The sequence below is a fragment of the Herpailurus yagouaroundi genome, unplaced genomic scaffold (genome assembly GCF_014898765.1).
Source record: "Herpailurus yagouaroundi ecotype Mexico unplaced genomic scaffold, PumYag 77, whole genome shotgun sequence".
NCBI lineage: Eukaryota > Metazoa > Chordata > Mammalia > Carnivora > Felidae > Herpailurus > Herpailurus yagouaroundi.
In genome coordinates, this window is record NW_024412388.1 from 97,350,366 (window position 1) to 97,410,568 (window position 60,203).

General features: G+C 45.7%; 1 long non-coding RNA gene across 2 annotated transcripts; it reads left to right on the plus strand.

The window, feature by feature from the left end:
• The first annotated feature begins 3,621 nt into the window (after nt 1-3,621).
• On the plus strand, nt 3,622-58,571 carry LOC121027710 (uncharacterized). Of its 2 annotated transcripts, XR_005788880.1 has the most exons (5): nt 3,622-3,740; nt 3,903-4,074; nt 5,293-5,385; nt 9,939-10,079; nt 58,444-58,571. It is a non-coding gene; the product is annotated as an uncharacterized LOC121027710 (long non-coding RNA). The 2 variants fall into 2 exon arrangements; XR_005788879.1 differs by lacking the exon at nt 58,444-58,571 and having other exon boundaries at nt 9,939-10,478.
• Nucleotides 58,572-60,203: the final 1,632 nt, after the last annotated feature.

Here is a 60,203-nt window from a genome sequence, read left to right on the forward strand (position 1 = left end):
CACTTTACAGATAGGAAAACTGAGGCACAGATTAGTTAAATAACTTGCTGTCTCACATAGCTAACAAATGGTAGAGCCAGGATGCAAACTGAAAGACAGTACACCACAGTGTTCCTTTTTTTTTTAAGTTTATTTATATATTTTGAGAGAGAGAGTGAGAGTGGGAGGGGCAAAGAGAGAGGGAGAGAGAGAACCCCAAGCAGGCTCCACACTGCAAAGAGCCTGATGTAGAACTTGGACTCAAAACTGTGAGATCATGACCTGAACCGAAATCAAGAGTTGGACACTTAACCGACTGAGCCAGCCAGGTGCCCCACTACTCCAGTGGTTCTTAACTAGGGGTAACTTTTACCTCCAGGGAATATAGGAAATGTCTGGAGACATTTAAAAACAATTTTTTTTAATGTTTATTTTTGAGAGAGAGAGAGAGCATGAGAGGAGGAAGGGCAGAGAGAGAGGAAGACACCGAAGCTGAAGCAGGCTCCAGGCTCTGAGCTGTCAGCACAGAGCCCGACGTGGGGCTCGAACTCACAGATGGCAAGATCATGACCTGAGCCAAAGTGGGACGCTTAACCAACTGAGCCACTCAGGTGCCCCTGGAGACATTTTTGATTGTCACAACTGGAGAGTGGCTTCTATTATGTAGTGAGTAGAGCCCAGGGACCCTGCGAAACATCCTCCAGTGCACAGGCCAGCCCCCACAACAAAGAATGGTCTGGCACAGAAGTTAATAGTGCTGAGGCTGAGGAACCCTGTGTAGAGCAGCCATTAGTGTATATCATCTCCTTGGGCTTCCGCAAAGCGCTTTAGCCTGGTTCTCTGTCCTTGATCTGCCTGTTTAACTGAAAATGCCTCAGGATAGGGTGGGCGATTGTAGCCAGAGCGACACATGCTGACAGGTCAGGGAGTGCAGGCATTCCAGGGGACGCATGCAGGTGTTCACGTAGCCCAAAGAGCGCAGACCTCACAGGAAACGATTTCTGAAGGCAGGAAGCGAAACCCGGAAAGCCTTCATGTCCATTGTTATTGCAGGTCCAAAGAGGGGCAGGGGCTGCAGAAGGAGCTGCTGGGCTTGTTACATGGGGAGCAGCGCCCCATCCCATGACAAGGGCCGGCCGGAGAACCCCAGGTAACTGATGACCCACACAGATGCTCTGTGTGTCCCTGCACACCTGGTCCTCGCCCCCGCACTCTGCCTGTGGCTTCCTTTCTCCCAGCATCCCAGGCACTGAACCCCACATCTGCCTGGCAGGTCTCCGGGAGCAGATCCCTCTTACCCCCGCATCTCATCTAGATACTGAAGCTCCCTGAAGCAGGAGGAGTCCTGTTTCTTTTGTGCGAATACAGAAATCTCCCTTGCAGCCTCCTGGAGCACACTGCTAGAAGAAAGCTCCTGATTCTAGCAGCTAGGGCATCTCTTTTGGAAGGCGGTGCTCTTGTGGAAAGAACACTGCACAAGGAATTGGCAGGCCGAGGCTGCTGGTTTGTGTACTCAGAAGCCCTGCGTGGGGCTCACTGCAGGCCTGAGTTACATTTGTCTCCTCTGTGGTGCCTGGCACGGGGCTTTGCACGGGGCTGGTTGTCAATAGTTACTTGTTGGATGGAATAAATGCATCACTGCTCTCCGCTCTGCTCCCCTGTCTGGACAGATCGAAGCCATCTCCACAGATGGACTCAGGTGGTGGCAGCAGTCTGCTCCAGGCCAGAGGATGCGGGATACATGTCGATTGTATGGGACACATGGTAAGACGGCTTACCAGTGTCTTCCTGCCTGCTGTGCGGGCACCTGGACACAGTGCTGAGTCCTGCCCCTTGTCTGCGGGCTTGAGTCCGCCTACCCCATTCCACCTCCCTGGGCTAGAGGATCTTGGAGGCCAGGGGCTATTAGTGAATTACACTCAGAGTTATTAGGGAGCTGCTCTGTGCCAAATACTGGGCTGAGTGTTGCAGACACAGCAATTAATGAGAAAGCCATGGTCCCTGACTAGCGGGAGTAGAGATTTTGCACTAGCAACTACAAGGGGGATGCGTGTAATGAAAGAAGAAGTACAGGGGAGATTGTCACTGTTTGCTGCTGATACATAGAAATACTAGAAATTCAATGGATACAATTTTTTTTAATGCTTATTTATTTTATTTTTGAGAAAGAGAGAGAGAGAGGCAGAGAGGGAAAGAGAAAGAGAATCCCAAGCAGGCTCCACACCATGATGTGGGGCTTGAACTCACACGCTGTGAGATCATGACCTGAGGTGAAATCAAGAGTCAGACGCTTAATCTGCTGAGACCCAGTTGCTCCCAATGGATACAATTTTTATCTTAGAAGCCACACTTGTGTCCCATTCCTCAATGCTGAGGTCGCCCATAGGCAAAGGTGGGAGTTATGTGCGTGGCCTGATTTCATGGAGACTACAAATGCATCCACCCCAAAAACGTCCAGGTCCAGGGCCTAGTAGGATACAGTTACAAAACTATGGGAATTTAGAAAAGATCTGGTTTTGAATTCTGCCTCTTCCTCTTCCTCTTCTGGCATGTTAATGTCTCTGAGAGAAACTTCCCCCGTCTGTAAAATTTGAATAACAATAACCATCCCCAGCAAGGTTGACTCTGTTTAGTGACTCAGCGGGTACCTCTTGGGACTGGAAGTTGAGTTACTAAACAGAGTCAGCCTTGGGACAGCCCTCCTCTTCTATGAGACCAGAAAGCCCCACAGCCAGAGCAAGGTTAGGCCACAGACAAGGCTGTGTCCTAAGAAGCAATGATTAAATGTCCATGTTGGTTGAGGGACAAGCAAAGGCAGAAGCTTGTCCTCTCCCTGATGGGCTAGTTTGTAGACAAGCCTTAGCGACCCTAGGTCAGGGTTTCCATATGGTAGGGGTAACACTGGTGACATGGGGAGTGGATGAACATTTCTGATTTTGCAATCTATCAGTGATTTTGATGTGTTTTGGGAAAATACAAGTAGCATAGCAAACTCAAGATTGTATGAATATTTTTGTTTAGAATGATGTTAGGTTTTTAAAAAGAATTTTGTTTTTTTTTAATTTTTATTTTAAAAATTTTGCTACCGTTTATTTTTGAGAGAGAGAGGGAGAGCATGAGTGGGGGAGAGGCGGGGAGAGAGGGAGACACAGAATCCGAAGCAGGCTCCAGGCTCTGAGCCATCAGCACAGAGCCCGATGCGGGGCTCGAACCCACAAACTGTGACATCATGACCTGAACCCAAATCGGATGCTCAACCGACTGAGCCACCCAGGTGCCCCAAAAGGTGAGTTAATTTTTTTTTTCAACGTTTATTTATTTTTGGGACAGAGAGAGACAGAGCATGAACGGGGGAGGGGCAGAGAGAGAGGGAGACACACAATCGGAAACAGGCTCCAGGCTCTGAGCCATCAGCCCAGAGCCTGACGCGGGGCTCGAACTCACAGACCGCGAGATCGTGACCTGGCTGAAGTCGGACGCTTAACTGACTGCGCCACCCAGGCGCCCCAAAGGTGAGTTAATTTTAAAAAATAGGTAAATGCTTGTTCATCTGGCACAGTGATAGAAGAAAAATCATAAAGGAGGTTCACAAATGACTAAAATTTGAGGAACATTGATCTAATAAGCCTCTTTATATTAGTAGCGAAGAAACTGAGGTCAAGAAACAGACCTGGGACTTGAACCAGATCCTTGGAGCTCCAGGTGGTGCTCCTCTGAGCAGCCAGGGCTCTCTCACTTCGTTGGGCAACCTACACTAGAAGGTACTTTGCTTAGGGTTCTTTTTTTGTTGTTGTTGTTATTATTAAAAGTTTTATTGAGATGGAACTCACATACCATAAAATGCAACCTTTTAAAAGTGTCTAATTTAGTGGGTTTTAGGAAGTTCATAGAGTTGTGTAACCAACAGCGCAATCCAATTTTAGAACTTTCCATTGTCACCTTGAGAATCTGGGTAGCCGCTGAGTAGCCACCAGTCCAAGAAAAACGAGGAGGTTCATGGAGTCAACCCAAACCCAACCTGTACCTGGAGCCCAACCCGAAAGAGCCACAGATGATCCACAGAACTGTGAGGTAGAAACATCAGTGTATAAACGTGTAAGTGACTTTGGAGTCAAACATGCCTCGTTTGAATTCCAGCTTTTTAATTCTATCATCTTGTTACTTAATGTCTCGGGTCTGTTTCCACGTCTTTAAGGTGGGATAGAGTTGCTTGAGGGTGAACGTGGTTAGGCGCAGAGCCTCTCACACAGCAGGGCTTGGTAACGTTTTTGGCTGCCCACAAAGCATCGATTCCCCCGTTTCTTACACCAGTTTTTATTTAGGTTTCCCATATGTCCTCCTGTGCTCCCTGGGAAGCTGACCACACCCTGAACTTCAGAGCCAGTTGTGACTGGCATAAGGGAAATCCCAAGTCTCTTGCCACCCATTGGCTCAGGAACTCAGGTGTAAGCCGGTCAGCAGAGGGCACAGGGCTGGCCCCAGCCATGTGCTGAGGAACGGGTATATGCATCAATCAGGTTCTTAGCTGCAATAGCAGAAGCCCATCTGGGTGATTCAGCACTTGGAAAGTTTATAGAAAGGACAGTGGGTGGCTCACAAGATCATAGGGAGAGCTGGAAAGCCAGGCTGCTGGGAAAACTGGCCCAAACCATTCCACAGGTCACAGCTGACAGGTGCCACCAACACCAAGCTCTGGATGAAGGCACTACAGACTATTCTAGATGCATCTGTGCCAGGAGCTTGACTTTACTCTGCAGCCACAAATGCCTCTGCTGTGTGTGTGTGTGTGTGTGTGTGTGTGTGTGTGTGTGTGTGGCAGGCTGTAGCGGGAGAGCAGAATCATCTAGTTTCTACTTTGGGGAGGTGGGACTTATAATTTCAAACTTGTCCTAACAAAGGGAGAACAAAATCTGGCTTCTACCTTGGAGAGGTGGAACTTATAATTTTGAACTTGTCGTAACAAAGGATGAGTATTCAAAAGAGCCAGGGTGACCGCAAGCATGACAGATGCCTACCACAAGATTTGTTCCAGTTTGAGAAAATGAGGCACAAGGGGGTTGTTTGTTGGGACTTCTTATAAAGGATCCTCTTTATTCATAAAAGGGACACAAGAGGAGACTCTTTTCTCCGGACATTGTGATGTGTTGATGTGGAGTCTGGAGAGCAATAAATCACTTTGGCATGAGGGAAGCCAGCCTGAAAATGAAGCCAATACACAGAGGACGGGGGGGAAAAGCAAGAGGGGAGCAGAGAAAGAGTGCCAAGCCACTGTCCTAAGCTGATTCTGAAGCTATCCATGTGCCTGATTTCCAGGTACATGAGCGAGAGTTACTTGGATGGTCTGTTGCTGGCAGCCAAAGGCACCCTAACTGAGGCAGAAACAATTACATATGGAGACAGTGAAAGGTGAGGAAATCAGAGGGAAGACCTGGGTTCTAGCCCCGTTTCTGCCTTGTGCCTCCTACCAAAGCATTAACCTCTGAACCACAGTTTGGCTTTTTCTCACAAGAACTGTTGTGGAGTGAAACGAAGGGTGTACGAGTACCGCGTAGACGAAAGTGCAAAGGATTCTTCTTCCCCACAGGCCCTTGTAATCAAACAAGACAGGGCCAAAAACAGGGCAATAAATGAACAAACAAACAGCTGTTTTCTCAAAGGCTTTAACATTCCAGGTTCCCATTTGGCCTAAGTTTTCATGTGTTCTCTATACTTGGCAGCTGGGTGGGAGGTAGTGGGAGGTAGGAAGGAGACGGAAACGCTTTGAAGTAGAATTAGGTCAAAGCTGATCATTAAACAGTGTGTAGATTTGGGGAGTTTGCTTTTTCCTTGTCTCTGTGTTCTTAAAGAAGCCCAGGGAAATGGTAGGCTCTCCTTCAGGGGGAGAAGGAAGGAGGGCGCCAGATGCGTTTTACTTTCTTCTCTTCGATTGTCCTCACAGCAGGTAGGTAGGGAGGTTTGCCTCCATTTCTCAGATGCAGAAATGGTTCCAAGAGGTGAAGTCACCTCTGGGTATGAACTTGAACTTAGTGCCATGAGATTCCAGACCCCATGCTCTTTTCAGTACACCCCCAACCCCCGCCAGCTCCCAGAAAAACATAAAAAGATATTTACTCAAGGGGCGCTGGGTGGCTCAGTCGGTTAAGCGTCCGACTTCAGCTCAGGTCATGATCTCACAGTCTGTGAGTTCGAGCCCCGCCTCGGGCTCTGTGCTGACAGCTCAGAGCCTGGAGCCTGCTTCGGACTGTGACTCCTTCTCTCTCTGCCCCTCCGCCTCTCACACTCTGTCTCTCTCTGTCTCTCTCAAAAATAAATAAACATTAAAAAAAGAGGATATTTACTCCTTCGGTACTTCAGCTGTAAAAGTTTAAACAGAAGCTTACCAGGAAGGCTGAGGGAAGGCACTGTCTCCTCAGGTTAACTTCAAATGTTCTTTTTCCCCGAGGGAGGCAACTGTGGTATCAGAAGAACATGGTCATATTTGTAAATACCAAGTATATCTTTGAAGGACACTGGTCATAGACGGTGATCTGAGGGTGCCAGGGAAGGGAGGCTGGCCACTGAGGGGGAGGAAGAAACAGACACTTTTCACTGCTGGCCCTTTCCTTGCTAAACATCGTAGTATGTGTGTGTCTTACCTACTCAGAAAGTAAATAAACTAAATGATTGTTGGCATTTAGGTCACGCGTCTGCTGCTTCCCAACAGTGACCTGGGCTAGCCACTCTTTAATGTTTCCTCATTTGTAAAATGAGGATAAAAGTGTCTGCCTCTCAGTCCTACTCAGAAGATTAGATCACATCATGCACATGAAAAGAGCTTGGCATTTATTAAATGCTCAGTAAACAGAAGGCAGTTTTCCAGACTGCAAAGCTCTAGCCATATGAAAACTACAATCAGTAAGTTATTATTGCTTTTTGGCCACGGCATTTATACAAATAATTTTGGAATATTTTTCTTTTCAATCTGGACTACCTCCTAGGCCTGAAATAGTTTGGTAAGTCCACCATGAGAATAACCCATATGTTAGAGGGAGGAACATAGGTGTGGAGTCAGACAGATCTGACTTCAGAACCTAAGGCTGTGTAACCCTGAGCAGGGCACTCGATGTTTCTGAGCTTCAGCTCCTAATCAGCCTTGGGATGATTGGATCCTTGCGAGTGGTCTTTGTTTCTTATCTGATGCCCATCTCCCAAACTGGATCCAATTCCATAATGTATTAACCAGAAATCTTTTTGGGCAGATACGGGGGAGAAGATACAGATCATACCACACAATAAAAATTAAGTCAAATTCTCCATCAGATTTCCCAAATTCCTCTTTCTTACCAGTGGTTTTCTCTTTCCTTCCCTTCACCTCTATGACTTCTTTAAACCCCTTCTGTCATCCAGAGCAGTTCATCTCTACCCTCAGCTGGTGTGGCCCACTCAGCAAAACAAAGACCGAGCAGAAGTTCCTGTCCTTGACTGTGTCTCTCCACAGGTGGGATGAGGTGACCTCTGTCCAACCTGCCACACGTAAATGGGGGATGATAATACTTACTGTGCAAATGCATTGTGAGGATGGGTAGAGCTGGAATTCAGGTCCAAGCTTTCTGACCTCAAGTGCAACATGCCTGCCCACAGGTATTTCAAGACAACAGAATATTGTAGAATCTTGATTCCTAGTTCTGTTGTTGTTACATTCAATTTTCAGAAGAGACAAAGACAGTCTTCAGAGTATATGCTACAAATTCACGCCAAAGTCTTGCTCTCTGTGTATCTGTGATGCCAGCCAGGGAGACCTGAACTTAGAGTGATGACCCCTGAGGCAGAGTGACATCCTCCATCATCAAAGAGCCATCTTATTATGTACGTTGACTTCTGCTCAGGCAAGAACGTAGACTGAGATGTTTCAAAACTCATCTGCAAGATGTGGGACGTGATAAGGTTTTCTTCTTGGCCTGATGTCCCACTTCCTAAGCCTCCCAGCAAGTTGGGACTTCATTGTAGATAAAGGGAAGGGAAGGGAATCAGAACGAGCAAGCCTATCCATGGCGTTGGCAGAGAGGCAAGCCAGGGAAGACGGTCAGCAGTAGGACCCGGAGGAGAGTGTATATTAGTTTCCTAGATCTGCTGCAGCAAAGTACCACGGACGTGGTGCCTTAAAGCAACACACGTTCCTCTTCGCATTTCTAGAGGCTGGAAGTAAAAAAAACCAAGGCACTGCCAGGGCCATGCTCTCTCTGAAGGTGCTGGGGGAGGATCCTTCCTTGCCTCTTCCTACTTTCTGGTGGTGACAGGAATCCTTGGTGTCCCTCGTCTGGTAGACACATCACTTCAACCTCGCCTCTAATGTCACATTGTGGTCTCCCTGTGTGTCTCTGTATCTCTGTTATCTCTTCTTATAAGGACACCGATCATTGGATCAGGCCCACCCAAGCTAGGATGACCTCACCTTAAGTAATCACACCTGCAAAGATTCTATTTTCTTTCTTCTTCTTCTTCTTCTTCTTCTTCCTCTTCTTCTTCTTCTTCTTCTTCTTCTTCCTTTTAATGTTTATTTATTTTTAAGAGAGAAAGAAAGCGCGTGTGCGCACGTGCATGTGAGCAGGAGAGGAGCAGAGAGAGAGGGAGGCAGAGGATCTGAAGCAGGCTCTACGCTGTCAGCTTAGAGTCTGACTCAGGGCTCGAACTCATGAAACTTGAGATCATGACCCGAGCCAAAGTCAGACTCTTGACTGACTGAGCCCCCCAAAGGTCACCTTCACAGGTCTTGGGGATTAGGACTTCAACTTACTGTTTCGAGAGACACAATTGAACCCACAACAGAGTGCTCTTCCTTATTTAATTTTTTTTAATGCTTATTTATTTTTGAGAGAGAGAAAGACAGAGAGTGAGTGGGGGAAAGGTAGAGAGAGGGAGACACAGAATCTGAAGCAGGCTCCAGGCTCCGAGCTGTCGGCACAGAGCCCAATGCGGGGCTCGAACCCAGGAACCGTGAGATTGTGACCCGAGCTGAAGTCAGACTCTTAATGTACTGAGCTACCCAGGGGCCCCAACAGGGTGCTGTTTCAAGTTTCCTGGCAAAGGTGTTTGCTGAAGTGATTCAGTAGGTAGTACCTAGCTAACAGTGATGGAAGGAAGGGATGGGGGTGGGAAGGTGAACTTGTGGGGAGCAGCTTCTGCATTTTCAAAAATAGGGCAATGGAAGGCTGAGTGCCAGCTCAGTCTTTCCTATCTTCCCCTCTTCCTGGCAAAGGCAGATTTTCAAAACTAACATCTGAAGTGCTAGTCTTAACCTGACCCGTAACTTCAAAATTCATCTGGCAAATTGACCTGTTCATCATTTATAAGGCACAGTTTCGCAGGATGGCTAACATTCCCTTCAAAGGTGGATGTGCGTGTAATTCATTCCAGTTTTTAAGAGAGATCTCCCAGAATTCTGCTCAGATTTATTGTCGAATAACAGTTCTGAAAAATTGCATCTGATGCTGACTCAGGCCTGGCAGGGAGAGTTGTCACAGGCACTGGGTTTTGGCATCGATCTGTGCCTTCCCAGGGAGAGAACCTCAGGGGTGGAAGCCCACAGGCCCGATTGCCCTTTCAGATTAATATTTAATAGGATGACCGCCCCCCTCCCAGCCTGCCAGCCCAGATCGGTGCCACAAGCCAAGGCTCAGCCTTGCTGTGCACAGGGGCTGCGAGGAAGACTTGGCAAAATTTTAATTAACTGAAGATAAACATACAGAGGGAGCGTGAGTCCATTAGCCGGCACCACCACCCAGCGAGAAAAGGCCTCGCTAATCACATGCCACAGCAGGTGAAATGACCTGCAGACCAGCAGCGTCCATTTGCTTTCAAATTAAAAAACGTATTTTCAAAATAAATACGTGTGGGGTCTCCGTTTGTCATGTGGTTTCTCCCGAAAAGCGGGAAAGCTGGGATGTTAATGAACAACCGTTTTCAATATTTTTCTTGCCCAGGAAAGCCGAACCCCCGAGTGCCAGTGCAGCAAAACAAGGCTGGAGTTGCCCTTCCCCTGGAGGAGAGGGACGCTTTTGGGAAGCCAACCAAAGGCAGTGAGAGACTGAGGACCGTCCCGGAGGAGAAGTACAAATAACACGGTTAGCCTGGGCTGGATCCGCTGAAACCAGAAGTGGGGGAAAAGGCAGGTGTGGCATATGCTGTTTGCTCACCACCACGGAGACAATTGACCGACCTTGGTTTGGATTACGAGATGGCCAAGTGACAGGTCTGGAGCTTAAGCTTTCGATATCCTAAAGAGAGGATTTTATACGGTTTTAGAACATGGTCCGAAAGGGGGTACTTCATTCACTCACTGTAGTATATATTCGTCACTTACTATGGAACGAGTGCCGGCCAGGTCTGTCTGGAGACACAGCAGTGAGGGAGGTTTCACAGTCTCTGTTCTCATGCATTCTAGTTGGGCGAAGTGGAGGACAAGATCAGGTGGCAACTAAACGCAGAGACCTGGGTGGTGAGAAAGAGCTGGTTGTGCAAAGACCTGGAGGACAGTCGGGGTTGGTCGGGGGGCCGGCCGGGGGGGGGGGCGGGGGCACAGCAAGTGCAAAGTCCCGAGGGAGGGAGGAGCTTAATCTGTTGGAGGAATGGAGAACAGGTTAAGTGGTTGGAGCTCAGTGAAAAAGGAGATGAGTAGTAGAAGAAAAGAATGGAGAAAGGTAAGGTTAAGGCGATAGGGTTTTATTCCAAGTGCAATTCTGCATGTGAAACCTGTCATTCCCAGTAGATTCCAAGCGTCCAGAGGGCAGAGTCTGTATCGATCTTGCTCACTCAATACCTAGGTTGCATTCCAGGACGTGTGCTGTCTGCCTTGTCATTATTACTCTTCTTTTCTTCTTCTTTTCTTTAATCCCTTTAGTATTATAGGTATAAGTATGTAAGTTTTCTCCCCGCAAATAAGTTGCAAACTACTTAATGGCTCAAACAGGGATCCCTCTTCTTCTGACCCTTCTGTCGTGTGGTGGGACAGCCTCCAAAGACCCTTGCCTTCTTGTGTCACCTCCTTTCACATCGAGTCAGGGCTTGCCCTGTGTGACCAGTAAAATGAAGTAGAAGGCGTAATGTATGAGCCTCAAGATAGGCCCTGAAGTCATCACAGCACCTGGCTTGGCCTCTTGGCTTCCCAGAGAAGCCAGCTGCCATGCCACGGGGACTCTCAAGCAGCGATGTGGCGAGGCCCACGTGGACAGGATCTCAGGCCCCCCAACAAGAGCCAGCGACAATTTGCCAGTCCTGTCAGTGAGCCACCTTGGAAGTAGATCCTCCTGTCCCTGCTAACACATGACTGCAAACTGACCCTGGGCCGGAATTACCCAGCTGAATCCTTCCCAGATTCCTAACTAACAGGAACCATGCGAGGTAACAGAGGCTGGTTTTTTTGAGCCATTGAGTGTTGGGTGATCTGTTAGGCGGTGACAGATAACCAGAACGCCTCGCAGAAGGTCAGGCACGCGGTAGCTACTGCGGGTGGGAGCACAGCCATGAGGAAGTGCTCAACTGTGGCCCTGCCATGTGGAACGGAGGGCGAGGGACACCTGAGGTAAGGGGAGGGCAAATGCTCTGCCCTGTGGGCATCTAGGAGCAGGTCGGTAAGAAGAGACCGTTAATGAGATTATTTAAGAATAAATGTGGAGGGCAGAATTTATCAGTTATTGTCTCCTGTGAAGGAGCCCGGAGCCAGGGGATTCAACCAAAATACATCTGTAAGAATCTAGAACCTGTGTAACTTCTCCAAGTTGGCGGCTTTTGTTTTCTCCTGGTTCAGTTTTATGGGGTGAGATGCTGTTGAATTTCTGTTTAGGACGACAAACAACAAAGATTCGGGGAGAGATTCTGTCCCACCCAATGGTGGGGCCCACCAGGAGGGGAACCGAGTGGGGGTGGGGGTGGGGAGAGGGGAACCGAGTGGGGGTGGGGTAAGTCAGGACTACCGAGAGGCAGGCCTGCAGGGCCTCACAGCTGAAAGCCCATCGCATCTGGGTGATGTCCAGAATGAGACCGTTTCAGTAACTTCCTGGGGCCCGGGCACAGCCGTCCTCCGAATCTGCCTTCTTCCTGAGACTCCCCGCCTTTGTCAGAGCTGGCATCTCACTGGTGAAAATGTGCAATCATCTCAAGTAGCAGTGCGAGGTGCATGCCCAGCAAATTCTCCTCCAACAGCCCCCACGTTTGTTTGGCTACTTATTTCCGTAATGAGTTGATACGGTTCAGTTGAGGTCTGTTGAATTCTTGTTTGAAAATAAATTTGATCTGGAGCTTCCAGGTATCAATCCAATCCAAGTTGTGCTGGTGAGGTCAAGGCCAGGATGAGAGAGGGTGCTGGGCCCGGCCTTCCCTCCGCTTGCCCTCGCCACCACCCCCCCCCCCCCCTTACTGTCCCTAAGGCCCTTCCCAGGAAACCTAATGTTCCGAAGATCATAGCTGGGGAACCACAGATTGAGGATGTTCCAGAGTCTGCCACACTGTTTTAATAATCTGTCATTTGTGAACGTTTGCACTGCCGTTTTCCTCCATGACTGCAAATAACTAGATGAATCTTCCTCAGACACCATCTCGTCTACAGTTCCCGTGCTTAATGTTCCTCACGGGAGGCTGCCTCTCTCTCAGAAGCTAAAGTCAAAGTGTCTTTCTCAGTGTCATCTCCACTGCCTGAACACGGAGCCCCCTCTCCAGTCACTTTCTCCTTACTGTCCCCATGTGTCCCCCTGCCTCTAGGCCCTGTGTTTGCATTTCTTCCACCTGGAACCCCATCTCCTCCCCCCATCCACCAGGCACACTTAGACCCCACTTCCTATGAGGCGACACCCTGTCCAAGGCGACTTCTCCTCCTCAGTGTTCCTTTAGCACACACTCCCTGGACCAGCCATTGACCCTCAAAATTCTGACGGATCAAAAGTCACAGAAACATGAGGGGTGCCAGGAACCTGAGAGATGGTCTAGTTCAAGCCCTGATTTCATAGATGAGGAGGTGGAAGCTTGAGGGCTGGTGTAACTTGCTCATGGTCCCACGGATAATTAATGCCCAAGTCACATCTAGGGGCTAGATCTCCAGGCTGGGTTTAATACTCTGGTTGCTTCTTGAAGGCAGAGACTGTGTTTTACAGCTCTTGGAATCCCCTCCACATAGTAGGTGTTCAATTAATAGTTGTGGAGTCATTGATTAGCTGGTGGTTGAAGCTGGCTCTTCGCTTGTGAAGTTAATCAGAAGCCAGCACTGAGAGGAAGGCTGAGGGGGAGCAGCCGTGGACGAGACTGTCTGCTACCCAAAGTACAAGTGCCAGATCCCACCTCTGGAGGGCGCTTGTGAAAGAAGAAACATCCCTCCATCCTGAGGCTGTGTTTCTCTGAATGTCAACCTGCTGGTCTGCAAAATCAAGCCCATATGGGGATTGGGGAAATGTACCTATGGCACTTGGTACACCTAGGTACTCATAGATGTTTGTTTTCTTTTCTTGTCTTTTATTGCAACATCCTTATTTCTTCCATTTCGTTGTGAGAAATTTCACACACGCAACCAAGTAGAAAGAACTGTACAACGAACAGCTGTCTACCAACCACGTAGATCCCACCATTGACATCTAAAACTGCTTCTTCACATATCAGTCCATCTCTCTATCCCTCTATCCAGCCATGAATCTATTTTATTTTAGTGATGCATTTCACAGGAAATTGCAGACATCAGGACACTTCCCCCTAAATACTTCAGCATGAATATCATTAAGTAGGGTTAGAGATTTGTTTAGTTTTTCATTTGCTGTAGAATTTAATTGTAATGAAATGCATGAATCTTAATTGTACACTTACTGAGTTTTTACAAATGCAAACACCTGTGTAATCCAGCCCGCTCCCCCCCCACTCCCACCCCCGTCGACATATACAGAACTTTTCCATCCCTACAAAAGTTCCCTCAAACCCTTTTCCAGTTCATCCCTCACCCACTGATAGAAGGAACCATTGTTTGGATTTTTTTTTTTTCTCGGCCCTGATCACCCATTACAGAAAGTCATATACATGGAATCATATAGTCTGTACTCTATGTAAGCTCATCCATGCTGTTGTGTGATTAGTTGTTCATCTTTTTTATTGCTGGATGGGATTCCATTGGATGAATACACCCCCATTTGTTTATCCATTATGCTCCTATTAATTTTTAATAAATGCTAGTTATCTCCCTTCTTTCCTTACGATCAGCTTGTCATCAGCAACATTAACCACCACAAAACTCGACCTGAAGGGGTTTGGCACCTCTGGGACAGGAAGGCCCTGGGCCGGCAGGAGAAGGCACCCCTCACAACAGCCGGTTCTTTCCTGGCTGAAGTCAGTGCACATAGAGAGCATCATGTTGATGGAAGAATCGATTTTAGTTTCCTCCTGGGAGATCTCTCACCCTGTCTTATTCTTATTCAGTGCATTCTTCCTAGCTTCCTCCACCATGAAATGAGTTGAAGCCAATTAAGAGCCTTCTGCTTCCTCGTCAGCGATATTTATGACTATGGAAATATTTATGATGCATGGAGAGGGCCTGGGTCAGAGAGGAGACTGGGCTTTTGCTGTCCTTGTAAATGGGATTTGTTTCCTGCTTGTTTTTGCCAAGGTTGTAAAAAGGCAGAGTGCATGTCATATAGTTTAGGGTTGCTTCGCACCCCCCCCCCACCTGCTCCCCCAACAAACCTTTGCATTCAGGCTGTGGATTAATCTATGATAAGCGCTTTTTTATTACTGACCTCCGTGCTTGGAATGAAGGAAGCATTTTCGTTTTCTGGACACTTTGGTAATGTTACCTCCTTTTTCTGAGCTTGCCCTCACATGACCTATCCAAGCTAGAGCTATGATGTACTAAGAAAAAGCATTTTAAATCCAATGACAGAAATTCTGCATTCTGTAAGGCTTAGGGGCTGCTGCAATTCACCAAAATGTCTCTGCATAAATAAGAAAGGGTCAGTTACTTCATGTTTTTGGTAAAATTACCAGGAAAACAACCCATTCACTTCAAAATACCCATTAAAAATGTTTATTTATTTTTGAGAAAGAGAGAGATGGGGAGAGAGATCGGGGGAGGGGCAGAGAGAGAGATGGGGGGGACAGAGGATCCGAAACAGGCTCCAGGCTCTGAGCTGTCAGCACAGAGCCTGACACGGGGCTCAAACTCACAAACTGTGAGATATGACCTGAGCCGAAGTCAGAAGCTCAACCGACTGAGCCACCCAGGCGCCCCTAAAGTACCCACTTTTAAAATAAACTTCCCTGCGTGTCATCATCCCTGTTTCCCAGGAATGTCCTTTTCCTTCCCAAGGCTGAGGCCCCCATGCTGTCTGGACCCCATGCTCTCCCTCCCAGAGCTGGCTCAATCTGCATAGCCTCCACTGCAAATGGTTCTTCCAACTCTGCTCACAAACACTGTTTCTATCTTTCCTATAATATTCAGACCCAGTTACAAAAATAAACACACAGATCGATTACACATTTATATAAATGGACACGTTTATGGAATGTCCACATGTGCCAAGTTGTCCTTTCGTGTGGTTGCCCTCCCTTCCCTTCCCTTCCAGAAGCCTGCCATCTCTGCCTTAGTTTCCTCACTTGCTGGGCCCTTACAGCATGGCCCACCCTCTCCACTGCACTGTGAGGGGCCAGAAGGCCACCGTGAACTTCGTAGCTTTCCTCCTGCCTCCTCTGGTACTGATGACCAGTCCCTTCTCTGGTGACTTTTGTGACTCCACAACATTCCTGTCACCTCCCACAACGCTTTTCCTTTTATGGGCTTTATTTTTCCTCCCACACCTTGAAGGTGGTCATTCCTCCAAGCGGTGTCTTTGGGCCAATGACATGCCTTCTTCTACCACATTGTCAGCTATCCCTGTGGGCAGCTCCAAGCTCCCTGTTGTCCTCGGCCTGAAGTCCTGCAGTCCAAGTAGCTTGCCAGATGCTTCCGCCTGGGTCACCTTCCACCTAAACCCTCGTCCCTCAAGGAAAGAGGCATGAAACGTGGGCTCTGCCCTCTGGGAGCTTATAATTTGGTCAGAGAGATACATGTGCCAGTTCCGAAATATTCTTTTTTTTTTTTTTAATTCTTTTTAAGTTTATTCATTTTTGAGGGAGAGAGAGACAGAGGGAAAGAGGGAGAATGTGAGCAGGGCAGGGGCAGAGAGAGAGAGGGAGACACAGAATCCGAAGGAGGCTCCAGGCTCTGAGCTGTCAGCACAGAGCCCGACGCAGGGCTCGAACTCACAAACCCGTGAGATCATGACCTGAGCTGAAGTTGGACGCTTAACCGACTGAGCCACCCAGGCGCCCCTGAAATGTTCTGTAACAAACCCTGAGACTTAATTAAAATTAAAGGTGCTGATATAACAAGAGTCACACCACACGACAGAATGGTAAATGAGTGGTATTGCCAATACCATTGCTAATGGGGAGGGGACTGGGGGGAGAAGCGGGGCGGGGGGTGGGGGGGAAGCTGGGCACGCTCTTGCCCAGGAAGGTTCTGCAGAACGTGGGTCAGCAAGTTCAGTAGGGAGGGGCAGAAAAGGGTGTTCATTTCAGACAAGAATAGGGGAAGACAAGACCATTCAGAGAACATTCTTTCCACCTGTATTCAACCAATAGGTCACAATACTTCTTCACGTTTTTTTACCTTGCTCCCCTAGGGAGATTGTGGAGGGTTTTTTTGGTGAGCTGTCACAATGACTGAGGAGTGCTATTAGCATTTAGTGCCTGGAAATCAGAAATGATAAATATCTTGCAGTGACGAGGTTAGTCTCATGCAAAGAATCGTCCTGACAGTAGCACCAAGGTTGAAAAACACATGTGATAATTGACTCCTCCTTGCCACCTCCATCCTCCCAAGAAATTGAAAAACGGGATCCTCCTCCCCCCAACCCCACCTTGGCTTGACTTTGCCAAGTCACACTAGTAAAACCCACACAGAGTGAATGGAATCACCCTTGTATCATGGTAACTAGGGCCCAATGGACAGACTCAAACACATGGCACGGGGCCCCAGCCAGAAAGAAGGGTCAGTTCAGCTGCATTGAGCTTACTCACAATTTTGCAGGCATGATTTTGCAAATTCTAGAAAGTTGTTTTTTAAATTTTAACACAAATTAATGTTTATTGTTAGATCAAAAAGATAAACTTTTATTTTGAATTTCATGTGACAGGAGTCCCTGTGAATTTATCAGGGATTAGGGCTGATAAAGCCATTAATTGGGCCCTGGGAGTGTCCCAGAAGAATCCTATACACGTATGACTGAACAGTTGCTAGAAATAGTTCCCATTGCCAAAGAGGTTGGTCTTAGGAGGCAAGACTGGAAAAAACTAGTTAGGAAACCTAAAGCCTAATTAATGGTGCTCTATCTTGTTTGGGGGAAGACTGTAACAGATGATGGGAAGCCAGTTGGTCAGTCTGTTAGCTGACAAATAGTTAATTACTATGTTCCAGGCACTGGGCTGGGCGCTGGGATACAGCATGAACAAGGTGGTGTCCCTGCTCTCAGGGTGGGGAGGAGGAAACAGGAAAAAATGCTACAGTCATAGGTCACACACGTGTGTATCCAGACAGGCATCAAGAAGATGGTTACAGGTCAGCGAGGGAGCCTAGAGAGACCGTGAGTCTGAGAACAGTTCAGCAGGTTTATCCAGCCCTCTGAGGAGGGACAGGCAGGATCTTGATCACTGGTCACTTGATGACTGGCTTCCCAGGTCTCACCAGGGCTGGAGGAAAGCCCCGAGGGGCTGACCAAGGGTGAAGCTAAACACTAGGGAAAACCCAAGGGTCAGAGCCAGGGAAGTGGAGCCAAACTCCAGTCTAGGGGTGGAGTGGGGCGGGACCCGAGAGGAGGGGCACAGAAAATCCTGGTTGGCTACTAGGAGAGGACTGATGGGCGTGGTCTTTGCCTCATTGGCTGCCAGGCGTGTGGGGGTGTGGCCTGGTTTAAAAGAACAAGGCGGTGTTATGGAGAAGGGCGGGGACATGCGTGACTGGGTTAGGGCCCCAACAGAAAACAGATGACATCTTCATTGGAATAACTGAAGAAGGGGAATTGACACAGGCGTGGGTAAGTCGTGGGGGAACCACAGGGATGTTGGGATGATCCCACTCCTGTGTCAGCCCAGAGTGAAGGGTGGGAAAGTAGATAGGAAACCAGGAAGAAGAATCAGACAGAGAAAGGTAGAGGTGAGAAGGTTGTCTTGAGAGATACTGGGGCATCCTCACAGGGATGCAATGGAGAATACTGTGACCTTACTTCTTTGCTCTCCAGTCTTCTGTCAGCTCCCCCTTGGTCAAACCCAGTGAAAAGGGAGAGGACAGATAACAAATAATCCAGAAATGAGCAAAAGACATGAATAGACACTTCTCCAAAGAAGACATCCAGATGGCCAACCGACACATGAAAAAATGCTCAACATCACTCATCATCAGGGAAATACAAATCATGAGATACCACTTTACACCTGTCAGAATGGCTACCATTAACAACTCAGGCAACAACAGATGTTGGCGAGGATGTGGAGAAAGAGGATCTCTTTTGCATTGTTGGTGGGAATGTAAGCTGGTACAGCCACTCTGGAAAACAGTACAGAGGTTCCTCAAAAAACTAAAAATAGAACTACGCTACAACCCAAAAATTGCACTACTAGGTATTTATCCAAGGGATACAGGTGTGCTGTTTCAAAGGGACACATACACCCCAATGTTTATAGCAGTGCTATCAACAATAGCCAAAGTATGGAAAGAGCCCAGATGTCCATTGATGGATGAATGGATAAAAAAGATGTGGTATATATATATACAATGGAGTATTACTCGGCAATCAAAAAGAATGAAATCTTGCCATTTGCAACTACGTGGATGGAACTGGAGGGTATTATGCTAAGTGAAATTAGAGAAAGAAAAAAATCATATGACTTCACTCCTATGAGGACTTTAAGAGACAAAACAGAGGAATGTAAGGGAAGGGAAACAAAAGCTATATAAAAACAGGGAGGGGGACAAAACAGAAGAGACTCATAAATATGGAGAACAAACAGAGGGTTACTGGAGGGGGGATGGGCTAAATGGGTAAGGGGCATTAAGGAATTTACTCCTGAAATCATCGTTGCACTATATGCTAACTAACTTGGATGTAAATTAAAAAATAAAATAAAATTAAGAAGAGAACAACAACAAAAAAAAAGGGTGCTAGGCAGCTAATCCTATCTGTGTCCATTATAGTGGAGTTTGGGACTCTGAGTTTGTTTCTAAGATGATATGCTGTTACTAAAATTTATGTCTGCTGTGAATGTTCCTTTTATTGCAATATAAAATATGCAAGTTATAAATTCAAAAAAAAGCAAGAAAAGGGAGAGGACAGAGCAGGGTCAAGGGGTCCAGAAGGTAAACAGCACACGGTGACCCATGGCCAAAGGCGCAGGCAGTCCTATTCCTGGAAAGAAACCGTCCGTTGTAAACAAGAACGCTGCCTCCCTTGAGACCAGCTGGGTTCATGACGGAAGAGGAGCTACAAGTCAGCCTGGTACCAGCCCCTGAGTGATTCTTTTATCTTGCCTGGCTAATGGTACCACAATTTTCTTCTCTGGATCTGTTTCTTCCCATCCCCACTGCCTCTGCCCCTGGCCACCACCTTCTCATGACTGCATTTCTCTTAACAGCTTCCTGACTGGTCTTCCTGCCTTGACCCTTCATCCAGTCCGTTCTCTATCCTGCAACCAGATCCTTTCAACATGCTGATCTGAGCCTGTCATTTCCTGTCCTAAGACTATGTCACCATAGCAGCCAACATGAAGTCCAAGCATCTTACCATGGCTTATTCAGATTTTCATGGTCTGGCCTCATTTCTTGCCAATTCTACCCAGTTCTCCTCCCTGTCTATTTTCAACCTCCCCCCAGCCAAACCTTTCTCCCCAAATCCAGCCCACTGTGATACAGAACTACTCTTTGATCTCTCTCTGACCCCCAGGCCATTGCACCTGCTGTTTCGTCTCCTGAAAGTCAGGAAGTCAATTCTAACCTTTTTCTTCTTCCTCATTCCTTCATTCCTGGTTACCCTTGGCAAGGCTTCAGTGCCTCTCCTATATGTTCCCATAACACCCTGGCCCTGCCCAAACCATAATATTTACTTTTAAAATCCAACAGATATTTATTGAATACCTGTAATGCCTCACGCTCTTACCACCTCAGGGCCTTCACTTATGCTGTTATTTCTGCTTGATGTATTTTTTAATTCTTCATCTGACTGACTCTTAGCCTTTGGGTCTCAGCTGAAATGTTATTTCCTACAAGGAGTTCTCCCCTCTTATTCTGCCAAACAGCATCCTGTCTGATTTGTTTTATCTGATATCTGTGTCCCCCTCTTCACGTGGGAAGGTGCCAGATCTGCTTCATCCACCACAGTGTGCCCATCTCTAGCTTACAGCCCGGCAGGCAGTGGGCACTGATCACATATGTGGCAAGGGGAGAGGAGCAATAGGGTTCTCCCATTAGACTGTGACAAGGAATAAGGTCTGGAAAGTAAATTTTACTAGTTAAGTAAAATACGAAAAAAAATTAGGCCTGAAAGTGGACCTTTATTGGACGGGGAAAAGAAAGGACAATTAAATCATAAGGCTTTCAAAGCTGAAAATACTGAAAAGATCACAAAATACAGAAAAATAACACAATGCTTTTATTTTTCTTGTTATTTTTAAAGATTTTACGTTTTTAGGTATTCTCTGTACCCAGCATGGGGCTCGCACTCACAACCCCAAGATCAAGAGTTGCACCCTCCACCAACTGAGCCAGCCGGGCACTCCAACAATGTTTTTATTAATTAACTGCCTAGCACACTGCTATAAGACTTTCTTCCTCGCTGGCTACCCTTTTATCTGGGTTTTCTTCATATGACAACAATTTTGTAATGATTTGTATACAGAGATAGGAAAGAAAATGAAGTCTTTCCCTTGAAATAGCCAAAAATGGTATTTATTATTAATAGTTGGGATGCATAAAACATGTGATTTCACAACCAGACCTACTTGCTGCTTGTAGGACTGCGATCGTTTGTACTCTACAAACGAGAAATCTTATTTGACATAATTCCCACGGAGAAAGAAAAAGGTATAGCATGGAGTTGTATCACTGTATTACTGAATATTCCTAGTATATATGACTAGGTAGCTGTGAGAACGAAATCTTGCACATCTGATGACTGGAAGAAATTCCCCTAGACTAGCGTTTGGTGCTATACAATGCAAACTGTGTTTTTCTCCACTACCCACATGCTTCCCGGTGGCCACGTTCCATAGGACACTCTTCAATCTGCTACGATCTTTGGCCCTGCTCCTTGTGCCACAGCACCCAGTGAGTCGGCACCATGAGCAGTAGGAAGATTCCTGGCAGCTGTTACCACCCTGAGAGGGCCAGCATAAATGATTATACGCAAAAGTGACTGCCCACCACCTAAATACAGCCCACGAAACACAAACCCACATACATGCCCGACTTCACTTCCCCTGTGCCAAATCCCACAAGAGCCCCTGGTCACTTCAGGGCCACCCTACACCAAGGGAAACATGACAGAGGGAAAAGCGGAGTGGGAAGAGACAGCATTCTTAACCAAGTGGGCGGAAATAGCTTGCTTTTTTTTTAATTTTATTTTTTTAATATGAAATTTATTGTCAGATTGGTTTCCATACAACACCCAGTGCTCATCCCAACAGGTGCCCTCCTCAATGCCCATCACCCACCCCCCCATCAACCCTCAGTTTATTCTCAGTTTTTAAGAGTCTCTTATGGTTTGGCTCCCTCCCTCTCTAACTTTTTTTTTTTCCTTCCCCTCCCCCATGGTCTTCTGGTAAGTTTCTCAGGATCCCCATAAGAGCGAAAACATATGGTATCTGTCTTTCTCTGTATGACTTATTTCACTTAGCATAACACTCTCCAGTTCCATCCACGTTGCTACAAAAGGCCATGTTTCATTCTTTCTCATTGTCAAGTAGTATTCCATTGTATATGTAAACCACATCTTCTTTATCCATTCGTTAGTTGATGGACATTTAGGCTCTTTCCATAATTTGGCTATTATTGAAAGTGCTGCTATAAACATTGGGGTGCAAGTGCCCCTATGCATTAACACTCCTGTGTCCCTTGGGTAAATTCCTAGCAGCGCTATTGCTGGGTCATAAGGTACATCTATTTTTAATTTTTTGAGGAACCTCCACACTGTTTTCCAGAGTGGCTGCATCAGTTTGCATTCCCACCAACAGTGCAAGAGGGTTTCTGTTTCTCTACATCCTCTCCAGCATCTATAGTCTCCTGATCTGTTCATTTTAGCCATTCTGACTGGTGTGAGGTAGTATCTGATTGTGGTTTTGATTTGTATTTCCCTGATGAGGAGTGACATTGAGCATCTTTTCATGTGCCTATTGGCCATCTGGATGTCTTCTTTAAAGAAGTGTCTATTCATGTTTTCTGCCCATTTCTTCACTGAATTATTTGTTTTTCGGGTGTGGAGTTTGGTGAGTTCTTTGTAGATTTTGGATACTAGCCCTTTGTCTGATATGTCATTTGCAAATATCTTTTCCCATTCCGTTAGTTGCCTTTTAGTTTTGTTAATTGTTTCCTTTGCAGTGCATAAGCTTTTTATCTTCATGAGGTTCCAATAGTTCATTTTTGCTTTTAATTCCCTTGCCTTTGGAGATGTGTCGAGTAATAAATTGCTGCGGCTGAGGTCAGAGAGGTTTTTTCCTGCTTTCTCCTCTAGGGTTTTGATGGTTTCCTGTCACACATTCAGGTCCTCCATCCATTTTGAGTTTATTTTTGTGAATGGTGTAAGAAAGTGGTCTAGTTTCGTTCTTCTGCATGTTGCTGTCCAGTTCTCCCAGCACCATTTGTTAGACTGTCTTTTTCCATTGGCTATTCTTTCCTGCTTTGTCAAAGATTAGTTGGCCATACTTTTGTGGGTCCAATTCTGGAGTCTATTCTATTCCACTGGTCTATGTGTCTGTTTTTGTGTCAATGCCATGCTGTCTTGATGATTACAGCTTTGTAGATGACGCTAAAGTCTGGGGTTGTGATGCCTCCCGCTTTGGTCTTCTTCTTCAATATTACTTTGGCTCTTCGGGGTCTTTTGTGGTTCCATACAAATTTTAGGATTGCTTATTCTAGCTTCAAGAAGAATGCCAGTGCAATTTTGATTGGGATTGTATTGAAGGTGTAGATTGCTTTGGATAGTATTGACATTTTAACAATATTTATTCTTCTAATCCAATAGCTTGCTTTTGCAAAGTTTACAAAAACATGTTGCCATGGGAACACACCGCTAAGGCCCCTCTCAGAACTTGTGCCAATGGGAGGCCCTAAAATCTGAGCATCTTTAACTTCGTGGTGAGTTTGTCTCTGTCTGTATCTTATTCACTGTTATGTGCTCCCCCTGGCACCACCCCTGGCACATAGTAGTTGCTTTACTAAATACATGCTGAGTGAGGGAAAAGTGTTGCTTGGCCTTATTATTCAGGAGATATTCTTCTCCCCCAGTAGATCTCATTGCCTTAATTTTTTAAATTTGTTTTTATATTTATTTTTGAGAGAGAGAGAGAGAGACAGAGTGCGAATGGGGGAGGAGCAGAGAGAGAGGGAGACACAGAATCCGAAGCAGACTCCAGGCTCTGAGCTGTCAGCACAGAGCCTGATGTGGGGATCGAACTCACGAACCGTGAGATCATGACCTGAGCCGAAGTCGGACGTTTAACCAGCTGAGCCACCCAGGCGCCCCTCATTGCTTTAATTTAAAGCTGGTGCTCATGGAATGGTTGAGGAGAATTATTGGATGCAGGGGGGGCAGGGGGAGGGAGAAGAGGACCATTTGGTGGGGTAAGCTTTCCATCCCCTCGTCGCCGGGCAAATAAACCAACGCCAGCACCTCAGCTGCCTCATTAGCCATCAGCTGCCCTGACTGCCCTCTCCAGGTAATTCTAATTGGCTCCAATCAGGGAGAGCCAGGCCTGGGCTTTATTAACAGTGACAGCAGCCCCGCCGTTAGAATTGCAGGTAGAAAGGTCACGTTGGAAACACTGTTTTCAAGCACGGGGTAATTACAGACAGGACTCATTCTGGCTTCTGCAGCTCTGCTGAAGGATCTGTATTTATCCAGCCCTGCCACTGGGGCCTTCCAGTTTCCCGCTTCCATTTTCTTCCACGTTGTGAGGCTGCTGGCCTTAAGGATCCACATTCTTTTCTCTTCATGACCTTGGGCGCGGGAGCAGAAGCAGTCTGGATTCCCAAAGCGCTGGAGGGGTGTTCGGTGCTGAAGAACTCGTTGAAAATTCCAGGTAAGGAGGGTTGGGCTGCGTTTCTAGACCGAAGGTGGTCACCACAGGCCAGTGGTTTCAGCGATACTGGTGTATGAGAACCAAGTACGCTTCATACTTTTCTTGCAGCCACTTGTCATGCCCAGCTCCTCTGCTGCGCTCTGCTGAAGCCTTCTTGACCCTCAGGCAGTGAGTTACACCCTGTGTGCTCCACGGCTCTTGGCGCATGCCCCTATTACAGGACTCACTGCACTGTGTTTATTTATTTGCCTAGCCATCTGTCTTTCGAGATGGACCGCCAACTCCTTGAGGGCACTGACCAAATCTTATTCTTATTTATATTATTGGCTTATTCACTAGCACAGAGCCTGGCACTTGGCAATTATCTATTGAGTGACTCTCCAGATGAAGGGGATGGAAGATGTTGGGAATAATAAGAAGAACCAATGTGGGCATAAAGTCTTACAGTAGAAATAGCATGCCAAGTGGTGAAGTGTGTGGCCTTTGGAGTCCAACTGGTTTAAATTCCAGCTCTACTATGATGTCAATTAAGATTAGGTTTCGCTGTAAAGGACGGAAAACCCAAAGCAGTGGTGGCTCAAACTGGTTAGGTGTTCATTTCTCTCATTTCTCTTTCATGTCAAAAGTCTCGGGGTGGTCACCTCAAGATGGCTGAATTGACTCAGTTCTGCGGAGTCTCTGGGGACCCAGGCTCCTTCTACCTTGTGGCTCTGCTGTGTACCCTTTGTCATGTCATGGCTCAAGCTGGCACCCCTCCAGCTCTGGCTCTCATAACTACATTCCACCAGCAGGAAGGAGGAAAGGGGAGAAGGCTCACGAGGCCAGGAAGTCGCCTTTGTTTAGATCCTGCTCCCCACGAGTTAGTCACATGGACACGTTTTGTTTCAACAGAGTCTAGAAAATGTCTTAATTCCAGAAGGCCATGTGCTCAGCTTGTAATGGGAATCTGTGATTCTGGAAGAAGGAGAAACTAGATTTTAGAGAAAAACAGTCTCTGCTATACTCACTTACTGTGTGACTTTGGGGAAGTGAATTAACCTCTCTGATTCTCAGTTTCCTCCTTCAAGAGTTAAGGGGATGCAAGCAAAAACCTTAGCAAAGTGCCCGGCATTTACTAAGTGTTCAGCTAGGACTTGGTGTGTCTAGGCTGGCTGGAGGAGTTGTTCCCAGCAGGGAGCCTGTGCACTCAAGTCAGCCTGCCTGAACCTGAGTCGTAATCAATACTGTTCACCTGCTCTGTGACCTGGGGTTACTTCACCTTTCTGAGCCTTGGTCTTCTCATCTATAGGATGGGGGGTAATAATAACTCTTTCTTCGTAGGGTCGTTGTGAGGATTGACATATTTTATGTAAGGTAGTTAGCATAGCACCTAGCAATAAATATTCTGTCAGTGTTGGGGCGCCTAGGTAGCTCAGTTGGTTGAGTGTCCGACTTCGGCTCAGGTCACGATCTCATGGTTCGTGAGTTCGAGCCCTGCGCCGGGCTCTGTGCTGACAGCTCGAAGCCTGGAGCCTACTTAGGATTCTGTGTTTTCCTCTCTCTCTCTGCCCTTCCCTGTTCTCTCTCTCTCTCTCTCTGTCTCTCATAAATAAACATTAAAAAAATATTCTGTCAGTGTTGTCTTCTATTATTACTAGTCACAGCAAGCCCTGAGATTGGCCATGAGGAGGATAATGAAGATTTTTAGGATTCTGCCCAAAATGCGACTCATCCCAAGGGGGCGGGACCAATTTTGTAACCAGGAGGCAATAATTAATTTGGCCTACAGTAACTGCATTAGTACGTTTGCATTTTGAATCATCTCCAAATGGAGCTGACTTTAAATGCAACGGGAAGGTTCTCTGCCTTCCTGCTTATTTTCATCTTCCAGAGTGGTCAGCAATTCTCTCATTTACGGGGGGGGGGGGGGCCCCCAAAGGGGTCAGGCAAGAAGCTCCAGGATGAGGAATCCCAAGAAAAAATTTCTGGCTCCAGCAGGACTGGGGGGCTGTGCTCAGGCTGCATTTGGGCTGGGACTCCTGTCCCCTCAGGCAGAAGTTGCAGGGGAGCAGAAAATATGCCAGGATCAGGTCAGACAGACTGCAGCTTGATAAAATGAGCAAAACATGCCATTTTTCTTCTGCTTGGGCTCCTAGGATTAACGGTTAGGTCCCTCAAGGCTCCTGTGTGTTTAGTCTCAGAAGACCCAACACTCGGAGGAGTGGTAAGAATCAAAGGCACAGAGACTCCCAGGAAGCTTGTTGACGGCCCTGTTTCTTGCAAGAGCTGAATTGGGACCCTCTGTGTTCACAGGCTGCTTCCTACCTCAGTGCTAGCTGAAGTAGCTGCCAGGGGTCCCTGCGAGGCCAGAGAGACTGGAGGTGGGGGTGAGGAAATGGATGATCATGGCCCTGCTCTCACCTGGCAGCACCCAGGGTGCCCTTCGCACTCAGCCTTCGCTCCAGGGTGACCCCTCCAATGGTTACCGCGGCTGCGGGGCTCCTCCTGTGTCCCCACCTGTAAATGAAGCTACTGCTTGATACCAGAAAACTCCCAGCTAGGTGAAGATCTGCTGTTTTTCTGCAGTCTATAAGGGAGTATATCGCTTGAAACAAAAAATTGGAAACCACCTAAATGGCTAAGGGAAGAATGTGCAGATGATGGTTCTGTCCCTTTGAGTAGTGATAACAGGCAGCCTTTTTTTTTTTTTTTTTAACAGCGAGCCATTTAATATAATCATGAAAATTATGTGGCGACTTGGAAAATTCCTTACGTTGTAAGGTTAAATGAAAATATGAATTCTTGTCTTTGCCATGAGTGTAATGTAAAAATTATCTGTGCATCTGGGCAAGGGCAGGTGGGAACACCAAAAGAGGGAAAAAAATGGGGTGATAAGATCGTGGGTACAATTTCCCCTTTTTAAAATGTATTCTGATAACGATTCCTGCTGTTTGTGCACTATTAAATACAAAAGTAGTTTTAAAATCTTGCTTACTGCCCTCATCCTATACTCTCATCCCACCCCAAAAAAGGAAAAAGAACCTGAACCACTGGAATTTGTTAGTCTGTCTCCTTTGCTTATTTTGATATCAACTTTTCAATCAATATTCTCAGGAAAAGACAGGACTATTTTAGGTTGAAAGCAAACCCCAGATGAACCGGGTTGCCTATTCAATTCTCCTCTCAGTGGGTGGTGACTGATGAAAGCAGCTCCTTAAGGGCCAAATCAATCCCACCCTTTGCAATGCAGCTGGAAACACAGGAACTTCTGAAGTCCAGGATCACCCACAGCACGCTCATCTGATGCAGGCATGAGAGGTGGGGCCCATTACTGTCCCGCACTGGAACAGAGCTGCTGGCTGGAAAGCTCTTGACACTTTGGATTTGATGAGTAAACAGGAGAAATAAGAAATCATCACTTAACAGTGACCCAGAATTTCAGGAGCCACTTTAATACCATTTCTGCCACCAACCCATTGTGTAAAGCAGAGGGAATCGCTCAGCCACTCTTCAGATTAAGGGGAACCATTGTATCTGGCCTCTAAATACTGATGGGCAGAGAAATGAATGACAACAAGGGCACTGAGTGCTTTGCAAGTAGGAAGCAAGTCTGTTGGAAAGAACATGGGACCTGGAGAAAGGAAGTTTGGGTTCAGGCCAAGGCTCTGCCACTCATTAACACTTCAGGCTAAAAGGATTTTTTAGTTTCCTCATCAATAAAATGAGAATACTCTCTGCTCAACCGGATTGTTGTGAAAACTAAGTGAGCTCAGGTATGAAAAATAGCTTTGTAAATTGCAAAGCATAGGCATCACTTTACTAGGGCTGCCAAAACAAGATACAAGAGACTGGGTGGTTTAAACAACAGAAATTTATTTTCTCATAATTCTGGAAGCTGAAAATCTGAGGTTAAGGGGTCAGATTAAGCACCGATTTCTTCCGAGACCCATCTTGGTTTATAGACGGCCACCTTCTGTGTCTTCAAGTGGTTTTTCCATTGTCTGTGTCCTAATCTCCTCCTCTTGTAGGGACAGCAGTCCTATTTGGATTAGGACCCATCTTAATGACCTCATTTTAAACTCCATCTTCAAATAGTCGTATTCTGATGTCCTGGGTTTAGGACTTCACCATATGAATTTTGGGTAGATTCAGCCCATAGCAGCACATATATTTTTCTGGACTTACTCAGCATTTGGTGCCTTGCTGACTGTTTTCCATTATAGCATCAAGATACAGACAAGATACCTGCCAGAAACTCTGAGCTTATTCCCTGCTGCTGAAGGGCTGGAATCTTCCAAGGCTATTCTGCCTCCAGTCTTGTTAGCAAATAAATGACCCGTCTTCCTTTTGGCTTGGAATGCTTTTGTACACCAAAGGAACTGTCAACAGTTAACAGCTACTAACCTGGGAAACAGGTGTGGATGTTTGTATCTGTTTACACGTGTGAGTGTCTTCTGGAACACCCCATCCACATCCTATAAGAAGCTCTCATCAGCTGAAGGATAAACTACCAATAGGGAGGCCCGGTCACCTTCCCTCCAAATTCTTCCCAAAGTATTTACTTTAACTGCTAGGAAAGGGCCTCAACAAACCTCTATCAAGGACATCCTTGGTGCCTGGGCCTGTGCTGGCGAGTGGAATGAATCCAAGTCCTATTTAGTAAACACACACATTGCCTGACCCACAGGGAGGGCACAGAGCCTACAGCATCAGGAGCTGGGAATTCAGGCACTGCAAGCAAAATGGAGAAGGGCCGTTGTCAGTAAGTCAGGCTGTCTGGGCCTGCTACGCTGTTTTGGTTCTTTCGGGATGTGGATGTGCCCAGGCTACCTGCAAGCCAACTCCGGGCGGGGGGAGCGAAAGCCATCCCAACAGTGCAATCACAGCACTCCGGGTCCTAGTGCTTCCAAGGTGCGGGGGAAGTGGCGTGGGGGGTGGAGAGAGGGTTCAGTACTCTTCCTGGAAACCTGGATTCCAAACGGAGCCCTCCTATTGACCTGAAGTGGAGAACTTTTGTTGTCTTTGCCTGCCCAGCTTACCTCTCGCTTCTCCAGGAAATAAAACCACACTTTCTCTTCGAGGAACCTATTCCACGTGGTCAGGTGGCCCCTTCCTGTACCTGCCTTCAGCCTGGCCAATGAGAATAGCCCTCTTGTGTTTGACACGGTGATTGGTACAGAGTTAGGCTCGTGACTCAAGCACAGCCAATCAGAGTCTGCTTCAGGCATTGATACAGAAGCCAGGGGAGAGTTGCTCCGCCTTCCTTCTGGCTACCCAACGGGGTGGGTAATTTTGGAGTTGTGTGTAGTCCTCTCCTCCAGGATACAGAGTCATGGAGGAAGTCGTATCTCTGAAGTAAATGAAGCCAATGTGCAAGGAGAAACAGAGCTGAGAGATGGAATGCTAAAGCAGACCTTAAAGACATATGTTTGTATCCAATGTTTGTATCTCCTATTCTGCTCACACTTTTTAGAGCTGGGTTTCTGTTACTTGCGAAGGGGAGACTCCTGACTGGTGGGGCAGGGTTTGTACCAAGCCTCCTCAGAGACATCAGCCTTTCTCATGCTCAGCCCATTGTGTTTCCCCTTGGCTGGAGCCCCGATTTTTATAAAACTTAACTAGGGGCCGAATATGGAGACCAGGTTCACTCCAGGATTATCTCCCCCAGTGACAGTAACAGTTTACATTTGGGTTTGGTTTGTGACTGGGGCTCGAGATCCACTGAGGGGAATGGCTTCTCCTCCAATTTTCACTTTCATTTAGGTTTGCAAAATGAGAGCCGGTTCTGACTCCAAGGCCTTAATGAAGCTTTTCTAACTCAATTTTCAGAGGTAATAAGCAGAGGCACCCTTGAACATTTGATCTGCAGGATCCTCTGTTTCCTTTTGCACAAGGTACTTGAATTGTTTCCCCTCTGCTATGTAAGCCCGACAGCTTGGGTTTCTCTCCCTGCTGTGAGACGCATCATGAGGGTTTGGACAAGAGCCTGACGGTTATTCTTCCCTTAATGTTTTTGTTTGTGTTATTGTCAGATTGCACTTCCTTAAAGGTTGCTTCTTGTCCTTTCTTTGGAGCAGATAAAAAAAAAATGTGGTTATGTATCTTTTACCCTATCTGTATAAAAAGCCTTTTATTATTGATGAAGATATACTATTCCAAGAGACTCACCTGCTTCTGCAGGTCAAGAGCTGGCACCTTTCTCCAGGCTGTGTTCAGCCTCCAGTCCCACAATGCTGTGAATACAAAGGAATCTTCATTGCAAGTGTTCAGTACACAGGCCTTTACCCACATGCAGCCTCTGGTATGCAGCAAGAAGAGGCCCCCTTTCTGCTTTAGCTTCTGGGATTCTAGCAAGCCCAGAGGAGGAACACCAATGAAAGTGTGTTACTAGATTTCGACTAGTAACCTGTACATCCCACCCTTCTGTTTCTCTTAGATTATGATTTATTGAGGATCTGCTAATGTGCCAGGTACTTTAAGTGCTTGCTATATGTTATCTCAAAAAAAAAAAAAACCTCAAAAGAATTGTATGGGGTGGGGAGTATTATTCTTATTTTATAAATTAACAGACTCAGATGCTGAGGGAATACCTAAAAGAGAGTAAAAGGCTCTTGGGAAAGGGCACCTGGGTGGCTCAGTTGGTTAAGCGTCTGACTCGTGGTTTCAGCTCAGGTCATGATCTCACGGTTTGAGAGTTCGAGCCCTGTGTCGGGCTCTGTGCTGGCAGTGTGGAGCCTGCTTGGGATTCTCCCTCTCCCTCTCTCTCTCTGCCCCTCCTGGGTGCTCTCTCTCTCTCTCTCTCAAATAAATTTAAAAAAGAAAGGATCTGGTGAAGCCAGAGGTGGCTCTGGGCTTTTGAGAGTTGGCAGGTGGCCAGCAGGTAGTGGGAGCTGCTGGGTGGCCTGCAGACCCATAGAAGGGAGAGATCCAGGAAGGTGGCCTGTGTGAGAACCTCCCTGATCCCCAGCTTTCCCTGGAGTGGCAGCTCACCCACAAAGCCAGATGCACTCCCCAGTGGGGTGGCAGTTGAGGGGCTATATCGCCTTCCTGAAACACCTGCTTAGTTAATGTTAGATTTTGTAGTTTTTGTTGATTGCATTTGTTAATATAATTTTGTGCCCATGTGTCTTATGAGATGTGGGCCTGAGGTACAAAGCTATCATCCAGTCTATTGTAGTAGTTATTCTCAGGCCTGACATCACACGAACCAAAATACTTATAAAATTCTTAATCGGAGCTCCTTGGGCCAGTAAACAGAGGTTACCCTCCTTTCTCAGTCCCATCTATGAGTTAAATTCCTGAGTAGCTCGGAGTTATCAGCATAGCAGTAAAATGTCAGTCAGCTAGAGTGAGATATTATTGCAGTCCCGACTCTTAGATCCTCAAGCAAAAGCCCTTTTTAATTGTTTTGCCAAGTAGAGGGAAGCCAGTATGTAGGGCCCAGGCATGGGAGGGCTAGGGAGCGCCACTGATTCTAATTTCTCACCTTTGAGAGTCTTGTAGCCTTACAGAATCTATTGCCTGTTCTCTGCACCTACAGAATTCGTATCAGAGTTAGAAGCAGGAACGGGCAAAGGGAAATATCCAGGATAACACCGTAATCCTGAGCTCACCGGGGAGGTATGCTGGAGGGTGTGGCCACAGCCCAGGCACAAGCATTTGCCAGTGTAAATATATTTGAGTCAACTCGCCATGATGACTTTTACACGTGGGAGGAAGAGGCACTGCCTTTGCATCCATAAGGATTTGCTTTACCTGGTTTAGACTCTCCAGTTACACTGTGGCAGGAAGAAGGCCAAAGGCAGGCAGAATGCAAAGCAGTGTGGCATGCGTTCTTGAAAATCCTGCTTGTCTTTTCCCATAGAGTGACAATGTTAGCCTTTCTTTTTGCTTAAGCCCATGGATGTGTCTTGGGAGTCCCTTATGGCTCTCTTTTTCCTACATGACACACTTGGGCAGGGATTTGGACACATATCTACCCTGGGGCGTTTTCTCATCTTGAGCACCTGGCTGCTGTTTGTCCTCAGTCTTATTTCTTTCTTCTTTTGTTCTACTTTTAGTTCTCGCCCCGGGGGCCCGTGGAAGATGGCGGGCAGGCTAGGAAAAGAAGCCCCCTCTGGGCCAGTGTCACCTGTGCTGGGCTGCATGATTTGGTGAACGGATGAGGCCTGTATCTGGGCTCCCATTTTCCCTCTCAGCGGGTGTTCTTGTGCAGTGAACACCCTGCACAGCTGAAAGTGGTGGCCTGTTAAGGCTTTCCATTTTCTTCTATCTCCTTAAACTGCAGAAACCCTTTGCAGAGCAAGGAGAGGTGCAGAATGAATGCATGCATGCAGGTAACATATCTGAATAGGCTGCTGAGTTGAGGGGAGCAGGTAGCCCTGGAGTGAGAGTGTCCTGTATGCTTGGTGGGGGAGGGGAGCAGTCATGGAAGAGGCTGCTTGAGAAGTAAGGGTATGTTTGGCAGGGTGGGCTCCTGGAGCGAGGGTGAGCCCGGGCCTTGGCAGGAATTCAGCATGGGTTTTGAGAGGTCTGGGTGTGATGATTTGGGAATACGGAGGGTGAAGTGATCGGAGGCTACCAATCTGGTCATGAACTGACCAGAGCCAGCACCTTCGGAGCGGCAGGAGGGAGAGAGGACAGAAGGGAGAGGAGGGGAGCAGGATCATAACTGGGCATTTCCCAAGGTCTGGGGGATGGATTTTGTCTGTGCCAACTTTATTACAAGTCCTTCCTTCCTGTATTGGGTAAGCCTTTACTGAGCTGCTTCTAAATGCCAGGTGCCACGATACAGGGATCATGGAGGAGAACACAACAGTTAGCATTTGCCTCACAAATGGGGTTGTGGCAGCACAGAGTAGGCTAGGGAGTTCATAGGAGAAGCGAGGGATGGCTCCATGTTCGTGTTTTAAGCGCCCGCACGTAGAAGAAGATTCTTTGCTGAAACATGGAACGCAGGTGCCCCAAACCAAGGTGGAAAATACCAAAGAAGCCAGTTCGGTGGTGGTAAGGATGGGAGTTGGATGTTGGACACATTGCATTTGAGGTGGGACCCCAAGGGGATAACCAGTGGATAGAAATGCCACGAGAAGGGATGCTTTATTCTTCCCAAAGGACTTTCTGCCTACCATGTCCGGTTGTGCCTCCCCGGCACCTACAAGAGCACCTAGCACACACGAACCGCTTGATGACTATTTGGGCAATGGGTGTGTCACTCATTTGTGGGGTGGCCCCATGGAAGGCCTCGACTGTGGCCCCACCCCCACCTCCGACCAGAGCCAGCTCCACCGCACGTCAATAAACCGCACCTGTCACATGGTAGGTGCTCAAAAGATATTTATATATTTATTATATGTTAAATTATTTGTATTTTTAACAATTATTATTTATATTTTAATAAATTAATGATTTATATTAAATATATAAATATATAATTTATTATATTAATGATAAACAGTAAACGTATTGTTACTAACATTAATATACACTAGATATTATATTAATAATAAGTATCCTATATAAATAGATGATATGCCAAAGATTTCCAGGGGAACCAGGGAATAATCATGACATTGCCAACCAGAGAGTGGAAACAAATGTCTCTTCACTCCTGCCTCCTCTTTCCTTTTCCCTGCGAGAACCCTGACCTCTCCCATGAACTGGGCTTCTCATCGTTGGCCCTGAGCCTGGGTGTCCCAGGGAGCAGGACAGAAGCCCAATGGCGTGCCCAGCAGGGGGTCCTCCAGGTTTTTCTCCGCGGCACTCAGTTCATCCGGAGACCAGAGGTGCACTCAAGCCCAGGCAGCGTCCGGGCCAGAAATAAAGGTCTGGAAACCAAGGGAGTGAGTGAGGAGGCCGAGTGAGATGAGGGGCAGAGGTGCACAGTCTGTGAAGCCGAAGGAGAAGGGGAAAGAGAGGAGGCTTGTGAAGACGGAGAGCTTGGTGGCCAGCCTCCCGGGCCATGTGCGTCTGCTCATCACTGCCGTCTCAGCTAGTACCATAGTATCAGGAACAAAATTGGCAATAAATAGTTTCCGAATGCAGAAAGTTCCTGCAGTCCCCCGTCAAAATAGACCCCCTGCTCTAGTAAATTCAAAATAATTTCAGTTCCTAGAACATGCCATGTTCTTTTTGTACCTGTTTTCATCCATCCATCCATGCGCGCATTTATTTCCTCACCGGGCCCGGTTCCAAAGCCATTCTCACGTTTTTTGTTGGGGCAGCGTACCACCTCCACGAACCCAAGGTATGTGGATGTGTTTTCAAGTCCCCACGTGCCCCAGCCAGACTGAAAGCTCCTTGAGGTGGGGACTGAGTTTTGGCCTCTGTCTTGCCCTGAAGTCGCCAGCCTGACTCGAAGCTGATCCTGCCGCAGACATAACGGTTACAGGCCTGCACCAGCTCCTCAGACGTTCCCTTTCGTCCTAGGATCCTGATACGTTTGCAGACCACTTGCCAGCCAGGTGGGCGGCTACAGAAGAGACACCAGGGCACAGAGGCAAAGATCAGGAACAAAGGGCAAAGTAATGGCTCCATGCAAACCCTACAGGGAATTTAAAAGGATACAAGAAAAGGGTTCAGGGAAGACTGGTCTAATGGCTATGCAACCAAGCCCAGGATTCCCATTTGGATGCTGCCTTTTAAAGGACTAACTTTACTATGGGCAACTTCCCAACAAATACAATTTCAGGGGCTTCACAGAGAAGAAGTTCCTTCCCTCCCCTGTCCCTATCCCTTCTCTCAGGTTTTGTAACCCATTGCCTCCAAAGACTTCACAGTTATAAATTCATTTCTTATGCATTAGGCTTTTTGGCTCCTGGAAAATATGACTGTCTCTAGGAGGGATACAGTCTAGGCCTTATCTTCTGCTAGCTAGGGAAGCTTTACAAGAAGGAAAAAAGAGCAAGCCACTGGCAGGATGTTGAGAGAAGAGAAAAGATGGGGGCTGGAAAGGGACAGAAGTCCCAAAGAGCAAAGATGGCCAGGAATTTGGGGATTTCAGAAAAGCCAATGTTCTGTCCATGATTCTGGGGGAGGCTGGCTGAGAGCTGCTGCCACGTGCTCTGGGGGCTTTTTGGCATTTACTTTGCCTGTTGGTCAGTCTACCATCCGTAAAGCCATGGATGTTTTACCCAGTCAGGAAGGACTGGGTCAGACAGCCCCAGGGGCCGTGGACAATTAGATGGACCCAGATGAAAGATGATCTTCTCAGAATGATGTTTTCAAGTGTATAAAATGAAATAAGATAACCAAGGGAACCAATTAGATCAAAACCAAACACCTGTCACTCCAGGGATGTAGGTCAAGCTCAAAGCTGCGCTCACCCTAGGCCATTGGGCAGATAGGAAAGTGCACAGGCTTTAGGATAAGGTGAAGTCAGACCTGGCCCTGCTCCTCACTCCTGTGTGGCCTCGGACGTTTATTGCACTCTCTGAACCATAGCTTGCCCACTTGTAAAGTGAGGATCATCATACTGAGCCCAGAGGGTGGCTAAGAGAATGTAACAAGCCTAATGCAGGCTCTGGGGTGCAATAAATGCGCAAAGACAGCTGTCCCCTCCGCCTTCCCTCTTGGCTCCAACTTCTTGTATTTCATTAGTCAGATTTTCCTAGAACATTTCTGAATCTGAACCATTCAGTACTGAAAATCCTCAAGGAGGGGTAAAATGTGTAATGAGGAATTTCTAGGGACATAAAAGTTATATCAGTTTTGTATGTTCATGTAACTATCAATCAGTTTTAGTGAAAAGCAGGCTTGCATGACGGAGCAGATACCCAGCTTTCTTCTGCTTCTCCAGATTGAATTTGATTAAGAGCAGAACAATGAGTCTGATTTTCCTCCTTGGACACTAAAGAAGACAAACTAGCCAAAAGGAAATTCTGCTGAAACTGTATTTAGTACTTGAGCTCCTGAGGCCTAAGATGGAGTCTTCTGTGTGACCTTGAGAAGCCACGTCCATGCTCACAGCTGGATCCCTGCCCGATGTGGTCATAGCTGGGTCAGCAGCGCGGGAGCCCCAAAGGCCAGTCTGGGGCCTGGTCACCAGAGTGGCCGAGCGGCACATGTAAAATTAGAGTGACCCCGGACTTTGATACCAGACACGTGCATGATGCTTGGGGACTCACTGGCACAACTGTTTGTTGTGTGCTGTCGCTGACATTGACCCGGTTCAAGTCAACAAATAGGCACTGAGAGCTCACTGTGTGCTGGGTAGTATTAGACACAGAGGGCAAAGAGGACTACCACATAGTCTCCACCCTACTGAGTCATTAAACGCGATCTAGATCAGGGATTCTTTTTTTTTTTTTTTTTTTAAGTTTATTTATTTATTTTGAGAGAGAATGCATGCACATGTGCTCATGCACAAATGCAGGGAATGGGTGGAGAGAGAGGGAGAGAGAGAATCCCAAGCAGCCTCCACACTGTTAGCATGGAGCCTGACATGGCTCAATCTCACAAACTCCTGAGATCGTGACCTGAGCCGAAATCAAGAGTTGGATGCTTAACTGACTGAGCCTCCCAGGCACCCACCCCTAGATCAAGGATTTTTAACCTTTTTGGTGTCTTTGGAAATCAGAGAAAGTATGGACCTCTTCTCAGAATGATGTTTTCAAGTGTATAAAATGAAATAAGATAACCAAGGGAACCGATTAGATCAAAATATATGGGGTCTCGTGCACACATCGAGGAATGTATTGCTAATGTAGGGGGGCAAGAAGGTCATAATGGTGGTGGGTATCTGGAAACTTTGTGGAGATGTTGAGGGCTTCCAAGGACAGAGGTAGGAGGAGAGCATTCCATGCAGAGGGAACGGCATGAGCAAACACTTGGAAACAAAGGAATGCAGATAGGTTAAGGAAACAATCAAGTAAAACAACACTGAGCAACTTACGACTGGCTCCTCTCTCTGCCTCTTAGAGTCCTGGCCCATAGTGGACCACATTCGCAGTGAATTACCTGTCCTTCTCTCAGTCAGTCCACTGGTAATGGGAAAGTGAGCCTTTAGCGACTATCACTCATCAGTTATCTGCTAAGGAAGTTCAGAAAAGTGAATGGCGCTAAGGACGGCAAGAAAGGCCTGGGAGGAGGGTATCTCACAGCAGCTCCGTTTTGCTCCGGGACAGCCACGCTGGGAGCTCTGATGTGCAGAGATAGAGGCAGCTCACCATCGGTAGCTGACTGCTCCCCCAGATGAAGCGCATTCACCAGCTAGCCATCATTAATTCTGGTTGAAACAAGTTTCAGGAGGAACTGTCAGAAGGGAACGATTTAATTCATTGTTGATTCCATGATACATCAGCCCTGTGTTAGTTATCTTATGTTCTAGGGGAGACCAGAGTCTATCCCCAGATTAGGCTTGTGCCTGGATTGGGGCCATCCCAGAAGCCAGGTGAGCCTGGAATGGCCACAGCCTGGGTGAGAGGGCGGGCCTGCCTGGGCTTATGGAGCTCCCTGGCACAAGTTAGGTCCTAAAGGCAGAAGTCAAGTTTGGTTCAGGCACAATGGCCTGAACAGCAGGAAAGAATGAATTTTTTTTAAGTTTTTTATGTGTGTTTATTTCTGAGAGAGAGAGAGATGGAGCATGAGCAGAGGAGGAGCCGAGAGAGAGGGAGACACAGAATCCAAAGCAGGCTCCAGGTTCTGAGCTGTCAGCATGGAGCCCAACGTGGGGTTCAGAGTCATGAACCAAGAGATCATGACCTGAGCCGAAGTCGGACGCTTAACCGACTGAGCCGCCCAGGTGCCCCAGGAAAGGGTGATTTTGAGGTCTGCCAACCGCCGGGTCTTAGACATCAGGCTGATGGGCTGCAACAGATCATGTTTATGAAGCACGTAGGTGGCACCAGGCACTGTGATAAATACTTTCCTTGCGTTCTGTCATTAAGGCCACAATAGCATCAGGCATGTACAGGTGATACCCCCCTTTTCCAGGTAAGGAAACAGCCTTAGAGAGCTTATGTCAGTGCTCAGGGGCACACAGCTAGTAACTGGTAGAGCCAGCCCGGTGACTGGGCCTCTCTGCCAGTCTTCTGTGGACATTAGACATAAGCACTGACAAATAATGACATAAGGAACCAAAACACAAAATCTGAGTGTCATTGAAGTTAGCAGCTGCTGGTGGTCAGATTCTGTGGTGAGGGAAGCCAGGGCTCCAGTGGCCTTGGCTGCGACAAAAGATGCACCGGGGGGCGCCCCCCCCCGCCGACTCCAAGCCTGGACATGCCCCACAGTGAGCTGAGCATAGGAAGGGGATGTGGATCCTCAGAGCAGCTGGAAGAATGCGTCTGTAGTCTGCAAACATTCGAGACACCTCCAGGACCACACAGGGAACTTAGATCGTATAAGTTCTCTTTTATAATAGAAGACATATATGCTGGAGAAAGTTCAGGGGCATAGGGAAAAGGTCATGCGTGGGTGCTTGTGTCACATGGGTGTGATTTCCAGCAAGTCTTTTAATTTCTCAGAGCCTGTTGTCTAACCTATAGAATGAGGATGATAATGCTGATTTCACCTCTTGGCTCTAAGGATTAGATCAGGTGACATGAATAAAGCAGTCCAAGAGAGGGCTTGACAAACTGTAGGTGCTCAATAAATACACATTTTTCTCTCTTTTCTCCTTCCGAAGAATTTCTAGAGGCGGTGTAGACTTTTGCAGCTTTATGTAAATTTATGTGAAGTGACATTCAATGAAATCGCTCATCTGTATGATCGCTTTAATGCTACCTGCAGCTTCAGTAGAATTGAAATTTAAATCATACATTTCATTTAATGGTACAACTTAGATGGTCCGGAGGGAAAAAAGGGGAAAAAAAACACCCTGCATTAAGAAGAGAAGATCTTAGCGCTAAAAATAACTATTTGAGGGGTAAAAGAGCTTTTGTTCAATGGACTCTTGTCCTTACAAAAAGAAAGGCCAAATTTTAATCCAAAGATTTAAATTCAAATCAGGTTTTGAAAGAACACCTAACTTCAATGTGGGGTGTGCCCTTTCATTTTAAAATTCTTTTGTCTTATGAGTTTTTCTTACTATTTCTCATGTATCTTATTTTTTTTAGTTGGTCTTATTATGTGAGAATATTGAAGGTTAAGTGTAATGACTAATATTATAAAGCAGAACCATGGGACAATTCTGGAAAAGTTATTTTGGTCTTTAGATTCAAGTATTTTTTTAAAAAGATGCCAATTCGCATGTTTTTAGGTATTTTTTTTCAAACTGATAATGAATTTGATGTATTAAAAATACTAACTAAAAAAAAAAAATCAAAAGTATAGCTATAGAATGATAAAGAAGAAAGTAAAAATTATCCCAAGTCCTACTACTGTGATGGAAGGATAGATGACTAAATTTTATTGATTTATAAAAGCATTTTTCATATTGATATTAACCTTATGCGGGTCACATATATTTTCCTGGTTGTCCTCTTATCATTCAACTTTTTAAGAGTACATTTCTTTTTGGTGAAGAGATTTAATTTTTATATTGCAAAATCTACCAGTACTTTCTAATCTTAATTTTTTAATGTCATAAAGTTCTTTCCACTTCCGAATTTAAAAGTGCTCACTTATTTTGTACTATTTTCACGGTTTCACTTGTTACGTGAACTTTTAAAATGATATTTCTGGATTTTATTTTGATATAAAAAATGAGGTCTGGAACTGGGCTTACTTTTTCCAAATGGCTAGCCAGTGTTTTTGATCACCATTTATTGAATAATCCATCTTTTCTCTATTGATTCGAAAAAGTGTGAATATTAGAAATGTACTTTATTTCCATATATACTTGCAACCATGTATGATTTTTATGCTCTTGATCTGTCCGTGATCAGACCCATCTAATCTCATTGCTTTAATGACTGGGACCTTTTAAATATCTGGTTAAGTCAGTCTTGTGTACTATTTTTGAAAAAATATATAAAACCAATGTCTTCTATGAACAAGGCACTTTATAAAACAATGTCTTTTAAAATGTTCTATATAGAAAGGAAGAGCATGAAGGAAGGGATGGGAGACGGAGAATGGAAAGGGAGCTAAGAAAAAGGTAGGGAGAAGAGAGAAGAAAAAGAACAGACAGGGGGGAAAAAGATTTGTTTTTCTGTGATTAAAGCCATGAGTGTTGAAAGGGCTGCCTTTATCGATTCTGTACCAGAATTACCAACTGAAACTGGCTTAATGTAAAATCAAAACAAGGGAAGAAAGACAAATATCCTTTGAGTTGCAACATTATTGTGGAAGAATTGGCACCGTTTCTCCCTGAAAAAAATTGTCCCCTCTGAAAATAAAGGAGGTAAGTTCTATGCAAGAGTGGCAGGAGGGTGGAAAAAAAAGGATTATACCACAAGAGAGAGTCATTTGGGAGGTCAGTCTCTTCCCAGGAGCCGCATGCCTGAGAATTTCTGGACCAATTCCAGTTTCAATTACTCCTTGGCCAGCCTTGAGGGTTTGGACAGAAAAATCATTCTGCAGTCAACTGGCATGTGGAGCCTCACTGCACCGCAGGGCACACGTGTAGAGCCTCACCCGCAGCAGGACACCACGGAGACCCAAGCTTGCCTAAGTCCTGGAGCTAATTGTGTGTGGCTGGGAGCCCAGGGGTATGGGAACGTCAGCTAAGAGATGCCCATAGTTCTGTCAGCGTGGCCAAACGGAACCGAACCCCGTGTCAGGTCACTCCCTGAACACTGGTTTATCTTCCAGAGTGATGAAGGCTGATCTTTCCTTTCTAACTTATCTCCTTCTAGCTCAAAACTGTGAAAACTGGATGCATTTCCCCACTCTGTGAAATGGAGACTTTGGGGGATAGGTTGGAAACAGTTCAGCCTCTGTTTGGGGGCATGGTCACGATTTTCTGGCAGTTATTAGGGGAAGCTGTACTTTGATGGGAAGAACTCTGTGATTCGGACTCAGAAGACCCGGGTTTGAGGCTCAGGTCCACCATTGGATAGCTGTGACAGTGGACAAGTCATGAATCATTTCTGTTTCTTTACCAGAGAAAAGGCATTATAGAACCTGTTCTGGGGTGCCTGGGTGGCTCAGTCAGTTAAGCATCTGACTCTTGATTTTGGCTCAGGTCATGATCTCACAGTAGTGAGATTGAGCCCCGCATCTGGCTCCATGCTGAGTGTGGAGCCTGCTGGAGATTCTTTCTCTCCCCACTCTGCTCCTCTACCACTCGCACACGCATGTGCACATGCTCTCTCTTTCTCTCAAAAATTAAAAAAAAAAAATTTAAAAAGAACCTGTTCCACCTACTTCACATGCCAAAGAGAGAACCATTCATTCAACTAGTTTATACTGAGTGCTAATTGTGTGCCAAGCACAGTGGTAGACCCTGGGGGCGGGGGGAGGGGGTGCAACCACTAAATGAGATAGGCAGGGTCTCCATCCTGTTGGAGATTATAGTGAAACAGGAAAGATATGTTAAATGAGTGAGCAGAGGTGAATGGGAGAGTAATGACTATGGAAAGTACATTCCACAATGTACTAAGAAAGTGCTAGAAACTATAGAGCTTTGCATAAATGAAAAGTGTACTGGAGCGCCTGGGTGGCTCAGTCAGTTGAACATCCAACTTCAGCTCAGGTCATGATCTCGCGGTCTGTGAGTTCGAGCCCCATGTCCGGCTCTGTGCTGACAGCTCGGAGCCTGGAGCCTGCTTCAGATTCTGTGTCTCCCTGTCTCTCTGCCCCTCCCCTGCTTGCACTCTGTCTCTCAAAAATAAACATTAAAACAAATTTTTTTAAAAGAAACGTGTGCGGGTGGTAAAAAAAAGTCTGGAAAAATACACAGCACACTGTTAATTAACAATGATCTATGAAGTGGGATAACAAAGGTCCTCCACTTTCTAAGTTACACATTTATATATTATTTAACCATTTTACAACCAGCCTGTATTTGTGCTCATGAAAAATAGAGGCATTAAAAGTTGGGGAAAAATGAATAGTGTTCAAATGTGCTCAAGAATGTGGAAATAATGATTTTGGACTTGAGCTTTCATGCTGCAATTTATTTTTTGTTGTGGTGAGTCAAGGAAGGTAGAGAAGGAAGTATGTTAGCAGCCACCAGGAGCGGACGGCCCCGTAGCTTCAGATCTGCTGGTCTGGAGCAGCACACGAGTGTTCCCCTGGGCAGCGAGGGTGGTCCCATGGATCAGATGACGTGTCCTCTGAGGGCCTCATGGCATTTTCCTGTGGTAGTCCTGAGCCAAGACCGGCCAGGTGTGACACCACAGGACTAACAGTGAGCTAATTACAACCAGTAGAGGGGCTGGAAAGGATTGTAGGGGCAAAACACAAATCCAATGGCCATTTCCCCTGGAGGACTGGCATGAACTCAGAGGGCTGGACACAGAGCCTTCTTCCTATTCATTAAGCGTCTTTTCTTCACGGGTAGCAAAGTTCCGCAAGGTCGCCGTGAACAATGCAGGACTCCTTACACCCTGTGTTCCCAGTCAGTGCACGCTGTCCCGTGGTCAGCCTCTGTCAAAGGCATGGAGTTCACAAGCCACAGCTCTTTGTTGCAAAACGAGCGAGCCTGGGCTTCCCCCTCCCAACGTTTTCTTTTTCTGGCTCTGAATAGGTCTGTGCGTACATAGCAGATGGCTTTCTGACGAGGCTCGAATTCATCCCGTCTTTGGGGAAAAAAACTACAGCAAGAAGGACTGTTATTCCAATCTGATAAGGCTTTCTATTTCCAGCTAGAAAAATGAGTGTCTGTAAGTAGAAGGGGGAAAAAAAAATAATGGGAAAGTGTAAGGAACAAAAGCAGTCCATACTTTACTTGAGAGATGGATTTGGGGAGTTTTCAGTTATGTAAATCCTCTGCCTCCACACCCCTGATCTCCTCGTGGCTCAGAAGCCACTGGGAAGGCAGTTCCAAACAGTCAGATATACACCTAAAATATACAACTTCAGGACTGTGTTTACCTCTGAGGAAGGCTGCAGGGGGTCAGAACTGGGAAGGCTTCAACAGTTTCTATAACTTTTTTCCCTTAAATTTTTTTTTCTTTAAAAAATTGCATATAGGGCGCCTGGGTGGCTCAGTGTGGTTAAGTGTTAGATTTCGGCTCAGGTCATGATCTCACCGTTCCCTAGTTCGAGCCCCGCGTTGGGCTCTGTATGACAGCTCAGAGCCTGGAGCCTGCTTCGGATTCTGTGTCTCCCTGTCTCTCTGCCCCTCCCTAGCTCACTCTCTGTCTCTCTGTCTCTCTCTCTCTCTCAAAAATAAATAAACATTAAAAAAAAAAAAAAAAAAAAAGGGTGCCTGGGTGGCTCAGTCAGTTAAGTGACCAACTTCAGCTCAGGTCATGATCTCCCAGTTCATGAGTTCGAGCCCCGCATCAGGCTCTGTGCTGACAGCTCAGAGCTCAGAACTTGGAGCCTGCTTTGGATTCTGTGTCTCCCTCTCTCTTTGCCCCTCCTCCACTCATGCTCAGTCTCTTTTTGTCTCTCAAAAATAAGTGTTAAAAAAAGTTAAAAAAAATTTTTTTAATAATTAAAAAAAAAAAAAAAAGAGGACTATGGAACCAGTCTGCTGGGGTTAGGATACCAGCTCTTTCCTTTACAAGTTAGTAACCTTAGCAAGTTACTTAACTATTCTGTGCCTCGGTTTTCCCATCTTCAAAATGGGGATAATAATAGCAGATATCTTATGAGGTGGTAGTGAAGATTAAATGAGTTCATTCATTCATTCATTCATTCATTCAACAAGTATTTATTGAGAGCCCACCATGTGCCAGGTACTGTTCTAGGTGCTGGAGTATCTAATAATGATCAGAGCACTTGAAAATCTATGTCCTCAGGGGCCATATATTCCAGAGAATAATAAGAAACAAATAATGAAAAATATAGTATGTGAGGAATGAACACTGAGGAGAAAAAAAGCAAAATAGATCGTAATGGTCAGCATTGACATTTTTAGATACAGTAGCTGAAGAGGGTCTCACTGAGAAGGGAGCATCTGAGTAAAGCTCAAAGTTGGAGATTACCACCAAGTCTCAGAAGAACACCTGGCACTTGATAAACGTTAGCTGTTGTTTTTATTATCTGTATTTGAAATATATCTCACTTGTTATGTTAATAATAAAACTCTCTAAATCACCAAGAGGAAGGATATATGGACGTATAAAAATGACTGGAGTAAATACCAGAACCTTCACAGCATTTTGGAAATGCTTTGTCGTATTAAGATACCTTACTACCAGGTGATACTGACCCACAAAGGGGGGGAAAAAAATCAGCCCCAAACCAAATGACTCAAAGGTAATTTATATTTTAAAGAGAGACATAAAAAGAATTCAGTCATCTTCCTTCAAAACTTGGAACAGAAAACTATTGAATATTTAGGACTAGAAATGGACCGCCATTCAATATACAGAACAAAATTGTAAATGGGAGAAGAATTCCATATAACCTGGTAGAGAAGAGGGAAAGAATGGTAGAGAAGCTAATGAGGGGGAAAAATGAAAAGGACAACGAAATAGGTATAGAGAGTGAACAGCAGATATGGACAAGCTGACACATATCCAAAAATAGGCAGAGAAAGAAGATACAAAATGACAGACTCACAAAAAGAGCAAGGAAAAGGCATAGAGCGAATTTCGTGGAGTCTAATCTGTATCTTTTTGTTTCTGGTGATGTTATCATCAAAAATTAAAATTAGTGGGGCGCCTGGGTGGCGCAGTCGGTTAAGTGTCCGACTTCAGCCAGGTCACGATCTCGCGGTCCGGGAGTTCGAGCCCCGCGTCAGGCTCTGGGCTGATGGCTCGGAGCCTGGAGCCTGTTTCCGATTCTGTGTCTCCCTCTCTCTCTGCCCCTCGCCCGTTCATGCTCTGTCTCTCTCTGTCCCAAAAATAAATAAAAACGTTGAAAAAAAATTAAAATTAGTGCTGTGTTTCTGTGACTTCACATATTAATGGGCACAGTATTGGTGGTGCCTTTTTTTAAGGGAAGGATAAATGGAATTAAGGGCACAGGAGCCCCTGTCCCTGAGGAAGACTCTCAAGCTTGTTTACTGTTGGGCTTTAAATTATGCTAGAATGTCCTTGGGGACTCCATGTGTGTCTGAAATTAGGAGACAGTGAGCCCAACAGGGACTGCGCTCCACCCATGGGCCTCCTCCCCCGAACCCAAAATATGCTCAGGTCAACAGACAATAAAAAGTGGAGAAGCTCAAGCAGATCACCCTGCGAAGTTTTAGCAAGGGAGGTTTTATCTATACACAGCACTCGCCCCATTTTTAAAGCAAGCTCTCTCTTTTTCCTGAGAGGAGACCACCAAAATCACAGGCACATTTAGTCATGCGATCGCCTTAGAGATAGTAAAACACGGACTGTCACCACCAAGGCCCAGATATCCATCCCACCAACAAGTAGAAGAGCAGCGAGAATGTCACGACAGAAACCGGAAAGCAAAAGATCTGCATTCTGATGAAGCGTCTTACAGCAGAGCCAAAATGGAAATTCAGGCTAGATGAAAAATGCAAAACATTGTTGGAAGAGAGCCCTGTGGAGTGTTTCAGGAGGACATTCTGACCCTGGTTAGGTGAGCTCAGAGCAAGAAGCCAGTTCCCTGAGGCCCAGAGAAACTGTGTGGAGGGATTAGCAGCCAAACAAGAGTAAAGTCAAACAGAATTGAGGCCCACTCTTCAAGGAGAGACGATGCAGGAGACAGTGGAGCACCAAGAGAGGTGGCAGGCTCTGGGGGGCAGAGAAGGGAACAGCTCCAGAAAGTTCTAGTGGAATAGAAAATGGACAACCGTCCCAGGCACCTGGGTGGCTCAGTCGGTTGAGCGTCTGACTTCGGCTCAGGTCATGGTCTTGCAGTTCGTGAGTTTGGACCCCACATCGGGCTCCCTGCTCTCAGCCTGTCAGCGTGGAGCCCGCTTCGGATCCTCTTTCCCCCTCTCTCTGCCCCTCCCCGACTTGCACTCTCTCAAAAATAAATAAATACTTTTTTTTTTTTTTTTTAAAAAAGGACAACCATCCACTATGAGGGATTCTTAGGGCCAACAGGTCCACATTTTGCATTTTATCTTAATAAATAACATAGGCCAAAAGGTACCTGTAAGATAAGGTTAAGCAAATTATAGCACATCCATATGCAAGAGTTATTATGTGATCATTAAAAATATAAAATATTTCAGGGGCGCCTGGGTGGCTCAGTCGGTTAAGCGACCGACTTCGGCTCAGGTCATGATCTCACAGTCCGTGAGTTCGAACCCCGCATTGGGCTCTGTGCTGATAGCTCAGAGCCTGGAGCCTGCTTCAGATTCTGTGTCTCCCTGTCTCTCTGACCCTCCCTCGTTCATGCTCTCTCTCTGTCTCAAAAATAAATAAACATTAAAAAAATATATATATAAAATATTTCAAACAGTATATGGGCACTCGTAGTTAAAGATACAAGTTGAATGTATACATTTACATCTACACCCTTGGGAAACTCTGTAAGATTACATTAAAGGATCAAAAAGGCAAAAGCCGGGAAAGGAGAGGAGATCACAGCACATAAGAGATGTCATGCCATTTTAGAAGCTTGAAGACGAACAGATGAGCATTCCTGACTGGACATACCAAAAACATGACCACTAAGGGCCTGGGGGCAGGAGCCAGAGGGGAGCTAGAAGCAAGCCAATTGGGTCCTCAGAACCCCAGAAAGGCTTGGGAAGGTGGAGCTTGGTATGGGTGAAGCTGAAAAAAGTAGAGTGGTTGAGAGATTATAAAAATGATCTCGGGGCACCTGGGTGGCTCAGTAGGTTGAGTGTCCGACTCTTGATTTCAGCTCAGGTCATGATCCCAGGGTCATAGGTTTGAGCTCCGAGTCAGGCTCTGCATTGAGTGTGGAGCCTGCTTAAGATGTTTTCTCTCTCTCTCTCTCTCTCTCTCTCTCTCTCTCTCTCTGTCCTTCTCCCCTGCTTGTGTGTGCTCTGTCTCTAAAATAAATCTAAAAATTAAAAATTATCTAGATAACTTATCTAGATAATTTAATTATTAACTCATTAATTAAATATCTAGATAATCATCTAATTAATTTAATTATCTAGATAATTAAAAAATTATCAAGATAACCTTTTCCCAGCCATGGGTCTGTTCGTTCCCTCTCCTCCCACCCCACGGAAGCCCAGAGGGTCCCTGCTGGGAGGGGCTAAGTGGCATCCACACTAAGAACAAGACTCACCAGGCACAGCCAAAGGCAGGAATAGTTTTTGAGTTTTCCCTTTTTCACTATTCTACAAATTATCTATAATGAACTACTTGTAATCACTACGCTACTTATAATCAGGAAAAAAATATTTTAAAATGGTAGAAGCAGCACAGTAAAACGAAATTTTAGCAGTGCTGAAGGGACCAAAGTTAAAAGTCCCCTCTTGCCCACCCTACTTCCACAGGGACAACCCTGATTTATAGTTGTTTTGTATATCCTTACAGAAGAAAAAGTTTTAAAAAATAAAATGAAAGCAAAACAGAAAAAAACAAGGCGGGGTGAAGATCGGGAGATTTCAGTTTTGTTAAAACTCAGGGAAAGGAGCAGAGATTAAGGCTTCCCTCCGTCATTCCAAGAGATTCTAGAGCATGAAGGAGAGGAAGTGGTGGGGGGAGGAGAGAGGAAATGAATCTGTCCTATCTTTAGAGTTGTTGGCCAAGGTATGGGGGCCTAAGGTCTCTTAATTTGACAGTGTTATTCCATCATTAAAAATATTTTTTTTTTAACATTTATTCATTTTTGAGAGACAGCACGAGTGGGGAAGGGCAGAGAGAGAGACACAGAATCCAAAGCAGGCTCCAGGCTCTGAGTTGTCAGCACAGAGCCCAATGTGGGCTCAAACTCATCACGAGATCATGACCTGAGCTGAAGTCTGACACTTAACTGAGCCACCCAGGCATCCCAGGGTTGTTCCATCATTAAAGAAACAACCTGTGGCACAAGAATAAATAAGGAATAAGCTCATCTCTTCCCTGTGATTCCTACATTTGCCCATAAGGCTCTGACTTTCTGGGATTTTTAATAAAAACTCTGAATGTTTCAGCAGAACCATTTTTTGTTGTTAACAAATTGTCTGCACAAGTGGTGAAATACCATAGCAGAGAGGTAGACAGAGAAGATCCTAATACAGAGATGTTTTGAAAATTTTAAATTTATGGTGGGAAAGATTTGCTCTGTGTCTCTCCTTCTAATGATTAGATTTGGGGGTTGTACCCTGCCCGTATTCTGCCTCCACAGTAAAATCACAGATCTTCCTGGGGCACCTGGGTGGCTCAGTCGGTTAAACATCTGACTCAAGTCAAAATCTCAGGGTTGTGAGTTCAAGCCCCTCACTGGGCTCCACACACACAAAAATCATGGCTCTTTTTGCCTTATGCAAATACACAGATTTGCTTTTCTGTGCCCCTGCTGGCTGTCTGCACAGGGGTATCTTGCCAAGGTGAAGAATCTTGATTACATTAAGGATTTCCAAGGTCTTTTATGCACTTAAGGAAATATACCACATATGAAGTGAAGGTTTGATAGGTCTTCTAAGTAGGTTAGCCAGGCTCTTTCTTAAATCAAATTAGCAAATTCAAAATGCCTTAATGCGCCAAGGGATTCCCTAGCCCTTCTGTACTTGAATCATGACATTTTGTTAAAAGGAACTATGGAACGGACGTAGAAAAAAAATCCTATTATGTGGTGAGCTGCACTTTAGAAGATCGTTTTTCTTATAATGTTCCTGGGAAGTGTTTCTAATATACTCAAGAACCTTGAGAGATTATAGAAGAGAGAGAATTTGAGACTTACCCGAAATATTGTTAATGACTTTGCTCTTGAACGTAAAACAAATGCAGCCGGGGGATGTGGGGGCCTGTTACACGTATTTTCGTCTTACCAGAAGCCAGCAGATCCACTCACAGAAAATCTGTGGCAGACAATCACTGAGGTTGCTCCCTGGCATGTTTGGTAGGTTTTGTCTCAGAATTTCTGAGTTGATAAGGCTTATTTCCACCTGACACGCTGTATTTAAAGCTCTTTTCTTTACAATGTGTTGCACTTATACATGCTTCGGCAGTTCCACACGCCCCCACGTGAGCTTGTTAAGGAGTGAGCGAGAATCTTTGATATGAGAGCATGGTGGCAGTGAGCACAGCAAACCCCCCTCCCCCGCCCCCGGCTCCTCTGGGTCCCAGAAGGGCACCTGCAGAGCCACACTTCATTTTGAGAGAAAGGGTGCCCTGCACAGCTCGCCCCTCCGCATACATGAGAGGCCTCCTTCCTTCCACTCCAAACATTTCTTTTTTTACTTCCTTTTCCCCCAGTTTAATGGAATGCCCACCCCACCTCTTTTTGTGGTCCTTAAGAGAAGGTCACTTTTTGTAAAATAATCCAAGGAGAGAAGAAACTCTTTGGTCTAATAAAGCGTGAGAGAATCAGAACGAGGTTAAATTTAGCAGGAGAAAAGTCTGCTGGTCTCTTCAGTACTCCGTTCTGAGGCCAGACCTCTGCACGGGCTTCTATCCTGCCTTCCTCCAGCTTCAGGATCTGAAGCTCCTTTTCGTGCCTCCTCCCCATCCAGCTGCGGGAGTAAGATTTGCTGCAGTGACTAATCACTGGGGCTGGAGCCTGGGTCAGGGTGGGAGGCAGAGACTAAATATGTATAGGGATTTGGTGGAGAGAAATGAGAACAGGTAGGAATTGGGGGTGTTGTCAGGGGGATCGCTATGAGCGAGGGGTGACCTGTGGGACCTGCCCAGCATCTAGCTGATTAAATATTCCCCAGGATTCTCTGCCTATGCTCATGTGGCTAAAAGTTAGACCTTTTATTACTTTTGTCTGGACCGTATGCCCTCCTCCCTCTTTCCATGATAAGGGGTATAGTGATGGTATAACATAAGTAATACAAATTATAGCAAAATCAGAAAATGTAAGTAAGCAAATAATAATAATTACATATTTTGAAAACCCAGCACCCTGTAAAATCTAGAATTTAAGATTTTGGTGTGCAGACTACCAGATACGTTCCTAAGCAAATGGTACAGAATCAGCCTAGAGCCCAACGAATGCATATTGGACCTGGGTGGGAGCTGGCAGAGAGTTCCAGGGGGGCAGCTCACCAAGAAAAAAAATGGAACTAATGGTGTCCTGATATATGTGAGCGCCTTGAGGGGGATTTCACAGCCCTGACAGAGTTTGGGAAGCATTGGTACCAAGTAAATAACAAATCAAAGCAAATGAGATATGAGGCGATCTTTGAATCTAGAGGGAAAAAATGTCACACAAGAAAGGAAATGCAAATGGAAAAGGAAAGGACATGTACACTATGTGGCTCAGCTGTGAACTGTATTTAGGCTTTATAATATAAACACTACGTACTGGTTTCAAAAAATGTTTCTTTTACAATAATTATAGATGCACAAGAAGTTGCAAAGATCATGCAGAGAGGTCCCACCAGTAACCTTCACCCAGTTTTCTGCACCCAGTTTCACGCAGTGGTTATGTTTACACCACCCATGCTACAGTATCAGTCAGGAAACTGACATTGACATAATGTGTGTGTATTTCTTTGCCATTTAATCACATGTGCAGATTCATGTGACCACCACTGCCGCCCAGGTACACAAAACCATCGCCCCACAGAGCTAGAACAAACAACCCTAAAATTTGTAGGAACCACAAAAGACCCCAAATATCCAAAAAAATCCTGAAAAAGAAAAACAAAACTGGAGGCATTCTGATTCTGGATTTCAAGCTATTATTACAAAGCTGTAATCATCAAGGCTATATGGTCCTGGCACAAAAACAGACACATGGTTCAATGGAACAGAATAGAAAACCCAGAAGTGGACCCACAACTATATGGTTAACTAATCTCCAACAAAGCAGGAAAGAGTCTCCATGGAAAAAAGACACTCTCTTCAACAAATGGTGTTGGGAAAACTGGACCCCTTTCTTACACCACACGCAAAAATAAATTCAAAATGGGTGAGAGACCTAACTGTGAGACAGGAAACCAACAAAATCCTAAAGCAGAACACAGCAGCAACCTCTTTGACATCAGCCAGAGCAACTTCTTACTAGACACCTCACGAAGGCAAGGGAAACAAAAGCAAACATGAACTACTGGGACTTCATCAAAATAAAAAGCTTCTGGGGCGCCTGGGTGGCGCAGTCGGTTAAGCGTCCGACTTCAGCCAGGTCACGATCTCGCGGTCCGTGAGTTCGAGCCCCGCGTCAGGCTCTGGGCTGATGGCTCGGAGCCTGGAGCCTGTTTCCGATGCTGTGTCTCCCTCTCTCTCTGCCCCTCCCCCGTTCATGCTCTGTTTCTCTCTGTCCCAAAAATAAATAAAAAACGTTGAAAAAAAATAAAAAAAAAATAAATAAATAAAAAGCTTCTACCCAGTGAAGGAAACAATCAACAAAACTAAAAGGCAGCCTATGGAATGGGAGGATATATATGATGAAGGATTAGCATCCAAAATCTGTAAAGAGCTTATAAAACTCAATACCCAAAAAACAATAACCCAATTAAGAAATGGACAGACGACGTGAATAGACACTTTTCCAAAGAAAGCATCCAGAGGGCCAACAGACACATGAAAGGATGCTCAACATCACTCATTAGGGAAATACGAATCAAAACCACAATGAGATACCACCTCACACCTGTCAGAATGGCTAAAATTAACAACACAAGAAACAACAGGTGTTGGTGAGGATGTAGAGAAAGGGGAACCCTCTTGAACTCTTGGTGGGAATGCAAACTGTGCAGCTACTCTGGAAAAGAGTATGGAGGTTCTTCAAGAAACTAAAAATAGAACTACCCTACCATCCAGCAACTGCACTATTAGGTATTTACCCAAAGGATACAAAAATACAGATCTGAAGGGGTGTATGCAACCCAGTGTTTATAGCAGCATTATCAATGGTAACAAAACTACGGAGAGAGCCCAAATGTCCACCGACTGATGAATGGATAAAGAAGATGTGGTTATATACACAACAGACTATTAGTCATCAAAAAGAATGGAATCTTGCCCTTTGCAACTATGTGGATGGAGCTAGAATATATCGTACTAAGCAGAATTAGCCAGAGAAAGAGAAATATCATATTATTTCATTCACTCACGTGGAATTTCATTCAGATGAACATATGAGAAAAGTGGGGGAGAGAAGAGAGGGAAACAAACCACAAGAGACTCTTAACAATAGAGAACAAATGGAGGGAGGTAGGTGGGAGATGTGCTAGACGGGTGATGGGTATTAAGGAGGGCATTTGTTGTGATGAGCACTGGGTGTTGTATGTAAGTGATGAATCACTGCTTTCTGCTCCTGAAACCAATATTGCACTATGTTAACCAACTAAAATTTGAAAATTTTTAAATGTTTTTATTTATTTTTGAGAGAGAGACAGAGTTCAAACTGGGGAAGACAGAGAGAGAGAGAGAGGGAGACACAGAATCTGAAGCAGGCTCCAGGCTCTGAGATGTCAGCACAGAGCCCAACGCAGGGCTTGAACTCATGAACTATAAAATCATGACCTGAGCCAAAGTTGGCCACTTAACCAACTGAGCCACCCAGGTGCCCCCAACTAAAATTTAAATTAAAAAAAAATAGGAAAAAAAAGAAAACCGTCACCCTAAATTGTCCTTCGTGTTGCTCCTTTATAGCTGTGCACCTGCCTACTGCCACTCTAATGTTACCCTGGCAATTCCGAATCTGTTCTCTCTATATATAATTTTATGATTTCAAGAATATTACAGAAACAGAATCCCACAGTATGTGGCCCTTTCAGATGGGCTTTTTTTCCCACACTCAGCATAACGCCCCCAACTGAGATCCATTTAAGTTGTGTGTATCATTAGTTTTTTCCTTTTTATTGTTGACTAATATTTCAACTATTGTTGTAAACAAAAGTCGTGATTGTAAGCAAAAGTGCCTGGCCAGCCAGGACCAGAGTCTGGTAGTAACTATAATAATGATAAATAGCTGAGAATTATTATTTTCCAGACATGTCAGATAAAGTGTTATAGTATCCAAAATCTATAAAGAACTTACCAAACTCAACACCTGAAAAACAAATAATCCAGTGAAGAAACGGGCAGAAGACATGAATAGACACTTTTACAAAGAAGACATCCAGATGGCCAACAGGCACATGAAAAGATGCTCAACGTCACTCATCGTCAGGGAAATTCAAATCAAAACCACACTGAGATACCACCTCACACCAGTCAGAGTGGATAACATTAGCAACTCAGGAAACAACAGACGCTGGTGAGGATGTGGAGAAACGGGAACCCTCTTGCACTGTTGGTGGGAATGCAAACTGGTGCAGCTTCTCTGGAAAACAGTGTGGAGGTTCCTCAAAAAATAAAAACAGAACTATGCTATGACCCAACAATAGCACTACTAGGAATTGATCCAAAGGATACAGGAGTGCTGATTCATAGGGGCATATGTACCCTAATGTTTATAGCACCACTTTCAACAATAGCCAAATTATGGAAAGAGCCTAAATGCCCATCAGCTGGCGAATGGATAAAGAAGATGTGGTTTATATATACAATGGAATACTACTTGGCAATGAGAAAGAATGAAATCCTGCCATTTGCAAAACGTGGATGGAACTGGAGGGTGTTATGCTAAGTGAAATAAGTCAATCAGAGAAAGACAGATATCACATGTTTTCATTCGTATGTGCAACTTGAGAAACTTAACAGAGGACCATGGGGGAAGGAAGGGGGAAAAACAGTTTCAAGCAAAGAGGGAGGCGAACCATAAGAGACTCTTAAATACAGAGGACAAACTGAGGGTTGATGGTGGGGGAGAGGGGAGAGGGGAAAATGGGAGATGGGCGTTGAGGAGGGCACGTGTTGGGATGAGCACTGGGTGTTGTCTGTAAGTGATGAACCACGGGAATCTACGCCCAAAACCAAGAGCACACTGTATACACTGTATGTTAGCTAACTTGACAATAAATTATATTAAAACAAAGTTATTATCTGCCAGACACCACGCTCAGTGCTTCACCTGCATTATCTCATGTAGTCTGTCATGACAACAACACTTTGATTCTCTCCTTTTACAGACAAGGAAATGGAGGCTGAGGGAGGGTAAGTAGCTTTCTCAGGGCCAAGCAGCTAATCATTTGGCTTGGACCCCAAGTGCAAGCTCTTGACACAAGCATATACTGAGGAAACAGCATTTTGTTCCTAGGCCTCAAAAGGAGCCGAGCCACAGGCTGTGCCCCTCGCGAATGCGATCACCCTGCAGGCCCCAGCAGCTACCCCAGCTCTCTCCTGAATGCACAGACGCTTTCTAAAAACCCAGAAATTCAACTTCTGGCTTAAGTCCCTAAAATTAGATTTACCTTTACAACAGAAGTAGATTGACTTACAAATGGCTTCTTAGTTTTATAACTTCGACCAAAGACTCCAGGATCCTCCACTAAGTGGAGACCATTAAGCGGATGTAAGTGGCAGCAGAAAGATTTAATATGCGCAGAAATACAGAAATCAAACCCAGAGCCAGTTTCGAGACGAATGCCTTTAGGTCCTAAATGTGCCTGAGTGGTTTTTACAAAGCCTATAAAATTCTTCTTGTTATAAATGAGCAGCCAACTGTTCTGACAATAGGGCTAAATTAATTCACGGACTTGCCAAAGCTAGAGGAAGAGTAAGTATGTTCCTAATAGGAGTTTCCGAAGAAAGGGCATCTAAGCCTGGGGATCTTGCTGAAAGGGTACTATTTAATCCTTTCTGCCTTCTAGGGCTTTTCCCTGGAAGAGGCGGGGCTGCCCAGGACTGAGGATGACCCCAGCACTTGCCTTGCTCTGATTCTGCCACCGGTTCTTGGGGTCTCCGGCCAGCCCTGTCTAAAGAGCAGATTGCTGGTGACTGTCATAGCCTCAGGAAGAAGCGCCAGGCAGAGGGATGGCTGTCTTCCTTGTGAACAACTGACTCTATTAGTGGCTGCGATAAGCCTATGGCAATGATCTGGGATAAAAAGCCAAACCTGCTCAGCCTCCTTGTGCTGTGTTCTCTGGGTGCTGGTTGGGCAATCTGCATCCTAACCATGAAAATAAGGACAGCAGGTCACATCCGTGAAATGCTTGCCAATCAGGAACTTTATGTGTATTATTCCTTTCACCTTTACAACAATTCCATGAGTTGGTCAAGGTGATCATTCTCATTTTGTAAGTGGAAAACCAGTTCAGAGAGATGAGATGGCCCGTGGTCACTCAGCTAGCCGCAGTGGTGCTGGGTGAACCAAGGGGGCTGAATTTCTTATATGAGCTGTGCATAAGAGTCACCTCATAGCTGATGCGGGAGGTTGCAGCTGAGTGAAACTTCTGAGTGTTACAGCTAGTAAAGGAAGGAAGAATGAGAGAGAAATGGTACCACCACTGTGCAGCTCCTTACTGAATTAATGGAACCAACATTAGGCAATGAAAACCAGTGGTTTCTGACATCATAAAAAGAATCAGGTGTGGCTGGGTGGCTCAGGTGGTTAAGCATCTGACTTTTTTTTTTTTAATGTTTATTTATTTTTGAGACAAAGAGAGACAGAGCATGAACGGGGGAGGGTCAGAGAGAGAGAGGGAGACACAGAATCTGAAACAGGCTCCAGGTTCTGAGCTGTCAGCACAGAGCCCGACGCAGGGCTTGAACTCACGAACGGTGAGATCATGACCTGAGCCGAAGTCGGACGCTTAACCGACTGAGCCACCCAGGCGCCCCACCGTCTGACTTTTGATATCGGCTCAGGTCATGATCTCATGGTTTGTGGGATCAAACCCCACATTGGGCTCTGCACTGACAGTGTGGAACCTGCTTGAGATTCTCGCTCTCTCCCTCTCTTTGCCTCTCCCCTGCTTGTTCATGTGCATGCTCATTCTCTCTCTCTCAAAATAAATAAACTTTAAAGAAAAATAAATTAAAAAAAAAATCAAAAGACTCAGCCATATACTATGTACCTCCAACACCACCTATGAAATGTTGCCAACACGTAGAACTTGAATCTGATTAACCCTCTATATCTAATTGCCAAGTTATAGGAAATACAAGGGGCAGCAATATGTTGAAGACTATGGGATGTAATCAGCCAAATCCAGATTGTGGAAAATTCTATTGGATAAACTAGCTTCTTTAACAGAAAATTTTTAAGAAAAGAAGGGAAAGACTCGGAGGGAGACTATAAATTAAAAGACACTTCAGACACAAGCAATAGCAATGCTCGAACCTCATTTGGATGTCCATTCAAACAAACAGTAGGGGAAAGAAAACGACTAATGGACGATTGGGTAAATGTGAACACTAGGTATTTGGCGCTATTGAGGAGTGATTGTTGATTTTGGGACAGTGCATCTGATAGAATTGAGGTTATGATTTTCAAAAGATGCACTCAGAAACACTTGATGTGATGACTTGGGTTTACTTCAAAATAATCTGCAGGAAAGGAAAGTGGGTGGGGTCTAGGAAAAATGGGAAAGACCGCAAGCCGATCGTGGTTGAGAACATGATCATGAAGGCATGAGGCTTCACTGCACTCTTTTTTCTTTTATACATGTTTAAAGTTTTCTATAATAAGAGTTAAAAAAAAAAATAGGTGAAGAGATACAAACTTCTAGTTAAAAAATAAATAAGTAGGGCACCTGTGTGTCTCAGCCGGTTGAGCATTGGTCTCAGATCAGGTCATGATCTCCTGGTTCACGAGTTCGAGCTCCAGGTCAGGCTCTGCGCTGACAGCTCAGAGCCTGGAGCCTGCTCCTGTCTCTCCCTCTCTGTCTCTGTCAAAAATAAATAAAACATTAAAAAAATAAGTTATGGAGATGAAAAGTCACCTGAGACTAATATAACATTGTATATTATAATAATAAATACAATAAAATAAATAATATTTATTATACTAACCACAGTCAATCATAGTATCAATAATCAATAATTAATAAAATAAATAATAATACATTTTTTAAAAAGTAAAAAAAATTGCCCAAAAAGGGTAACCATGAATGAAAGAAGATGAGATAGCATGAGGGGAAGTGTAACGTCCCAGGATTCAAGGAAAGATTTGCTTAGGAAGCGGTCAGGAAGAGGGAGTGGTCACGGGGGTCAGATGCCGCTGCTGGTCAGGTAGCTGAGTCCTGAGGATGAGGCCAGGTGTCCCGGGGAAGGAGTCCACACGCTGCCCTCACTTGGGGGTGAGTTTCCTCCCACCCAGGACAGTGTCCCGGGGTGTGGGTTGCCCTAGCCTCCTCATTTCCTGGCCTCATCCTTGTTTATCCCAGAATACTTAGCGCTGTTAAGGCCAGAGTCCCTGAAGTATGTGGGTTACACAGCCCCTCTCTCCAACTGATGCCCTGCCAGAGTTCAAATTTAAAAGATCTATTGACACGGCGTTCAAGGGGAAATTAGTGAAGCCACCATGAACAATGCAACTTTAGTTTCCAGAATCTAGCCCAAAGATTATGGACTTGTTCATTATGATCTTGTGAAGCCCTCTTATCTGTTTCAGGAGGACTACCTCAATCATTTCTTAGGTTTGGGTCATGATTTTGTTTTGTTATCTGAAGGAAGGACATTTCCTGGTGAAAACGTTAACCGCTTGGGCTGCATTTTTGCCAACTCGAGTTGTCTTTTCTTTTCTTTTTTTTTTTTTTTTTAATTTTTTTTTTTCAACATTTATTTATTTTTCGGACAGAGAGAGACAGAGCATGAACGGGGGAGGGGCAGAGACAGAGGGAGACACAGAATCGGAAACAGGCTCCAGGCTCTGAGCCATCAGCCCAGAGCCTGACGCGGGGCTCGAACTCACGGACCGCGAGATCGTGACCTGGCTGAAGTCGGACGCTCAACCGACTGCGCCACCCAGGCGCCCATCGAGTTGTCTTTTCTTAATAGTCTCCCACCGCCCCCATTCTCTGCCACTCTCTGCGTCATCTTTGTGTCCCTCACTCCCCACCCCCTTCTCTTTCTCCTTCCCCTTTTATCCCTCTCCCTCAATTTTCTGCAGTGGGCAGAGAATATGGTGTCTGGAAGTTTCTGGTTTTCAGATGCAGACCTGAGTAACTGGGCCCCGGATACCTAGCACTGTGGTGTGCTGTCGTTCTTACCTTTCCTGACTGTCCATCCGGTTGCCCCTTTTTGCTTATCATATTCTCCAGCCCTTCTGATCCGATCCATTCTCTTGCATTCCCAGTGACAAGCCTGGCTCCCTGGCCTCTGACCCTCTGTTCCAGCAAGACATCCTTGAAACACTGGCCATCATGTGGGTGGACAGCGCCCCCCCCCGCCTCTCCCCGCCCTGTGAAGCCAGGACAACTGCAGAGAAATCCCTGGAGGTCAGTGTTTTTCAGTAACGTGTGATGTGCAAGGAGGATGTGTGTCCGCTGTTTTCTGATTTTAGATCAACTGCCTTATGGTGTAAGAACAGAGTTCAGAGAACCTCCGGTGGGCCTCGCTAACCTCCGTGGAGGTAACAAGGCATCATTGAGCCACATGCTCCAGAGTCGCTAATAATGGATTAGAGAATGAGCGGGGGCCTCTCTGGTTTGGCTATTTCTGTAACTGTCTGCCTCTGGTTTGCTTTTCTTCCCCAGGGGGCTCTCGTGGGAGCACCCATCTGGCTGTGCCTCCTGACACGGGCTGTTGTAGGGCCTCACGGGGATGCTCACCTCCCTCCCCAGCCCCCGTGTGGAACTCACGCATACTCACGTGCTACACGCGTGTAACCAGGAGTCGTATGCAGGTTATAGTCACTTAATTAAAAAAAGAACCTTCGCAGGACTCAAGGGCCTTGTGATTGTTCTACATTTCATCTTTGCTTCTGTGTTGATGGGTTGACTATTCAAGCTGCAATAGGGTGCTGGTCGTGTCTTCTAGCATAATTATTAGCTTTAGCAGCTATCTTCTTTTTCTTCATACATATTTGTCTTTTGTGTTAATTCTGACCTTAAGTGTCTCCATTTCAAATTCTGTACGTTTTCCTCTATAGTTAAGTTGTTTGTGTTTTTCCACTAGCACAGAGTCCAGAGAATACAGTAAGGTATACTAACAGCTCAGCTCTCAGAAATTGATATTTTTAATGTTTATTTATTTATTTTAGAGAGAGAGAGAGAGAGAGAGAGAATCCCAAGCAAGCTCCTAGCTGTCAGCGCAGAGCTGGATGCAGGGCTTGACCTCACAAACCATGGGATCACGACTTGAGCCAAAATCAAGTCGGGACACTTAACCAACTGAGCCACCGAGGTACCCCAGAAAGTGATTTTTATACTTAGCTTCTTTTGGGTGGGAGACAAAGAGACTCAGTCAAGTTACCTCAAGAAAACTTGTGTTTGGAGCAAAGAGGCACATAGAACAAATCTCACCATTCTCTCTCTCTCTCTCTCTCTCTCTCTCTCTCTCTCTCTCTCTCTCTCTGCCTGCAGTGTATCTCTGTCTCTCTCCTTCCATTTGCTTCCTTCTCTTTCTCTTAACCAGCTTTCTTAGAGCTCTACATGTTATCACTTCAGATGGCTTATGATATAGTGTGGCCTCATGGGCCACAACTCTACTTCATGAACTTTCTGGTTCAAATACCACCTCTAACCAATTTGCTTTAATGTCTTCCCCAATTAAAATGCCCCAGAGTTGGGATGGGCTAAGTGCAGCTTATCTTTTTCTCATGGTCATTGGCCAGTCTGTGGTCTGGTTGCCCTTGGGTCAGGCACTCCCATCCAATTCATGTAGTGTGTGTAATGGGGGTGGGGAAGTCATGATTAAAAAGGGCAAAGTAGGGGCGCCTGGGTGGCGCAGTCGGTTAAGCGTCCGACTTCAGCCAGGTCACGATCTCGCGGTCCGTGAGTTCGAGCCCCGCGTCGGGCTCTGGGCTGATGGCTCAGAGCCTGGAGCCTGTTTCCGATTCTGTGTCTCCCTCTCTCTCTGCCCCTCCCCCGTTCATGCTCTGTCTCTCTCTGTCCA